The sequence below is a fragment of the Camelus bactrianus genome, chromosome 7, assembly GCF_048773025.1.
Source record: "Camelus bactrianus isolate YW-2024 breed Bactrian camel chromosome 7, ASM4877302v1, whole genome shotgun sequence".
NCBI lineage: Eukaryota > Metazoa > Chordata > Mammalia > Artiodactyla > Camelidae > Camelus > Camelus bactrianus.
In genome coordinates, this window is record NC_133545.1 from 5,537,174 (window position 1) to 5,609,262 (window position 72,089).

At 39.3% G+C, this 72,089-nt stretch overlaps 3 protein-coding genes, 1 non-coding gene and 1 pseudogene across 6 annotated transcripts in view; 2 read left to right on the plus strand and 3 right to left on the minus strand.

Moving 5' to 3' along the window:
- Positions 1 to 2,062: 2,062 nt before the first annotated feature.
- On the minus strand, positions 2,063 to 26,325 carry LOC105068860 (GTPase IMAP family member 7). Its single transcript, XM_010954825.3, has 2 exons — positions 26,215 to 26,325; positions 2,063 to 22,590 (listed from the first exon to the last, which is right to left on the minus strand). The coding sequence occupies exon 2, from the start codon at positions 22,549 to 22,551 to the stop codon at positions 21,673 to 21,675; it is 879 nt and encodes a 292-aa protein (XP_010953127.2). The 5' UTR covers positions 22,552 to 22,590; positions 26,215 to 26,325; the 3' UTR covers positions 2,063 to 21,672.
- A 17,480-nt stretch (positions 26,326 to 43,805) lies between these two features.
- LOC105068861 (GTPase IMAP family member 1) lies at positions 43,806 to 48,957 on the plus strand. The gene is made up of 3 exons (XM_010954826.3): positions 43,806 to 43,913; positions 46,655 to 46,703; positions 47,707 to 48,957. The coding sequence occupies exons 2-3, from the start codon at positions 46,661 to 46,663 to the stop codon at positions 48,573 to 48,575; spliced, it is 912 nt and encodes a 303-aa protein (XP_010953128.3). The 5' UTR covers positions 43,806 to 43,913; positions 46,655 to 46,660; the 3' UTR covers positions 48,576 to 48,957.
- A 6,082-nt stretch (positions 48,958 to 55,039) lies between these two features.
- LOC123616793 (U6 spliceosomal RNA) lies at positions 55,040 to 55,146 on the minus strand. The gene has a single exon (XR_006724825.1). It is a non-coding gene; the product is annotated as a U6 spliceosomal RNA (small nuclear RNA).
- Positions 55,147 to 63,000: 7,854 nt separating this feature from the next.
- Positions 63,001 to 63,569, plus strand: LOC123616792 (eukaryotic translation initiation factor 2A pseudogene; annotated as a pseudogene).
- Positions 63,570 to 64,842: 1,273 nt separating this feature from the next.
- Positions 64,843 to 72,089, minus strand: part of GIMAP8 (GTPase, IMAP family member 8) — a 13,768-nt gene continuing 6,521 nt past the window's right edge. For all 3 annotated transcript variants that reach the window (XM_010954827.3, XM_010954829.3, XM_074366786.1), the window contains exons 3-5: positions 71,854 to 71,899; positions 69,008 to 69,622; positions 64,843 to 66,888 (exon numbers count right to left, since the gene is read on the minus strand). In XM_010954827.3, coding sequence (XP_010953129.2) covers positions 66,203 to 66,888; positions 69,008 to 69,622; positions 71,854 to 71,899 — 1,347 coding nt within the window. In that variant the 3' untranslated portion in view covers positions 64,843 to 66,202. The remainder of the gene's footprint in view (positions 66,889 to 69,007; positions 69,623 to 71,853; positions 71,900 to 72,089) is intronic.

Genomic DNA, 72,089 nt, shown 5'->3' on the forward strand with positions numbered 1-72,089 from the left:
GAAGCAAAAACTACAGAAAATGCAAGGACATATTGATTAAAATACCCTAATAATAGAAGACTTTAATATACTGTTGTCAGAAAAGACATACCAAGTAGACCAAAAATAAGTAAGGAAGGAGAAGACCATTCCTTTGTTATAAGAATTAACAAAGTGAAGAAAGTAGCTCTCATGGGTATATAGAGAATACACTCTCTTTGCATAAGAACAGAATACATCCTTTTGCAGATGCTCATGAAACATTCACAAAATTGATCAACTATTAATAAAAGTTAGCAAACATCAGTGAGTTCCATAAAGTAGAAGTATTACAAAAAACACTTTCTGATCACAATGTGATAAAGCCAGAAGTTATTTTTGGGAAAAAAAGTCCTTCCATCTGGAAATTAAAACACTTCTATTAAACAACTTTTGTTGAAAAGAAAAATATAAGCTGACACTTCAGGATTTCTTAAAAATCATACTAATGAAAACACTAAATATCAGAAGCCATAGGATTCATATAAAGAAGTGATCAGAGGAAAATGCATTGCACAAAAGACTGTCAATAAAAATAAAAGAATGAAAACAAATTAGGTTCTCATTTCAAAAAACTGGCAAAAGTACAATAATTAAAGCAAAAGAAAGCACAAGTATGAAAGACAAAAATTAATGTAGTACAGAAAAAATTAGACCTAATTAATAAAACGAATCATGGTTTATTGAAAAAAATTTAAAATTAACAAACTACTAAGTAAATTGTTCAGGAAACAAGAGAAAAAGGCACAAATAAACTTTCAAAATGACAACACAAATGACCATTGAAAAAGAAGAACACTTTAAAATTTAAAACTTTTTTGTAAATAAATTTGAAAACCTAAATGAAATGGATAATTTCCTAGGGAAATACAGATTACCAAAATTATCTCCATTAGTGAGAAAAAAATTAAATAGCCCAATTTACATGGAAGAATTGGAGAAAGCTATTAAGGAACCACATCACAAAGTAGGCACCAGGGCCAGATTGTTTTGCATGAGAATTCTTACAAACCTCAAAGTCCAGATTGTTTCAGTGCTCTTTAAATTGTTCTACAGCATCGAAAATGAAGGGAAATTTCCTAATGGCTTTCTCAAAACAGATATAATATTGATATCTAAGCCTAATCAAGACAATACAAAAAGATAAAACTACGGACCAATATCTCATGAATATCAAAACAAAAATTCTAAATAAAATATTTAGCAAATAGGTGCCAACACCACATTAAGAATGCGATACATCATGACCAAGTGGGCTATAAAACAGAAATAAAAAATTGGTTCAGTGTTGGGAAACCTATTAATATCATTCACCTTGATTATTCTCATAAATTATTTTTTAAAGACTTTAATAAAACTCAATAGCCATTCATGATAAAAACTCTCAAGAACATAGTGATTGGGGAATACTTGCTTAATACGATTTACACACACACACACACACACACACACACACACACACACACACACACACACACACAAATACATTTAATATACTACTGTAGTCCAGGAGACATCTCACTTACTTAATTGGGAAACACTGAAGGCATGTATACCCAGGAACAAAGCAAGTGTGCCCACCCACTACTATTCAACATTATAATGGAGACTTTAGCCAATGCAATTAGACAAGAGAAATCAATTAGGGACATAAGCATAAGTGAAGGAAAACTGATCAACTGTGGTGTATCTATAAGATGAAATACTACTCAGCAATAAAAGAGAACAAACTATTGGTGCATATAACTTGAGTGATTCTCAAAATCATTATGCTAAATGAATGAAGCCAGTCTCAAAAGGGACTTTGTTTTACTTATTTCTAGATTCTCAGTGTCTAGCATAAAACCTACCACCAAGTACAAACAATTAATGAATGTTAATAAATAGATGAATAAATATGAATTCCCAAAACTCTTAAGAAGGGAACATGTTTCATTTTTCTAATGTATTCATCGCAGTACTTAGTATATATCAAGGACCTTCGGTGTGGGTTCTGTCCAGCAGAAGTCCCACCGAGATGGAATGAATTACTCAAGACTCTGTGGAAAGTCAAGAGAATGAGAGGGAGTTGGAGACCAACTCCTCGAGCCTCTCAAACACTCTCATATTTATTGCGTACAATCAAAGAAAAGGTCACAAACAATTGTGTCATGGAGAGCAGGAGCTTAAGGAAAAACAGGATTGGGTAGGGATCATAAAATCCACAATGAGTACAAAGGCTCAATTTATCTTCAGGGCAGTCGGGAGAGGGGGACTAAGTACATTCTTCAGATATAAGATGTTGGTTACAAAACAGACCACCAGACCAGCCAGTTCCTTGTCTTGGGGGTTACAGACTATCTAAACAGCAGAAAGCATGCCCAGTGTTTATAGCTGAAGGCATGGGTCATCGCTTTGCAATGAACTATGGACCTATGGTTAAAACAAGCCATGTCCTGCATTTATAGTAAGGGACACACAATGGCTTTGCCATTGTGGAAGCAGCCCTAAGCTAGAATCTCAACTATGCAGGCAAGGCCCTGTCTCTGCCTTTTACGGCAAGGAGACGGGAGTGCAGATGCACAGGCACCTGCTAGCAAAGCACATTTGTTCTTCTAAAAGGTCACAAGCGGCTGGGGTCTATTACAATTTATTAACCTGATCATGGGCCCCCACACTTCTGTCTGCCTTCTGCCCTAGGAGACGAATGGGCAATGCTCTCAGGATCTGTCACATAGGCTTCTTATCTCCTCGTTGCTTCTCAAGAGCAGAGCCTTTTTCTTTGCCTCATCTACAGCTTTAACCTGGATGCAAAGGTAAGAATAACTGAATGCGTTTACACAGAAAATAACCCTCGGAGTTAGACTTTTTTTCATATTAAGCTCTTATTTACTTTTTTTCATGTCTCATAGTTTTCTTCATTCTATTATTGAAGTGTAGTTGATTTACAATGTGTATTTCTAGCATACAGCACAGTAATTCACATATATATATAGAAATATATATACATTCATTTTCATGTTCTTTTTCATTATAGGTTTCTACATAATATTGAAATAGTTCCCTGTGCTATGCAGGAGAAACTTGTTGTTTATCTATTTTATACATAATAATTAGTATCTGCAAATCTGTCTGTCAAGATCCACACCCCTAGGTAGGTGACCCACAAACAAGAAGGTAATCACAAGCACAGACATTGTCCCCAAAGAGCAAGGGGAGAACCCACTTCTGAGTCCCCAGCCTGAACCAGAAAGATGAGTCCCCAGAATATCTGGCTTTGAAGGCCAGAGGGGCTTTCTATGGGAGAGCCAGAAGGCTGTGGGAGATAGAGACTTCACTCTTAAAGAGCACAAACAAAATCTCACATGCTCTGAGACCCAGCACGGAGGCAGTAATTTGAAAGGAATCTGGGGAAGCACAATACCCTCTTGATCCATCCATGTTGCTGCAAATCTCATTATTTCATGCTTTTTTGTGGCTGAGTATGTATGTATCTCACATCTTCTTTATCCATTCATCTATTGATAGACTCATGTTGCTTCTGTATCTTGGCAAATGTAAAGAATGCTGCTATGAACATTGGGGTGCATGTATCGTTTTGAACTAGTGTTTTCATTTTTTCAGATATATACCTGGAAGTAGAATGGCTGGGTCACATTATATCTCTATTTTTAGGGTTTTTTGAAAAACATTTTTATTGATTTATAATCATTTTACAATGTTGTGTGAAATTCCAGAGTAGAGCACAATTTTTCAGTTATACATGAATATATATATATATATATATATATATATATTCATTGTCACATTTTTTTCTCTCTGAGCTACCATAAGATCTTGTATATATTACCCTGTGCTATACAGTATATTCTTGTTTATCTATTCTACATTTTGAAATCCCAGTCTATCCCTTCCCACCCCCTGCCCCCTTGGAAAGCACAAGTTTCTATTCTATGTCTATGAGTCTGTTTCTGTTTTGTATGTATGTTTTGTTTGTTTGTTTGTTTTTAGATTCCACATATGAGCGATCTCATATGGTATTTTTCTTTCTCTTTCTGGCTTACTTCACTTAGAATGACATTCTCCAGGAGCATCCATGTTGCTGCAAATGGCATTATGTTGTTGGGTTTTATGGCTGAATACTATCCCACTGTCTAAATATACCACATCTTCTTTATCCAGTTATCTGTTGATGGACATTTGGGCTGTTTCCATGTCTTGGCTATTGTAAATAGGGCTGCTATGAACATTGGGGTGCAGGTGTCATTTTGGAGTAGGGTTCCTTCTGGATATATGCCCAGGAGTGGGATTCATGGCTCATATTGTAAGTCTATTCTTAGCCTTTTGAGGAATCTCCATACTGTTTTCCACAGTGGCTGCACCAAACTGCATTCCCACCAGCAGTTTAGGAGGGTCCCCTTTTCTCCACAGCCTCTCTAGCATTTGTCATTTGTGGATTTTTGAATGATGGCCATTCTGACTGGTGTGAGGTGATACCTCATTGTAGTTTTGATTTGCATTTCTCTGATAATTAGTGATATTGAGCATTTTTTCATGTGCCTATTGATCATTGGTTTTTCTTTATAGCTTCAATTTCATTTTCATACCATTTCCCATAGTGTCTGCACCAATTTACATTCCTACTAACAGTGTATGAGGGTTCCCCTTTTTCCACATCCTCACCAACTTTTGTTATTTGTGTTCTTTTTTGATGATAGCCATTCTGACAGGGGTGAGGTTATATCTCAATATGGTTTTGATATGCACTTCCCTGATGATTAGCAATGTGGAGCATCTTTCCACATAACTCTTGGCCATTTGTATGTAATCTTTAGAAAAACCTCTCTTCAGGTCTTCTGCGTATTTGTTTTATTTGCTGCTGTTGTTGTTGTTGTTGTATGTTCCATTGTGTGAGCTGGTTGTATATGTTGGATATTAACCCCTTATTGGCCATATCACTTGCAAATATTTTCTACTACACAGTAGGTTTTTTTTCTTTTTGTTGGTGGTTCCTTTGCTATGCAAAAGCTTTTAAGTTAAATTAGGTCTCATTTGTTTATTTTTGCTTTTTTTTTCAGGAGCAAAGGAAAGCTTTATTCTTGGTCCAAGGAATGGAGAGGTGTGAGTGAGCTGTACCACTGAGCTCGACCTTCCCACTCCCCGATACCTTCTCCTCTCAGCCACTTCCCTGACAAGAACCCTATAAAGCAGCCCACCCATAGCCTGTCAGGAGGGCTTGTAATCTAAGAGGGAAGTTTATAGAGATATAAGCTTATCTCAGGAAGGAAGAAAAATCTCAAATAAATAATCTAAACTTATATCTAAAGGAAATAGAGAAAGAAGAAAGAAACAAAACCCAAGGTTAGTAGAAGAAAAGAAACCATAAAGATTAGAGCATAAATAAAATAGAGACTAAAGAAATGGCAAAGATCAATAAAACTAAAAGCTGGTTGTATGAAAAGATAAACAAAATTGATAAACCTTTAGCCAGACTTATCAAGAAAAAGGGGAGAAGGCCCAAATCAATAAAATCAGAAATGAAAAAGGAGAAGTTAAAAATGACACCAGAGAAATACAAAGGATCATGAGACTACTATGAATAAACATATGCCAATAAAATGGACAACCTAGAAGAAATGGACAAATCTTAGGAACATAGAATCTCCTAAGACTGAACCAAGAAGAAATTGAAAATACAAACAGACCAATTACCAGTAATGAAATTGAATCTGTAATTTTAAAACCCCCAGCAAAAAAAAGTCCAGGACCAGATGGCTTCACAGGAGAATTCTACCAAATATTTAGAGAAGAGTTAACACCTGTCCTTCTGAAACTATTGCAAAAAATTGCAGAGGAAGGAACACTTCTAAACTCGTTCTATGAGGTCATCATTACCCTTATACTTAAATCAGACAAAGATATTACACAAAAAAGAAAACTACAGTCCAATATCACTAATGAACATAGATGCAAAAATCCTCAACAAGACATTAGCAAACTGTATCCAACAATGCATTAAAAGGATTAACAACACCATCAAGTGGGATTTATCCCAGGGATGCAAAGGTTTCTCAATATCCACCAATCAGTCAATGTGGTAACCACATTAACAAATTGAAGAATAAAAACCATATCTCAATAGATGCAGAAAAGGCTTTTGACAAAATTCAACAACCGTTTATGACAAAAAAGAAAAACTCTCCAGAAAGGGCATAGAAGGAACATACCTCAACACAATAAAGTTCATATATGACAAATCCATAGTTAACATCATATTCAATGGTGAAAAGATAAAAGCATTCCCCCCTAAGATCAGGAACAAGACAAGGAGGCCTACTCTCACCATTTTTGTTCAACATAGTATTGGAAGTCCCAGCCACAGCAATCAGACCAGAAGAAGCTATAAAAATAATCCGAATTGGAAAGAAAGAAGTAAAACTGTCACTGTTTGCAGATGAAATGATACTATACATAGAAAATCCTAAAGACACCACCAGATAACTACTAGTGCTCATCAATGAGTAGCAGGGTATAAAATTAATATACAGAAATCTTTTGCATTTCTATACACTAACAGCAAACTATCAGAAAGATAAATTAAGGAAACAATCTCATTGACCATCACATCAAAAAGAGTAAAATCCCTAGGAATAAACCTACCTAAGGAGATAAAAGACTTGTACGCAGAAAACTATAAGACATTGACGAAAGAGACTGAAGACAACCCAAGCAATGGAAAGATATCCTGTGCTCCCTCAGATTGGAAGAATTAATATTGTTAAAATGACCATACTACACAAGGCAATCTACAGGTTCAATGCAATCCTTATCAAAATACCAATGGCATTTTTCATAGAACTAGAACAAATAATATTAAAATCTGTATAGAAATAGAAAAGACCCTGAATAGCCAAAACAATCTTGAGAAAGAAGGACAGAGCTGGATGAATTATGCTCCCTGACTTCAGACTATACTACAAAGCTACAGTAATCAAAACAATATGGTGCTGGCACAAAAATAGACACATAGAGCAATGGAACAGAATAAAGTGCCCAGAAATACCCATGCATTTATGGTCAATTTATATGTGACAAAGGAGGCAGTAATATACAATGGAGAAAAAATAGTTTCCTCATAAGAGGTGCTGGGAAAAATGATCAGCTATATGTAAAAGAACAAAATCAGAACATTCATAACACTGTATACAAAAATAAACTCAAAATGGATTAAAGACCTAAGTATAAGACCAAGTACCATAAAACTCCTAGAGGAAATCATAGGCAGAACACTCTTTGACATAAATTGTAGCAATGTTTGTTTTTGGATCTATATTCTCAGGCAAGGGAAACAAAAGCAAAAATAAACAAATGGAAGCTAATTAAACTTAAATGCTTTTGCACAGCAAAGTAAACCATCAACAAAACAAAAAGACATCGTACTGAATGGGGGAAAATATTTCCAAATGATACAACCGATAAGAGATTAATATCCAAAGTATATAATCAGCTCATACAACTCAACAACAAAAAACAAACAGCTTGGTTCAAAAATGGTCATAAGACATGAATAGACAATTTTCCAAAGAGGACATACAGATGGCCAACAGGCACATGAAAAAGATGTTCAACATAGCTAATCATCAGGGAAATGCAAATCAAAACCACAATGAGATATCACCTAACACCTGTCAGAATGGCTACCATCAAAAAGAACACACATAACAAATATTGGCAAAGATGTGGCAAAAAGGGAGCCCCCATGCACTGTTGGTGGGATTGTAAATTGGTGCAGCCACTATGGAAAACAGTATGGAGGTTCCTCAAAAACCTGAAAATAGAAGTACCATGTGACCCCACAATTCCACTCCTGGGTATATATCCAAAAGAAACAAAAACACTAATTCAAAAAGATACATGCACCCCAATGTTCATAGCAGCTTAATTACCAAGATATGGAAACAACCTAAGTCTCCATCAACAGATGAATGGATAAAGATGTGTGTGTATATGTATATGTGTACATGTGTGTGTTTGTGTGTGTGTGTGTGTGTATATATATATATATATATGGAGTACTACTCAGCTATAAAAAAAGAATGAAATTTTGCCATTTGCAGCAACATGGATGGACTTGGAAGGCATTATGCTAAGTGAAATAAATCAGAGAAAGACAAATACTGATATCGCTTATATGCAGAATCTAAAAAATACCACAAACTAGTAAATATAGCAAAAAAGAAACAGACTCACAGATATGGAGAACAAACTAGTGGTTACAAGCAGGGAGAGGGAAGAGGGAAGGAGGAATATAGGAGAAGGGGATTAAAAGATACAAACTAGTAGGTATAAAATAAGCTACAAGGATACATTGTACAACACAGGGAATATTTATAATAACTATAAATGGAGTATAACCTTTAATAATTATGAATCACTATTTTGTACACCTGTAACTTATATTGTACATCAACTATACTTCAATTAAAAAAAAAACCACAATGAGATATGAGCTCATGCCTGTTAGGATTGCTATCATCACAAAGCCAATAAATAATAAGCTTTGGTGAGGATGTGGAGAAAAAGGACCTTGTGGATTTTTAATAGGAACATAAAATGGTACAGTTACTGCAGAAAACAGTATTGAGTTGCCTTAATAAATTAAAAATACAACTACCATATCATCCAGCAATCTCACTTGTGGGTATTTATCCAAAGAAAACAAAAGCACTAACTAGTAAAGATCTCTGCACCCTCATGCTCATTGCAGTATTATTTACAGTATCAAGTTATGGGGACAACCTAAGTATCCACTGAGAGATGGATGAATAAATAAATTGTGATGCAGACACACACACACACACACACACACACACACACACACACTCTCACACACACACACACATACACACACACAGGAATAGTATTCAGCCATAAAAAGAAGGAAATTGCCATTTGTGGCAATATCCATAGACTTCAAGGGCATTATGCTAAGTCAAATAAATCAGACAGAGAAAGATAAATATTGTATAAACTCACTTATATGTGAAATCTAAACAAAAGCCAAGCTCATAGATACAGAGAACAGATTGATGGTTGCCAGAGGTGGGGGGGGGGGGGTAGGGGTGATGGGGAGGGCTGAGGATGGGAGGTGGTGGTAAGAGAAATGGATGATAGGAGTCAAAAGGTAAACATAATAAAATAAATTAAAATAAAATGAACACATGTTGTAACATGTATACACATATATAAGCTAATGGGAAATACCAAAACTTGGAAATATTTTAAATGATTATCAAATCTACTAAAAATGCATACATTTTATTTTATGCAAGTTAAAACTAAATAAAGCTGAAAACTTGCAGCCATTTAGGTACAGTTGCATATAACCAGGGTAGTCCATTCTGGTAGACTGATTGTAAAACTGGTTGTCACACTACCTTGTTTCCAAGCCCTTTTACGGTATGAATTTGTATCTCCCTCTATGGAGTGTTGGAATCTATTTTTAAGCCTCTTAAAGCTCAAAGTCACACAGGCTTTGCAGTTTTACTTTCAACAATTTCTGCTCTTTTACGCATTTCCTGGTTTTGCTTCCCAATTTGACACCCTTTTTTCAACCCACGTACTACCTTCTAATGCATGTAAAAATATATGTACCACTTTAGTAGACATTAGATGGTGAAGAGACCAGAGGATGATTCTCACACATCACACCACAGTCCCCAGGAAGTCTGCAGTCCACGATTAATGTCAGCCCATTTCTCAGAATCTTCTCAGTAACAAAAATAGCTGTTATATATCAACCTGCACACAGCAACACTCTTCCCTGTCTCAGCCACTACCATTTCCTGCCTCACGTCCTTCACCGTTATCTTACCTGTAGGTGTGGTCACTTCATGGGATAGAATTGTTAAGATGCAAGGTCCACGTCCGCTACTCTACATGTGGTCATGCTCGCAGTGGACTTGAACTTGGGGAGGCCAATTTAAGGACAGTCACAGCTCTGTCTTGAACTGAGTAAAATACCCCGTGCCATCAGTGGATGCCAGTCATTCTGTCTTCCTATGACTTTAAGAATCCTGACAATGGAGCTTTAAAAGCCTAAACTCCTTACAGAAAACTTAACAAGTCAATTTTTGTTATCATTGTTTATTTTGAAGTAATGGCAACTTGAAATTTGTATTAAAATTTCTCTATTCCCAAGTTGTGAATGGCCACAAATAATTCTGTGTAAATATAAAATATGTGAAAGTAGTTTGTGCATTCTCTTATTATATTTCATTTCTATTTAACAAGAGATCAGGGATCTCAGAGTCAAGATAGTAATGTGGCCATATGCTAACCATTCTGGAAAAATTGACATGAATTATAAACCACAGACATTCTCTCTCTGCAAACCCTAATAAAATCATGATGCCATAGAGAACTTAAACGTATAAGCTTCATATAAACAAAACAAAAAGACAATCTATGGAATGGGAAAAAATATTTGTAAATGATGCAACTGACAAGGGCTTATTTTCCAGAATATACAAATAGTTCATATGACTTCATAACACAAACAAACAACTCAATCCAAAAATGGGCAGAAGACCTAAACAAGCAATTCTCCAGTGAAGACATACTAATGGCCAATAGGCACATGAGAAAATGCTCAATATTGCTAATTATCAGAGAAATGCAAATCAAAACTACAATGAGGTATCACCTCACACTAGTCAGAATGGCCATCATTCAAATGTCCACAAATGATAAATGCTGGAGAGGGTGTGGAGAAAAGGGAACCCTCCTACACTGTTGGTGGCAATGTAGTTTGGTGCAGCCATTATGGAAAACAGTGGGAGATTCCTCAAAAAATGAAAAATAGACTTACCATATGATCCAGCAATCCCATTCCTGAGCATATATCCAGAGGGAACTCCAAGTCAAAAAGATACATACATCCCAATGTTCAAAGCAGCACTATTTACAATAGCCAAGACATGGAAACAACTTAAATGTCCATCAACAGATAACTGAATAAATAAGATGTGGTATATTTATACAATGGAATACTACTCAGCCACAAAAAATAATAAAATAATACCATTTGCAGCAACATGGATGAACCTGGAGATTGTCATTCTAAGTGAAGTAAGCCCGAAAGAGAAAGAAAAATACCATGGGATATTACTTACATGTGGAATCTAAAATAAGACACAAATGAACTTATTTACAAAACAGAAACAGACTCATAGATGTAGAAAACAAACTTATGGTTACTTGCGGGGAAGGGGGTGGGAAGGGATAAACTGGGAGTTCAAGATTTGCAGATACTAACTACTATATATAAAATAATAAACAACAAGTTGATACTGTATAGCACAGGGAACTACATGCAGTATCTTGTAGTAACCCATAATGAAAAGAAAATGAAAATGAATATACGTATGTAAATGTATGACAAACATGCTGTACACCAGAAATTGACACCACATTGTAAACTGACTATACTTCAGTTAAAAAAAAATAGTATAAGCATCAGAGACAAGAGGTTTCAACAGATTGCTGGGAAGTAGAGAAGATGAAAGATGCATGGGGGCAGAACACCCACAATCAACATGGCCCCAGAGAGCCTATAGCTGAGGCGGCCACAGATAGTATGGGGGCACCTTGGGAAGGTAGGTTTCAGAAATTTCAGCTACAGTGGGATGGGGCTGTGGGGCTAAGAGCAGGGGATTCGTTGAAGATGTGACTATGAGACAATTGATCCAATGATCTCCTTACTTCCCCCTAATTCAGAACCTCCCACTTCAAGGTTATCCCAAGTGAGTAATTGGAGAGTTCTTCCCTACAGATAAGACCATCTCCAGAGAAAAACCTCTGCATTCTGGCATTTAGAATTCCCTCTGCATAACAGCCTGTCCTGTGGTCACCTCAGGTGAAGCCTGCAGTCAGAACCCTCAGTCATGACATGGAACCTCCAGCTTTTCTAATAATTTATTTCAGAATACAAAAAGGCAATCAGGGAGAATTGACATTTAGGGAAAAACTGCAATATGAGAAAGACAAACATAAACAGAAAAAATAACCTTAAAGGGAGCTACTATTAATGTAGGGAAAAAAAACAAAAAGAGGAAAAAACCAACCGAACAAATAAAAATAAACATCTCTTTCAGATATCTAGATTATTAATCCTCCCCACTGAAATCAGCTAAAAATACTGACAAACACTGCATGTATTTTCTTAAAAGCACAGGTGAGCAGGCAAGAAGACAAGCCTTCTCAGACACAGAGCTAACTAAGTGAAGGTAGGAACGCAGTTGGTGACAGGAGTATAGCCCCTGGCTGTCACACTGAGGATATATTACCAACCTTGGAGAACTTAAACTTCTCTTCTTGAAGCCACATTGACATGAAAATGAAAGTCAAAGGCATTCAAGGGAGCTGGAGGGGGTAGGGGGTGGGGGTTAACCATAAAGGAAATTTTACCAAAAACTCCAAAGGGCTATTCCCTCAGTGAAGTGTGATACGGAATTCAATGACTTCTAGTTAACGAACTAGATAATAGATTTGAAAAAGAAAAAACCCAGAATGCAATTTAAAGAGGCAAAAGATGCTTACAGAAAAAACAAACAAACAAACAAACAAACAAAAAAAAAAACCAGAGAGAAAGGGAGAATAGGGTAGAGGAAGTCTTTAAAGTGATAAACAGTTGAATTTCTTCTGAAATGATGAAATTTACCAATCCACACATTCAAGAAAACTAATACCAAAGAAGATCATGAAGAAAGAAATCATACCTTAACCCATAAAAGTGAAACTACGGGACAGCAAAGAGAATGTTTTAAAAAGTTATCAGGAAGAACGGACAAATGACCTTTGAGGAAGAGATGGCTGAAACTATGCTGATTTCTTAGTAGTTACAAAGGAAGCCAAAAAACAGTGGAAGCAGATTTTCAGAGTGCTGAAAGAAGATAATGGTCAACTTAACATTCTACACTCAGGGAATATAGCTGTCAGAAATAAGAGATAAATAAACACATTTCAGACAACAAAGACTGACAGTTCTTGCTACCAGTGCAACCTCATTAAAAGAATTTCTAATGAATGTAACTGAGGAAAGAGTAAAGTACTCTCAGGTAATAAATCAGAGGTAAAAAAAAAAAAAAAAAAGAGAGAAAGGGAGGAAGAAAAGACTAAGTCTAAACAAACATAGATGATACAAAATAATGGTAATAATTTCTAGGGCTTCAAAAGGAAAAAAATAGGAAAATTAAAATACACAACAACAATAAGTTATAGATGGAGTGGAAGGTGGGAATGGAGTTTAAATGTTCTAAAGTAATTTGTTATAGATAAACAAGATTGTACTGTGTAGCACAGAGAAATATAAACAGGATCTTGTGGTGGCTCACAGCAAAAGAATGTGACAATGAATGTATGTATGTCATGTATAACTGAAAAATTGTGCTCTACACTGGAATTTGACACAACATTGTAAAATGACTATAACTCAATAAAAAGGTTTAAAATTAATTAATTAATTAAATAAATAAAAAAGTAATTTGTTGTATAAGAGGAAGATTAAAATACAGATTACCTTTAGACTTTGACAAGTTAAGAATGTGTATTGTATGGTGAATATAGACAATATTATGTAATAACTGTAAATGGAATGTAATCTTTAAAAAGTATATAAAAAATTTAAAAATTTTGGAAAAAGAACATGTGTTGTAATCACTGGGTGGCCACTAAGAAAATTAGGAAAAGTGTATACAATTTTCAAACTAGTAGAGAAAAAATTAGAATGTAAAAAAAATCACCAAATAATCCAAATTAAGCCACAAAGAAGAAAGAGAAAACAAATTGGACAAGTTTGGACAAGTAGTTGGACAAGTTTGGACAAGTAGTTGGACAAGTAGGAATCAAAAAATAAAATGTTATTATGCATCCAAATAGATCATAAGTTGTAATTATGATAAATACACCAAAAGTTTCAGTTTAAAAGATAAATATTTTTAGAGTGGATTTCAAAAGAAATCCAAATCTAAAACATGAGAGATAGGTTGAAAGCAGATATATAGACAAATATGGCAATCAGATTCTAAACAACAAAGAAGACATACAGATGGCCAACAAACACATGAAAAGATGCTCAACATCATTAGAGAAATGCAAATCAAAGCTAAGGGATATCACCTCACACCAGTCAGAATGGCCATTATTAAAAAGTCTAAAAACGATAAACACTAGAGAAGGTATGGAGAAAGAGGAACCCTCCTGGACTGTTAGTGAGAATGTAAATTGGTGCAGCCACTGTGGAGGACAGTATGGAGGTTCCCCAAAAAATTAAAAATAGACTTACCATATGATCCAGCAATCCCACCCACTCCTGGGCATGTATCTGGAGAAAAATATAATTCAAAAAGACACATGCACCCCAGTGTTCACAGCAGCACTATTTACAATAGCCAAGACATGGGAACAACCCAAATGTCCATTGACAAAGATAAAGAAGATGTGGGGTGTGTGTGTGTAAATATATATGTATATGTGTATATATGTGTGTGTGTGTGTGTGTGTGTGTGTGTGTGTGTGTGTGTGTGTATAACACAGCCATAAAACAGAATAAAATAATGCCATTTGCAGCAATATGAATGGACCTGGAGATCATCATTCTAAATGAAGTAAGCCAGAAAGAAAAAGAAAAATGCCAAATGATATCACTTATATGTGGAGTCTTAAAAAAAAAAAAAAGGACACAAATGAACTTATCTACAAAGCAGAAACAGACTCACAGACACAGAAAACAAACTTATGGTTACCAGGAGTGAAAGGGGATGGAAAGGGATAAATTGGGAATTCAAAATTTGCACTTCTTGGGGAGTGATGGAAATGCTAGCTATCTTGATTGTAGTGGTGTTTTCATGGGTGTATACATCTATCAAAATTCATCAAACTGTGCATCTGAAATATATGTAGTTTACTGTACAGGGACCATACCACAATACAGGTGTTAAGAAAATATTTACATAACCCTAAAACATTTGCTTGTGCTCTTTTGCAGTAAATGCTATCCCCTCCTCTTCTCATCACCTGAGAACCATGGATTTGTTTTCTGTCCGTATAAATTTGAATGTTCTAGAATATTATATAAACACAGTTTTATAGCATGTATTTTTTTTTTCCACTTAAGCTGATGCTTTGAGAGTAAGCCAGTGTTTTAGGCATCAGTAGCTTCTTCTCTGTGTTACTGAAGATTACCTGTTAGATTGCAGAGATACATGACAGTCTATCTAGTCACCAGATGATGGGCATCTGAGTTGTTTTCGTTTTTTTATTATTATGAATAAAACTTCTATGAACATTTGAGTTCATGTTTTTCTGTGAACATTTGTTTTCATTTCTCTTGGATACATTTCTAGGAGTGGAATTACTGTGTTGTATGGTAAATATATGTTTATGTTAAAAACTATCACAGTGTTTTCCAAAATTGTTGTACCATCTTCACCTGTACTAGCCATTGTGAGAGCCCCATAATCCCACACCCTTGCTGACACTTGGTGTTGTCAGCCTTTTCTTTTTCAAAGCATTTTAGTGCATGTAGAGTGGAATCATCTAATTTATTTTTATTTTTCATCTTTATTGAGGTATAAATGACAAATATAATTGTATACATTCTTAAAGAAATTCTAAACAAACAAGAACAAAATAGTAAATGAGATAGAATTTTCATTTCATGTTTACTGAGAGCCTGTTATGTGCCGAGCACTGCTGTAGGCAATGGGATTTATTAGCAAATAAGAGCAGGTAAAGATCCTTGCCTTTCCAGATCTTTCAATATTCCTTGAAGGGGCAGAAAATAAAGGGAAAAAAGTAATACATTTTGTAAATTATAAAGTAGATGAGAAGATGTTCACTTATGTAAAAAAGAGAATCATAGAGCATGGAAAAGAGGACCAAGAGTGAGAAGGCAGATTAAACGTCAATAGTGAAAAGAGAATATCTACAAAGTCCTATTCTGCAACATGGCAATTTGTTGATTCCAAATCCCAGAGAATACAATCCAACTTAGAAAGAATTTTAGATAATTAAGACGGTTTTTAACAAGAATAAAGAACTTTGAGAACAATTGCCTTATATATTTCATTTTTTATATTTGTTTATAGAGACAGATGAGACTGGTGTTTAAAAATTAGGTTGGTTTACAACCTCCTTGAGGTCTTCCTGGGTGTAACCTGAAACCTGATGATGAGTCAGACCACCCAGGTTGGTGGGTGGCTGGTTAAATAAGCAAGGGAACTTACTTACAAGGCTTGTCTTGGGCGGCCACAAGAAGAACAGTTTTCCCACCTGCCCGCCAGAATCAAACTTTTATATAGAAGCCTTAAGTGCGTTCAGTCACTTATATGGTCCAGATAGTCTTCACCCCACATTTCTATCTCAAGGCTGGATCCTTGCGGCAGCTTCTGAGAGTGGGGAAGGCAAACAGATCACACATTCCAAGGACAGGGGAGTGGTTGGGGAGCCCCTAGTTGCCTGGGTGTGGCTCACCGATCGGACACGTTCTCCTCTTCCACTGTGCACCCTGGCACTCGGCAAGGGCTTTCACTAGCATGGAGGTGGCTCCTCTGGTGGCTATGTGACTGCAATGGAGGCAGACGCCACAGCAACAATACAGGCACGTGCAAGAGAAAACAAAGGTTAAGGCAACGATTCCCAAAAATCAATGACAACTTTTTCTACTAAGAGTCTCATAATCCAAACCACTGGTCTACTAAGTCCCCAGGCAGGGGGTTGGATCACTCAGAGTGTTCCCTTGTGTCCTCATGTGACTTAGTAGAAATGACACATTAACAGTCTCATCGGGTAGGAACATACTACAATTTGTTTGGATAATGGTACAGTGCGTCCTTGCAAGACAGTGATAATGTCCAAGGCCATTCTGTTTTGGAGAACAGCTTTGCTCCGTAGAGACATCTCAGTGTTCAGTAAGGACCGGCTTTGTGGACTGTCATTCAAGGCTTGCTTGGTGAATTTATTAAGGGCTTTTATGTCTGCTATAGCTTCCAGAAATTATGTAATTTTGCACCTATATTCAACAAATTACTATTCCAGGAAACTTTTGGTTGTTCATGGACTATGAACAAATGTTTGCTGTGTCTCAAATGTGCCTCCTTTGACCTTAGGGGCTCATTACTCAGCATCTCTGGAACTCCTCTAGTGGAATCATCTTCGGAGTTAAAAGCCACATTGGAAAACGAGTCTCTGATTTATAGCTTCTTTTTATTTTCAACCATAAATGTGCTTTCAAGTTGGGTCATTCACCACCCTAGTCACCAGATTGAGACTCTGTCAAAAATTAAGTCCATTCTCAATAGTTAAAGCTGCGATCTCTAAGAAGGGTCAGAAGTTGTGCCACAGACATACCAAAAACTTGCCCTTGAAGTCTCCCTCCCATTCACAGCGGTGATCTGTGCCTGTTCTTGCTTCGGCCACAAGGATGTGGAGACCCCACAGCACAGGTGTTTAGCTGGTCAAGGTTTGGCTTTGATTGACTTTGAGTAAATAAGGCTCAGGGCTCTTGGGACACTTCTCCCCCTTCAGATGTTGCAGGCCATACTCCACCTCTGAATCTCTGACTCTCTGGGATTTATACATAAATAAATAACCCTCTGTGGTAGGAATGGGCTGACATCAAATTCGCTCAGTCATCTGCACGAGCCAAATGCCTCCCCTGGACTCCTCAACCACTCCTTGAAACACACAAGGCCACTATTCCAGATTGGCAATATCTTGGGGTTCTTCTCCAGAGAGATCTCCTTCACAGCAAAAAAGGTGCTCTAGATATAAACATGTGATTAAATGAGACAGACTTCACAGGGCCGAGGAGGAAGGCATTTATTCTATTCTCCTACTGGCCCTTCAAACTGGCTCCATCAGGGCCTCATGGAGGAAATCCTAGATAGGTTTTGCCCTCAGCACAAACCCTCTCTCATCACTGTGAGTCACATTTTTGTAATTAAAACATCCAACCCAATAATCAAACTGAATTTCATTGAAGGAAAAAGGCTCTTCTTCCCCTGACATGTAACTGCTCCCCCCGAAGGAGCTGCAGTGTGGACCCTGCCCTTCTCCCCCTCCTCTTCCAGTCACTTGCTTTGGTTCTGACTCCTTGTGGGTTACAGGAGAAAAGGAAGGAACATCAATGACAAGTCGGGTGTAATCTGGCCTTTAGGGGGTGGAGACCCACTTAGTGGCTCTTTGCTTCATGGGGCACCATTAATGACTCAGAAAGTCTCCCCTGGAAATCTCCAATTACAAGTCCAACTAATGGCCATGCTGTCTCCTCCAGCTGGTTACATTAACTCCAGATCCTGGCACCTGGACTTCCAGAGATCTGGTCTGTACGTCACAATTGGGATCCCTGTTGGATTCCTGGGCAAGTCCGCCTCAAGCTGGCTTTGGCTGGCTCCCTCCTGTGTGGGCCACATTTAATTTATGGGGAGCACATACTTTTGCCCCACAGTCAGTGAAACTTATGGTTGTTTCCAATCAGCCTCCTCCATCTTTACCGTGCCCCTCTGGTGCTAAGGGTCATTGTCCTTTTAATCGAAGTGCCCTCTTTCAAAAGCCCTTTCCTCTTGTCCTCTTCAAATATCTATCGAACTAGCTGAAGAACTCAACCTTACAGAACTGGTTTCTAGCTCCTTCCTTTGCAGGTCCCACACAGATCTGCTAGCACATAGCTTTGGGATGTGGGGATATTGGCAATACTGAGGACTCAGCTGAAACTGACAGAGATATTTATGTTAATATCCTGCTACATTCACCCCAGGCTTCTCACATAATCTTCAGTCCAAAATTTCAAGTTAATGTAAGATGTTTACATGGGACCCTCCCTTTGACATCTGATACTTCTGATAGCTTATCACAAGCCTAGTTGGATGCTGCTGCCCTTGAGTCTACATTTCCCCTGTTAATCTTCCCTGCAGGCCCTAACTTTCTTGTTTCTGAAAAGAAGCTTGATTATCATTCCAATCACCCACATGGACACACACTATACATCCTTCATAGTAGACTTCAAGCCCTGAATTCTCCCTCAGGTCCTCTCCTGTAAATCCTACTTTAATGTCCCAATTATGAGTCGCGGCTATCACATGTTTCAACATTAGAAATATGTACACAATAAATGCTGGAATTTCCAGAGACCTCAGAATTCAGTTAGAACCACCTTCAGAGAAAATTTGGATATAAGAATGTGAAGATAATTGGGTGGGCAAGACTTCATTTGTCAAGGGAGAAAATAATGTCAATATGATTTATTTGATTTACTCATTTTTCCTCTGGTTATGTCTTACCTTCCACAGTACAATATAAAATTGGAAGGACAATCACCTCCCTTAAGTTGCATCTCCAGTAGGCCCCAATACATGCCTAGACACACACAAGTTAATTGAATTAATAATGTTTCTGCAAGTCTCTGAGAGACAATATCTTTTAAATGGTTCTCAAATGAAAGTTGTCAGGACAGTGCATGAATAATTTGCTCTCTAGAGATAATATTGCACTGATGAATCCTTCACAGAGAACTACCTCTAAATATGAGAATTGTGTTATGGGGAATAGCAGTTTGGGTTAGCAATGTTATTTCACATATGTTATAAATGTTTTCTCACAATATTTTTTTCTTCTATGTTGTCTTTACTCCATTCATAATATTTGTGATGAACCATAACTTTTTTTTTTACTCTATTACACTGGGGGCATGGGGAGAGTAATTAGGTTTATTTATTTGTTTCTTAATGGCAGTTCTGGGGCTTGAACCCAGGACCTTGTGCATTCTAAGCATGCACTCTACCACTGAGCTATGCCCTCCCCTGTGATGAACCTTCGAATGAGCAGGTGTTTGGCATCTTATTTTCTCCATACTTAATCTCTAATCCCTGTCTTCCTAAAAGTCACTGAGGCAATGAATACTCTCAGTCATTTTCACAGACAAAACAAAGGACAACTGTAAAAATTCCAATAATTTGACTTTAGGTTATCTGCAATCATTACAAACGACATAAAGTCATCCCTCTAACTTTGAGGTTTTGCAGTTAATTTAGCAAGGCAGAAACTTTCACCTGCTCACTGTCCATGTCACAGTTTGTGAGGGTAAACTTGTCCTAAAGATTTTAGCTATCAGGAGAGATTTTTCTGCTGGCACAAAACACTAGAGGGATTTTTTTTTTAATGAAAATAAAAATCAGGAATGCTCTGAAAGAGAAACAGAGGTAGGTATCATAAGATTTCTCCATCAGGATTCAAGCAGAAAAGAGACAGCTTACTACTATAGCAGTACTATAGAAGTACTACTAGGTACTTGGAGGAAAGTCTAGTGAAGGGGCTTCCTACAAGCTGTGGACACAGGGTTTGGAACTGACGAGGGAGAGGGCTAGAAACAGTGAGGAAATTACATCCTTACCCTAAGGGGTGAACAAAAGCTGGAACCCAGGAGGACAGTTGGGTAGAGAGGCCACCAGGGGAGGAGCTGTGACCTTTGGCTTCGGGTTGCAGCAAGTCAGAGATAACCTTGCAGGGAGAGAGGCAGGAGAATAAATACCCTGGCCTTGTTTTTTTATCCTCAAGAGATCTTCTGCTTGGATTTCCCACTGGCAGAACCCAAGCAGAAATCAGAGAGCAAGAGATTCTACTGACGTTGTCCATGTAGATCATCCTCCTGGGCAAAAAGCTAGGGCGAAGATGGATGAAGTGGGCATCTGCAGAAGCAAATGAAAAATATTTGGCACAGAAGAGACTTTTAAGTTACAGTCAGGGACATTTTAAGTTAGGATGATACGTTAAAAGAGAGAGAAAGAGAGAGGGAAAAATAATAAGAGAATTTGTCAACTTCCAGATCTCCATGAACCACAGCATAATGGTGCCAGAGAAGCCTAATGCTTCACTAGCAAAGTACTCATAGAAGTGGATTGAAATAACACACATTACCAGTGGTGTTTACACTTAACGTATGCAGGATTTCTTCTTTGAATTTTCCTGAATTAAGTATTTGAACTCTGTATAATAGATCATTCCTTGATTATATCAATTTTATAAATTTTGAAATTTGTTGGCTTTGTGTGGAAGGATAGAGGGGAGCCCAGAGTTGCAGGAAATGAGCTAAAAATATATTTAATTCTTGTTAGCTATCACTACATAGCAAAACCTCCCAAAACTTTGTGGTTTAAAGCAAGAATCATTTATTTTTCTTATGAATCTGCAATTTGGGCGGGTCCTAGCAAGAAATGGCTCATCTTTGCTCTTTGCTAGCTTCATCAGTTGGTGGTGGGTGAGTCCATTTCTGTGTTGCCTCGCTTGCATGGCTGGCAAGTTGGTTCCAGCTGGCAGATGAAATATCAGCCAGAAGAGTGGGCCAGGGACTTCATGTCTTTTTCATGTGGGCTTCTTGACAGGCAAATTGGACTTCTTTACAACATGGTGGCCAAATTCCAAGGGCAAGCATCTCAAGAGAGCAAGGAAGCATTTTCTCTATCTAACCTTAGAAGTCATATGGTGTTGTTTCACCCATCCACTATTTATCAAAGCAGTCACAAAGTCCATCCAAGAAGATACAATTTTAGCCATCTTTGGAAAATACGATCTACCATATTAACAAGTTATAGTGAATTAAGAAGAAAAATAAAATTTACATTACTTCCAAAACTTTTCCCATATTTTTGAAAGCACATTTTTAACTGCCTTGATAACTTCTTCTAATATACTTCTCTCAGCTTTTTCTCTTTTCTTTTTCATTTGCTCATTATACTTCATTTTTAGCATCTTTAATTTTTCATCCTTTTCTTCCTGTGATATATTGGTGTCCTTTTCTATTACATTAATTCTTGTTTCGAATTGATCAGTGATTTTCTTCAGGTCTTCTTCCTCCTTTCTCAGCCTTTCCTCTGTCTCCCTGTATATGGCGTCAGAAAAGTAGGTCCCGTCGTTGCTCTGCACCATTTTCTCTATCAGCTCCACCAGCTCCTGCACCTGGGCCTCCTTCTCAGCCTGGGCTGTTTTGCAGCTGTTACTGAAGGCACAGTAGCGGTCTCCACACTCCTGAATGAGGCTCTTTAGCTTCCCATCCACATCTGCTATAAAGTCGCTTAGGCTCTGGTCCTCCAGATCATCTTTGCGCGTGAACAAGATTATCATGTGCTTCATGGCTGAGTCTCCAAACACGGCCTTGATCAACTCCACGGTTTTCTGCTCTTCATCCGTGTGGCGGCCCAACTGAAGAACCAGGATGATGGCGTGAGGCCCGGGGCAGGAACAGAGGACACATTGGCTGATTTCCCTGCAGGTGGTGTTCAGGCTGTCCTTGGTGTCAAAGAGCCCTGGGGTGTCAACAACAAGAAGTTCTCTCCCCTTCCATGTCCGGGAAGCTGTCTGACATCTCTTGGTGACAGCGTGGGCAGAAACCTTAGATTTGAATTCTTTTCTCCCGAGGATGGTATTTGCTGTGGCACTTTTCCCACTGCCGGTCTTCCCCACCAGCACAATCCTCAGAGTGTTGTTCTGGAGGGCAGCCATTTCTATAAGGAGGCTCTAGGGCTAAGGTACCCTCAAGACCTTAAGAAAAGGAAGGAGAGGGAAAAATGGCCAATTTAGGTAAATGGGAACCATTCCTAACTCTCTTTTTCCTTTCTTTTCCTCCCTGAAAATTTTCTATATGATCCCCATATAGAAAAATGAAACACTTCCATTACCATGGAAGAAATAGCAAAGTGGCTAAAGACTTTCCCCACAAAAGAGTACCAGGTTCAGATGGTTTCACAGGAAACTCACTGAAACCTTTAAAGATCTGATTATCTCAATGTTACTGAAACTATTCCTGATCACATAAAAAAGAAGGAAAATGTTCAGTTCTTTTATGAAGCAAGCATAATATTGATCCAAAAAGCCAACAAAGATTTCACCAATAAATAAATCTATAGACATGTATCATATGTGATTACTGATACAAAAATCCTAAATAAATTATTAGATACTAAATAGCAATACACCATAATGAAGTATGATTGTTTCAGAAATATTGGGATGGCTCAACATGAGGAAATTGATTGTTAGAACATATCCCATTAATAGATTAAGAAGAAAATTAACTAGGTGCAGAAGATATTTGGCCAAATTCAACACTGAATCATGTTTAAAGCAGCTCATAAAATTTAACAATTTTAAGCAACATGATTTTATATAACACAATTTGATATAAATAACATGATTTTACTGATTTGACATAGAGTAAGGAAAAAGACTCATAAATTTGATTACATAAAAATCAAAAAGATAAGGTGAGGCAAAAAAAAACATAAACAAATTAAAATACAAATGTCAAACTAGGGGAAAAATTTTTTCCAACTTACATCAGAGAGGGGCAATTTTCCTTTTACACAAAGAATATCTATACAGATGGCCAACAAGCACATTAAAAGATGCTCAATGTTGCTAATTATTACAGAAATGCAAATCAAAACTATAGTGATGATCACCTCACACTGGTCAGAATGGCTATTATCAAAAAGTCTGCAAATAATAAATGCTGGAGAGGCTGTGGAGAAAAGGAAATCCTCCTAAGCTGTTGGTGGGAATGTAAATTGATGTAGCCATATGAAAAACAGTATGGAGCTTCCTTAAAAAACTAAAAATAGAGCTACCATATGATCCAACAATCCCACTCCTGGGCATGTATCTGGGAAAGATGAAAACTCTAATTTGAAAAGATACCTGCACCCCAAAGTTCACAACAGCACAGTTTACAACAGCCAAGACATGCAAGCAACCTAAATGTCCATCGACAGATGGCTGGATAAAGAGGTTGTGGCATATATAGATATATACAATGGAATACTACTCAGTCATAAAAAAAGAATGACATAATGCCATTTGCAGCAACATGAATGAACCTAGAGATTATCATACTAAGTGAAGTAAATAAGACAAATACAAATATTATATGATATCACTTATAAATGGAACCTGAAAATATAATACAAATGAACTTATTCACAAAACAGAAACAGACTCACAGACATAGAAAACAAACTTATTATAAATAAACAAACACAGTTACCAAAAGGGAAAGGGTCAAGGAAGGATAAATTAGGAGTATGGAATTAACAAATACACACTACTATAAATCAAATAGATAAACAACACAGGGAACTATATACAATATCTTGTAATAATCTAAAATGGAAAAAATTAGAAAAAATATATGTATAACTGAATCACTTTGCTGTACACCTGAAACTAACACAATTTTGTAAATCAAATATACTAGTAAGAAGAAAAAATTTTAAAACAAAGAATATCTAAGAGTAGAGAAACAAAAGACCAACAACTCAACAGAAAATGGAGCAAGAGATATGAATAAACTCAAAGAAAAAATGTAAATATTCCTTGAATATGTAAAAATATATTAATAATCACTCATAATAGAAGAAAATAGATCAAAACATAGAAAAAAAGAAAAATAATTAATTAATTACAATTACACTCAGATACTATTTCTCACCTACAGATTTGGCAAAAGCTTGCTGGCAGTCTATTGCTAAAAGGTATAGGGGAAACAGGTCCTTGCCCTCATGGTGAGTAGGAATGGAAAAACAGTCAAAAACATACAGAGGAGAAGTGAGCAATATCTTACAAAGGTTCGTATGTATTTACCCTTTGGTTATCAATCTCAATTTTAGGATTTTTATCTTTCAGACATATATACTCAAATATTTATTGATAAAATGACACACTGATATTTGCTTCAAAGTCATCTGGGCTGGCTGGGGAGTGGTGAATATATAAATGAAACAAGACTATCATAAATTGATAATTGCTGAAGCTTGATACAGTTACATGGAAGTTCCTTGTATCATTCCCTTTATCTTTGAATAAGTTAAAAAACATTTCCACATTAAAAATTTTAACCTGTAAGTGGTAACCACTACTGAATGTATACTGTATACAATGCACCCTAATAAATGTATTTTGTATATTACAGTCATCCCTCTGCATCCGTGGGGGGGGACTCCCCACATATTTCAAAATCTGAGGATGATCAAATCCCTTATATAAAATGACTAGTACAGTCGGCTCTCCATATCGGGGGTCGGGAGTTTCACATTGGTGGATTCAACCAAACTCGAATGAAAATTTCCATCCTGGCTGGTTGAATCTGCTAATGCAAAACCAGGGAAATGGAGGGTCAATGTGTATTTATTGGAAAAAAAAAATCCATGTATAAGTGGATCCACACATTTCAAGCCCATGTTGTTCAAGGGTCAATTGTGTCTCACTCCCAAAAATAACCTGCAAGGAAGCTAATTTTATTACCTGAGTTTTTTAAATGAGGAAACTGAGGTGGCTCAAGAATTCTGAGACACTTGCCCAAGGTCACTGTGCTAATAGGTGTTAAGCAGAGAGAGATTCAATTCAAGGCCTATCTGATTCTACCATGCTCACTCTTAATCACTGAACACTACAGCCTCTTCTTGTTCCTTCTCAAGCCCATTATTCTATAGTTTCAGTTTACATCAGGTCAGAGGTAGATTGGGGGAAAATAGTCCATACACTTTCCTGAATGGTGAACTGGTAGCAAGGCTGTAAGGGAAGGCAAGGAGGAGGGTTTCACATACATCATTTCTTTAGAATAACTAGTCCTCTCCCCGTGGCTCCCACCCCTCCACTCATCTGTTAGACTATCAGGAACACAGCTTCTCTCTGTGAAATGTTGGAAAGAATTCAACAAACTGAACCTAGATTTCCTCTGCCAGTAAGTGACCTGGGTCACCCCTGGAGAGTCACCACATTCTCAGGGATTCTGATTCTTTAGACTGGATGGATTCTAAATTGCCTTCCAGCTCTAAAGACCTACCTTGGGACCACTAATTTCCTATTAAGGGAAAAGGACGGGTTACCGAGCTGCACTCAGTGTCTATCACAGTAGCAGCAGGATGTAGGTACACTATTCAGCAAAAGTTTGTCATGTTAAATATGAGATGTATGGACATCACACTAATAAATCTCTCTCTTCCCCTCCCTACCCTCTGCCACTACCACTCTGGCAGCATCCTCCTTGTCATGCTGCTTACACAGCACCTGGTCCCTTCTCAGACCAGAATCCACCCCCTATGCAGACTCCCTGCTCCTACTGCCCATCACAACTCTATCACTCTAGGGCCTCTTCTCAGCCAGGCTCACCTTTTTTTGAATGAGTTGATGAGTTGTCAAATTTCCTCCAAAGAAGCTATTTGAGCTGGTGCTTTTGCTTTAACTGAGAGAAAAGTGTTTGCACCCTTTTAAACCTCTGAGTCAGGAAGCAGATTGGGTGGAGCCAGTGGAGGAACTGCTTGCCTTTAAAGAGACAGAAATATTGCCCCATAATTTGATGGGTGCTTCAGTTTTGCCAAATTGAAACCTTTTTATCCATGTGCCTGCTATCAGACTAAAATTTTCAGAGTTATTCTTGTTTTGGGTTATAGTGGTAGATCCAAAAGGCCTTTATTACATGACCTAAATCTTGTCCAGAAAGCCCAACGTGGTGTCTGGTCATCTTCCCTGGTGCAGTGGGACACTGAGGGCGCTTCAGGGAAAAAGGAAGTCAGACACATGGTTTGATGTATCCTGGGGATACTGCCTAGTGGTTGTATAATATGGGTTTTTAATATGGTCTTTCAGGAAGATCTCAAATTAGTCACTCAAAAATTAACAGCACTCAAGTATAAAGCCAAATGGATCTAAACCATTAGGAACCAAGAGAAAATCAGTAAAATGTGGCCTGGGAAAAATCTTTCAATGACCACACAGCTTCTCTAGTTTTTTTCATTATGGTTCTTGCAAGCTTGAAAATATGCATGTAAATAAAGATGCACCCAGGAAGCAGACTCAACTTTCCCCCCCAACGTTCCTACCTTAGGCCCAGGTAGAGGTAGGTTATCCTAGATTTACCCAGTGGATGATTCCAACCTGCTCTAGAAATTATTTGAGATGAGAGACAGGTTGTCAAAGTTCCCAGGTTGACCAGATGTTCTAGTTGTCTGCTGCATCATCATAAGGATATTGTTTTTGAGTACATATTTTGGTTCACTACACAGAGAAACTGGATCAGTCATTTCTTAAGCTGGGGGATAAGTACCAAGAAGACCAGATATGGCAGGAAGTAGTGGACAATAGAGTGGCTACCCATTGAGGGAAGCAGCTAGATTTGGATACTATTACATTAATGACCATATGATCAGTCCATATCACTGAACCAATTATTGGTATTAATGACTTGGGTCACCCCTAAGGGCCCCATGTAACATTTCCTGACTTCCGGTAAAGGCACAGATGAGGACCAGCTATGTAATTTGCAAGGTCTGGCACAAACTGAAAATGCCCTTTGTTCAAAAATCACTAAGAATTTCAATATGACATCAACAGAGCATTAAACCAAGTGAAGGGCCTTTCTAAGCACAAGGCCCTGTGAGCTGTACTGGTCACATACCCTTGAAGCTGCCTTGACAGGGCTGCATGCATATGAGTCTAGAAGAGAGCCAGAACCACATCCCCTGCTCAAAATATCACCACCATGGCCCACTTTCATTCATTCTTCATATGCCTTGAATGAAACTTGCTCTGTAAGAAGCTGCTTTGAATGTTTTCCTGGTCAGCTATTGCTTCTCTGGGTATTCTGCTCAGGGACACTGGCAAATTCCCTAAAGGGAAGGGGGAAGTGGTTGAAACAGAATCCATGGATTTTATAAGGACTAAGGTGCAGGTCTCGAATGGTAACAGCCTTGAGGCCATTGGCCAAGGGGGAGCATCTGGCACATATCAGTCCAACCCCTAGATCCTAACTTAGGAATGACCTCCCTATAGATTTTTGATAGGAGGGTGGCCTCATATTTCCCCTGTATTATTTACCTGGCCGTACTCCTCATCATTAAGAACTCCTTTCTACTTCTAGCTCTACTGTGAGCCATCTGTCTCTCTGCTGTTCCCCACCCCTACCCCCACAACTCCAGGTTGCTCCCTTCACCCAGAATGCTACTCCATCCACATGGTCCTATATCAGGAGCAAAAAAGATGAATGTGGGAAAGCCACAGCTTCCTTTTCCACATTTTCCTTTTATTCTTTATATCATATACACATGTGGCAATGTGGCTATATATGAATTTTCCAAAAGACTGGAGGTCATCAAAAGACATTTCTTTAAATTCTATAGGAATCCACCTTGTTGAGCTCAGGGCTTTTTCTGCTGCTATGATCTAGATAAATTCAAAGCTGAACTTATCAAGACATTGCAAAAGTAATAATAGGAGATGAAAGGAATGGTTCCTCACATTGTCCAGGCTCTTCCACAGATTAACTATGTAACCTTGGTATATCAACTACCTATTGCTCCCAGAACAAATTACCAAAAATAGTGGCCTAAAACAATACAAATGTATTCTCTTTACAGTTCTGAAAGTCATGAGCCTGAAATTAGTCTTATGGAGACAAAAATAAGGTATCAGCAAGGCTGGTTCTTTCTAGAGGCTCCAAAAGAGAATTTATCCCTTGCCTCTTACATCTTCTAGAAGCTGCCAGCATACCTTGGATTGTTGCCACATCACTCCAATCTCTGCTGCCATCATCACATTGCCTTCCTCTTCCTTTGATCTTCTTGCCTCTCTCTTATAAGGATCTATGTGATTACATCTATGGTCCACCTAGATAATCCAGGATAATCTTCCCATCTCAAAATCATTAACTTAATCACATCTTCCAAGACCCTTTTGCAATAAGGTAACATTCACAGGTTCTGGGGACTAGGACATGGCTATCTAAGGAGCATTATTCAGCCTACCACATTTGGATAAGTTAACATGTCTGCAACTCACTTTCCTAACCTTTAAAATGGAGTTACTTGATAGGGTTGTTGTGAAATTAAATACAGTAGTGTATATAAAATGGTTAGAATGGTACTCAGATTATAGTAAATGATCAATGAGTGTTATCTAGTAGTAGTAACAGAACTCTTGATGCCAGTCTCAGGTCATCAATTACCTTCTTTAAATTCACCTACTGTATGATTTTACATCATAAGTGCCTGTATTAGTCAGCTTGGACTGCCAAAACAAAATATCATAGATTGGGTGGCTTAAACAACAGGAATTTACTTCTCACAGTTCTGGAGGCTAGGAAGTCCAAGATTAACGAACCATCTAATTTGGTTCCTTGGTGAGGGCTCTTCTTCTGGCTTGCAGAACTTCTCACTGAGTTCATACATGGTTAAGAGAAAGCAACCTCTCCAATATTTCTTCTTATAAGGGCATTAATTCCATCATGAGAGCCCCACATTCATAACCTTATCTCAATCTAATCACTTCCAAAATGCCCCATCTCATATCATCACATCTGGGGGTTAGGACTTCAACATATATATTTGGGACCAGGAAACACAATTCAGTCCATAGCATATTCAAATACATAAATAGAACTGAAGACCCTATAGGGAGAAGTAAATTCTTGGAAAACCCTTATTTTATGTTTTCTATCCACTGCAGAAGGACTTGTCCTCCAATCTCGAGAATGGCTGTACATAATTAGCAGACATAAAAGTTCTAGGACTCTATTGATTTCTGGTTCAGCTTCTCTTCCCCTGTCTATGCATCTGAAAACACTTCCTTCCTAAGTCTTCAGAAAAATTAAAATCACAAGCTTTTGCCAAGGAACACCCCTTCCTTCAGCCAGGGATAGATGCAGGGACAGACATTGGGCCCCACCCAGTCTGTCATTTAGCAAAACAATCAAAGAGATCATGAATAATGACAGAAGCCAGGGGTATTGGAGCCCTCCATCTGCTACCAGGTAAAATGATCTTAGTTATTTTCACTTTTCAATAGTCTCCTTCAAGTTAACTACGTGGCTTTTGGATGTTCTTCAGGCTTCTGGGTTTCTCCCCACTCACTCTTCCCCCAAATGGTACCTGCATGAAAAAGAAGATTCAGCACCTTCACAGACTGTCTACCAGGGCAAGAGATCTGGATTATTTATATCCCCACACCCATAAGTCTTTGTTGAGATGGTTTTCTGGCTACCCAAGTACACAAGAGGTACTGCCTTTTGTAGGCTGAGGGTAGCCTTGTAACAAAAGAGACACAGGTGCTGGGTTTAAAAGTGCACTTGGAATTGGATTGCTCAAGGGAAACACTGATCAAACCCTCATAAATTAAATACCATGCCCCAAAAGAGACTTTTACTCTCCTCTCCTTTGATATTTTTGGTGACTCTAATAAATTAACCATAATCATTCAGTCTCATTATCAAACAGGTCTCTGTTTCCTTCTTACACTTGCCTGAAGACTCTGCTATAAGCTACCAGTCAGAATTTGTGTCTCAAACAGAGACTCAACATCTCAGAGCTTCATGGAAAAACCCGTACTAGGTACTCTGAAGCTAGTGTTACTTCAACAAGTAGACTCTTAAGATCAGGTTTCCAAGATGCAAATACTTAGTCAACACTCAGACTGCACCAGTGGAAGGAGCCAGGATTTCCAGGACTCTTTCAAGTCTAGAAGCAGATGTACTTCATGAAATCAGACTCCTGACCTATGATCCAGCAGAACAACAATTAATCACACAACTAATTATGTGGGACTGAATGAACTGATTAAGGAAATGTTATTGAGATCATTTATTTGCAATATTGTTGGTATTATTTTTAATATTCTATTTCTATTGGATCTTTGAGGAAACTCATTCTCCTTAAACTATCTCTAATCCACAACTTACTAGAATATGTATTTGTAAACTAATATCAACTACTTTTAAATGTTATCTGATTTTCACTCACATTCAGAATTCAAAAACAAACACTTCTCCTTAGCCTTTCTTATTTTTCATGACACTATAATCATTTACATTGGTTCCACACAAAAAAATCTATCTTCTTTTTCATGAAGACATAATTAGAAAAACAAATTCTGCATGAAGGCCAAATATAGAGTGATATTTGAGAGTAATTCTTATTTAACCACGTATAACCAGGAATAATGGTTGATGTTCTATACGGAGCTAATGCCTACAAAACCCTCCCAAGAAAACTAACATGATACCTGGCTTCCAGGGTCCTAGTCTCGGGTAGTAAGGAAACCCACTCTGGTGGCCTAGGACCCTCAACAAATTTTGGAGAGCTCAAAAAGAGGGAAAATTCACTTAAATGTATGGGTACAACGTGTAAAATTTATTGGAGAAAGTGCTTGGGTCTTGGTTCTTACACTTGGGACGGAAGAACAAATAGAGACTTTTAAAAGTCTGATTCAAGATTTGTTTTTCAAATTTCCAAACAGAAGTTAATTCTTTGGAATCAGTACCAGTTTCATACTGTTAAGCTCTAGATTTGCTGAGCAATCTCAAGGAGACCTATCTGGTTAATTAAAATTCTTGCTGCATCTATGTAAGGACTCAGGCTGTGCATAGTAGGACCAGTCTTCTAGAGACCAGCTGTAATTGTTGGAGGTTGTTTATGATCACAAGATGGAGAATGCTACTAAAATGATCCAAACTTTAGAAACAGGCAAAAGAGATTACTTTGGATGGAATGCTAGGCTTGACTACTGAGACATTTTACAATCCTATAAGGACCAAGAGGTATTCTGCACATTTTTGTCTTAGACATGCAAATAATTTCTGTCTGGTGGAATATATAACCCAAAAGTTACATCTTATGACTGTCTTGGACACTGACCCTAGATTCGTAAATGCTCTTTAAACTAATTATAATACCTTACTGGGCCCCTCATTAAACAATGAGTTGAGCAAAATCTTTGACCTGTGTTTATTTTACATTTGCACGAGAGTCATGATTTTGCCTTGTGAAAATCACACTCTTAGAAGAAACAGAGGGAGAACTAGCCTGAGCAAAGCCTTGGAGGTAGAAACATATAGGACGTGGGCAGAGAACCATAAGCGTTTGGAGTGGAGGGATCATTACCAGCATTTATTAACAGCCTACTGTGTCCTAGGCACTATCTCTACCATTCTTACAACCATGTGAAGTAGCTACTAACAGGAACTATGGCTGGACATTTAGGTTGAAACACAGTATTAGATTCCTTCTCAAGGAGAGTGGAGGAAAATTGGCCTTGGAAGAAAAGTTGAGCCAGACTGTAATGATTATTGGCCAAGGAATGGGGGCTCTAAGTTTTAGGCAGTAGATGTCTAATAAGCGCCAGTGACGTAAGGAAACTATTTACAAGGGCTTAACCTGCTAACTGCACCTAGGACTGGAAGAGATCAAGGTATTTCACTCTTAAACTACATCCACTGTCCCCTTTTTGCCACATATTATAGGTTGAATTGTGTCCTCCACAAAAGACAGGTTCAAAGCCTAACCCCTAGTACCTGAGAATGTGCCTTATTTGGAATAGAGTCTTTGAGATGTTATAAAGTGAAGATGAGGTCTTTAAGATGGGCCCCAATTCAATGACTAGTATCATTATAAATTGAAGGAAATTTGGAAACACAGGGAGAACACTGTGTGACAAAACCAGGTAGAGACTGGAATGATGCAGCTACAAGCCAAAGAATGCCAAATATTTCCAGCAACCACCAGAAACTAGGAAGAAGTAAAGAATCCTCCCCCAGAGGCTTCAGAATGAGCATGGTCCTGAAAACATCTTGATTCTAGACTTCCAGCCTCCATAGCTGTGAGACAATACATCTTTGTTGCTGTAAGCCACCAGTTTGTTACAGCAGGCCTTTGAAACTAATACTGCTTTTGGTACCAGGAAGTGGATTGCTGCTGTAAAAAATAGCTAAAATGTGGAAGTGGTATTGAAATCGGCAAATGGATAGAAGCTGGAAGAATTTTGAGGCACATAATAGAGAAGTCCTAGACTGCCTTGAAGAGACTGTTCTAGGAAAATGAATATTAAAGGTGCCCCTGGTGAGATCTCAGATGGAAATGAGGAAAAGTTTGTTGGCACTGGAGGAAAGGTGATAACTTGTTATAAACTGGCAGAGAAGCCAGCTGAATTATGTTCTGTTGTTGGGTGGAAGATAGAACTTGGAAGTGATGAATTTTAATATTTAGCTGAAGAGAATTCTAAGCAAAGTGTGGAAGCTGCAGCCTGGTTCCTTCTTGTTGCTTATAGTAAAATGCAAGAGGAAAGAGAGTGGCATAATGCATCTATAAGCCAAGAAATACCAAGGACTGCCAGCAACCACCAGAAGCTATGAAGATGCAAGGAAGGATCCTTCCCTAGACCCTTCTGAATGAGCATGGCTCAGCCAACATTTTGAGTTTGAATTCCTAAAACTATAGGACAATAAATTTCTGTTGTTTTAAGCTATGTAGTTTGTAGTCAACTGTTAGTGCAGCTCTAGGAATCTAATATATCATCTTTCTCTTTCCCTTTACCTTTTTTCTTGCCTGCTTTCTGTTCTTCTTAATGATCCAAAAATTCCCCCTTCTGGGTTACACAGTCTGAGCAGTACGAATTTACTAGAATGTCTTCTTCCTCATAACCTACCCACGCATCTGGCCCAGGTGGACCGTGGAAGTCTCCGTGATGAGAAAAGTTGTGACTGTCTCAGGGAAGTTTAGCTTTTGAATTCTCTGGAGAATCTAGCTATGGTCAACAATTTATACAACACTGTCAACGGAAAAAAATTGCACAATCTAAAAGTTGAGAAGTATGTTTTATTCAGCAGACTTTCTGAGGACTTCAAGCCCAGGAGGCAGTCTCTCAGATTGCTCTGAGGGACTGCTCTGAAGAGGTAAGGGAGGAGCCAAGACGTATAAGAGTTTTGCAACAAAAACCAAGTAGAACATCAAAAGATTACTGTTAGTTAAAGAAAACCAGACATCTCAAGTTAGTGAATTTAGCACTTTTCTTTATAGGGAAGATGTAAGAGTCTGGGTCCATTGAAATAATTCCTTTGATATGAACCTCAGCTCTCTCGGGTCAGCGTCCTGTTCTTTCACACACTGAGGGTGCAGCATTGAGGGTGGCAGCAGTGACTGAGAGCTTGGCAGAGGGCAACCTGTTTGCTTCCATCCTGAGTTCCCTCAGGCTCACCTTTCAGATGGCAGCAGAGGCTGATGACTTGATGGCCACAGCATCCATTGACTGGATGAACATTTTTCATCTAAAACACCAAAACAGAAACCAAAAAAGTGTCCCTTTCAAAGAGAGACAGAAGGAATTAAGGCCCAGGAGTGCAATGAAGGCCTCCTGAACTCTTAAGGGGAACAGGCTGACTGCCAGGATAGTATGGGCTGAATGGGTTATAAGAGCACCTGCCTAAAAGCATGTCTCAGTCCCACCAGCAAGAGCCCATCCCACACTCTTATGGAATACCAATTCACACAAAAGAATTGTTTTATCTACCAGAAAAAAAGAGGGGGGATTATCCCTCTAAAATAAGACAAGATTTAATGCATCTAAATATACGGGAGACTTCTCCTAGGCTACACAGGCAGCATAGGATTACCAACTCTGAGTAGATTAGCAGCAATTAGCATCCTTCTGTTGGCCCAATGACACTTGTCTTATTCCAGGAGCTTCGGTCTTGGATTCCCATATTAGAGACTCTGCACTGGATCTCGCCATGTATATACGAAATCCAGCCAGTGGAAAAGTGTGTAGGTCTGATTCTGCCACTTTCAAGGTCTATGATTTGGGAGGAAAACATACCCCTTCTGAGCCCCATTATCTTTACAGATAAGATGATAAGGAGGTATTACATTATTTAAGTTTGATGCCTACTGTGTAACTGTATCATACTCTAATATTTGGGCCTCACCCAATGAGAACAAATCCCCAGACTCTCCTACTGGCACGAATCATGAACCCTGGCCTGATTACACACACTACTTCTCAAATGTTGGTTGGTTATAGTTACAAACCTCCAGCAGTGATGCAGTGAACAGTGGTCCCAAAAGGGAGACCACGATGTGGGGGGACCATTCCTAGAGCTCTAGGCTTGAGGGGTCTGATGTGGGGACTGACATTGGTACAAGCCCTCTTCACCCAGTATTCTTGGGTCCTGGGGGTCATCAGAGCAACGGATGGTTACAGACAGTTACAGGTATCAGCTTTGCTTATCACTTGGCACCAGTAGCCAAGAAAGCAAGAAGCAAGGAAACAAATTTTTCTCCCAGTTTTCTACTACTCTCAGGAAACCTCCACTTCCCTTCCTTATTTGCCTACCTAGATTTCTTAGCCCACACCTTCAAAACCACAGTGTTTGCTTATATACTCCCTGGATCCTTAGCCATTCCATGATACTAATGGTGGAAGAGGCTGCTTAGGAGAACAGGAGTTGAGAAGAGACTTTAGAGCTGCCATAACCATCTGATGGAATTCAAAAATATGTCCTCTTTCTGGGATTTGCAATTTAGTTTGCACAATTTCTGTTATTATCTTCATTTCTTCTTTTTGGTTTCGATTTGACAACTCTTGTTGTTTCATTTCAATCGTCCCATAAAGAGAATGTTCTGAAGTACTTTCTTACTAATGGTAAATATGATAAATAAAACTTTAACAAGGGATAAAGGAAAATCTGTAATGTATATCTCAGCATATCACAGCAAAAACTTCTTTTTGTTTCCCATAAACCCCTATATTTTCAAGAAATGGGCAACAGGATGACATTATAAATTCACCAGTGCAGAAAAACACGCAACCAGCCTCGGTCGCAGACATTTCCTGCCACGACTCCTCCTTAGTCTCTTATTCATCACTTGAAGTTGTGGTCACAGCACAAGCTAGAAAGGCCAGATTACAGGACCCATGTTCAACACCCGAATTTTTTAAAAAAGGTACAATCATCACATTGATCTTGATCATATCCACTGAAGTGTTCAGAGAGGATCAGAAGAGAAAGGCTGGGCCAAGAAGAAATCTCACCATAGAAATCACACTGACCTGTCTTTAGGCTCCTCTTCAGACCCCCACTCAGGCTGGCCTGGCCTGAGGATGAAATGGAAGGGTTTCCCTCTGAGTCTCCAAACCCACATCAGGGCCTCATTCAGAGCAGGCATGGCAACATTTTGACTTCGACATGAACGAAACAAAATAAACTCTGCTCTAAACTGGAATAGGTGCGTCTGGATGTCACTATCTTTCAAAATTCTAACAATGAAGTTTTCAAAGCCTAAGTAGCTAATAAACAGCCAAGCAGCCTCATTGTTTCTGACTACTGTTGACCATGAACAAATATTACTTGAAAATAGTACTTCAATGACTCATTTCTAAGCTTTGAAAGACCACACATGACTATCTGAAAATATAAGGAGATACTAGCATTTCTCTTACCCTCTGCAAGTATAACATATTTGCATTATCGGAAAACCAAAGAGTCCAGGTAAAATAGCAATCTGGAAGACAATGGCACCTGCCACTTAGGTCCCCATTTAGCTACTACATTTCCTTCCAATACAATAAAGAACAACAAGAAGGGAAAACTAAACTATGCAAAATCCATGCACTCAACAGGAAGGAAGAAGAGGGGAGGTAGCAGCGTGGTCAAAGTTTAATCTAAAACTACTGACATGATTTCCAACTCCAGAAAGCATCGTGAGGAACCCTGCAGACCTATTGCTGGTGAGACAACCATAACTGGTGGAAATTACTTTTTTAAAACAATTGCAGTCTCTAAAAGTTGTCCTAAGATCTATAGCAAATGAAGAAATATTTATTCATAAAAAAGTCAACTGAATCTTAGTAAGAACAGTGAAAGTCTGCATCATACTTGACCCATGACCTTCTTCCTTCTTCCTCAACCCACCCTTGGTTCTGCTTGAAGGGAGCTCCATTCTGGGCAGGGGTGGCCAAGGAGATGAGACTTCCTCTCCCACCAGCTAGCTATCTGAGTATAGTATCTTACCAATGGGGGAAGGCTGGTAACATTTCCCATCTCCTCCAGCTCTGAGCTGCAGAGACTAAACTCCTAGTGAGTGCAGCCAACCATACCCCAATCCTCCTCTATTCATAGGGGAAAGGCTCTACCCCAGGAATGACCTGTCCCAATTGCCTATGCTCTAGCTCCCTCATATGATAGAGGTTCCATGCTGAAAGAGGCAAATTGAGAAGACCAGAGGCTACCATCCCCTGCTTTGGACCTGGTGCTGAGGCTCAAAGATTTTGTCCAGGAAGAAAGGTATTTCAAAGTTTCTGTTATGAAAACTCCAAAGCCCTCCCCAAAGGAAATAATTATTTGAAATAGAGTATGGGAAGTTCAAGTCAAAGTGTACTCTGAAAATAATGAAGATTTTAGTGGTAAGCAACTTATAGGAGACTGGCAACCCTATGAGAGCCATAAGAGAAACCACAGGCCAACAAGTTTACCAGCAAGACCCAGAAAAATAGACAGGTAAGAAGAGTCCTTCTAGGTCAGAGAAAATCTGAAAGACTGGCCACAAAAACTACCCCTGCAAAGGAAACTAAATTTAATTAGATCAGACTGGAGCAATTTATGTCCATAGGCATTGTCAAAACTGGAGTGCAATCAACAGGCAATTAGTAAGACTAACAGCTGGGTGTAATACCAACAGAGACACACAGACTAACAGAGAGATTAGGGAAAAAGATATTCAAAGAGAACACTGCTAAAACTATTGTCATCTCAGGTGACTATACCCTGGCTGTGCCCTCTGAGGAGCAATGTCAGAAATTTCACACTGCATGGGAAATTTCACCAGAATAGTCTAGCCAAGGCACTAAACAAATATGGAACAACAGCAATTCAAGCCCCAGAAAAGCAGTAGGTGAATCAATATCCAGAGTTTCTACACTGTGTTACCCAAAATGCCCAGTTTTAACAAAAACTACAAGACATACAAAGAAACAAGAAAGTAGGACAAATATACTTGAAAAATCAGGCAACAGAAAACGCCTATCAGAGGGCCCAGATATACGACTTCAGATGGGGCTTCAGAGCAGCAATTATAAATATATTTAAAAGAGCTGAATGAATTACACTTAAAGAAATAAAGGAAGCTATGATGACATTATCTCATCAAATGGAGAATGTCAATAAAGAGGTAGAAATTTTTTTTTAATGGAAATTCTGGAGTTGAAAAGTATAACTGAAATTTAAAATTTTACCGCAGGGAGCTTAATGGCAGATTTGAACCAGCAGAAGAAAGAATCAATGGATTTGAAAAAAAAAAAAAAAGAATCAATAGATTTTAAAATATAACAATTATAAATTTATGAACTTAACAACTGAGCCCCAAAATACATGAAGCAGAAAATAACAAATCACAGGGAAATACGCTATTCAACAATAATAGTTGTAGACTCCAACACCCCACTAAGAAAGTCAACAAAGAAGTAGAAGATGTGACCAACACTATAAATCAACTAGGTCTAACACAAGAATATTGCACCCAGCATCAGCAAAATATACATTCTTTTCAAGTACACAAGGGATATGCTTCTAAATAGACTACTGATAAGACCATAAAACAAGCCTCAATAAATTTAAGAGGCTTGAAATCATACATAGTATATTCTTCAGCCAAAATGGAGTAAAAATAGAAACCAAAAACAGAAAAAAGGGAAATTCAGTAATATGTGAATATTAAACAACACAATCTTACATAACCAATGAGCCAAAGAAGAAATCAAAAGAGAAATTATAAATACTTTGAAATGAATGAAAATAAAGAAACAACATAGCAAAACTTCTGGAATGCAGCTAAAGCAATTTTAGTGGGGTATTGGAGTCTACAACTATTATTGTTGAATAGCGTATTTCCCTGTGATTTGTTATTTTCTGCTTCATGTATTTTGGGGCTCAGTTGTTAAGTTCATACATTTATAATTGTTAATATAAATGCTTCAAGGAAATTTTATAACTGGAAATACTTATATCAAACAAAGAAGAAAGATCTCAAACCAGTAAGTTAATACTTCATATTAAGGCAGTAAGAAATTAAGAGCAACCAGAAGTAGAATATAATAAATATAAGAGTGAAAATTAATTAACTAGAATATAGAAAAACAATATGGAAAATCAATAAAACCAAAACATGGTTCTTTGAGAAGATCAACAAACTGACAAATCTCTAGCTAGTTTGGGAAAAACACACACACACACACACACATACATACATACACATATACATATATGGATGGAGAATTAAATTACTAAAATCATGAATGAAAGAGGAAACATTATTACTGAGCTTACAGAAATAAAGCAATTATAAAAGGAAATAGTATGAACAATGTCATGTCCCACAAATTAAATAACTTAGATAAAATAGACACATTTATAAACTACCAAAGCTGAATCAAGAAGAAATAGAAAGTCTGAATAGATCTATAACACGTAAGATATTCAATTACTAATAAAAAAAAATTACTAAAAAAAACCCCCACAAAAACCTTGGCCCATATGGCTTCGCTGATGAATTCTACGAAACATCTAAGAAGAATTAATGTCAATTCTTCACATACCCTTCCAAAAAATAGAAGAGGAAGAACACTTCCCAACTCATTCCATGATGCCAGTATTATCCTGATACCAAACAAGAAAAAGACATCACAATAAAACTACATACCAATATATTTTATTAATATAGATGCAAAACTCCTTAACAAAATACAAGCAAAGGGAATCCAGCAATATATAAAAAGGAGTATACATCATGAAAAAGTGGAATTTATCCCAGAAATGCAATATTGGTTTAACATCTATTAATGTAGTAAGCTATATCAATCATATAAAGGAAAAAAGTTATCATTTCAATAGATTTAGAAAAAGCATTTGAGAAACTTGAACAGCATTTCATAGTAAAAAACACTCAACAAACTAGGAAGAGAAAGAAACTTCCACACATGGTAAAAGGCATTTGTGATAATTCTATAACTAGCACCATACTTAATGACTGAAAGCTTTTCTGCTAAGATTAGATATAAGACAAGGATATCTGCTCTTGTCGCTTCATTTCAACTTTTATACCAAAGGTTCTAGCTAAGGTAATTAGGTAAGAAAAGACACTGTTCAAAAACAGGGTGAAAAGGAATGCAAAGACGGTTCAGCATTCACAAATCAATTAATGTAATATACCAAATTAACAAAATGAAGAATAAAAATCAGCTGATCATCTTAATAGATACAGAAAAAGCATTTGAGAAGATTTAACATCCTTTCATGATAAAAACTATCAACAAACTAGGTATAAGGGAAACATATCTCTCATAATAAAGGCCATATTCAATAAGCCCACTGTTATACTCAACAGGGAAAAGCTGAAAGCTTTTCCTCTAAGATCAGGAAAAATACAAGTATGCGCACTCTTGCCACTTTTATTCAATATAGTAGTGGAAGTCCTAGGCAAAGCAATTAAGCAAGAAAAAGAAATAACAGTCGTCTAAATCAAGAAAGAAGAAGTAAAATTGTCTTTATTTTCAGATGACATGATCTCATAGAAAAATTTAAAGAATCCACACACACACACACACAAAACCCTGATAAGTAAAAGCAAATTCAGTAAAGTTGTGGGATACAAAAATCATATACAAAAATCAGCTGCATTTCTATACACTAATAATGATTTATCAGAAAGAGAAATTAAGAAAACAATCCCATTTACAATAGCATCAGAAAGAATAAAACACCTAGGAGTGAATTTAACCAAGGAGGTAAAAGATCTGTACACTGAAAACTATAAGACATTGATGAAAGAAATTTAAAGACACAAATAAATGAAAAGGTATTCCATGCTCATAGATTGAAAGAATTAATATTGTTAAAATGTCCATCCTACCCAAAGAGATCTACAGATTTAATGCAATTCCTATAAATGGTGTTTTTCACAGAAATAGAAAAAGTAATCCTAAAATTTGTATGGAAACACAAAAGATCTTGAATAGCCAAAGCAATTTTAAGAAAGAAGAATAAAACTAGAGGCATCACACTTTCTGATTTCAAACCATATTGCAAAGCTATACTAATCAAAACAGTATAGTATTGACACAAAAACAAACACATAAAACAGAACACAGATCCCAGAAATAAATTCATGTATATATGATTAATTCGTTTATTACAAATGAGCCAAGAATATACGGGAGAAAGAAGAATGTCTTCAATAAATGGTATTGGGAAAACTGGATAGCACACGCAACAGAATGAAATTGAACTCTTATCATACACCACACACAGACATGAATTCAGAACAGCTTAAAGACATGAACATATGACCTAAAACCATAAAACTCCTAGAAAACATAGGGCGTAAGGTCCTTGACATAAGTTTTGGCAATGATTTTTTTTATTTGACCCCAAAAGCACAAACAACAAAAGCAAAAATCAGTAAGTGAGACTACATCAACCTAAAAAATCTCTACACAGCAAACAAACAAACAAAAAAACCAACAAAATGAAAAGACAACTTATGGGATGGTAGAAAATATTTGTAAATCATATATCTGACAAGAGGTAAAAATTCAAAATGTACAGGTAACTCATACAACTCAGTAGAAAAAAAACCAAACAATCCAATTTTAAAATGGGTAGACAAACTAAATAGACATTTTGCCAAAGAAGACATACAAATAGCCAAAAGGTACATGAAAGTGTTCTTAACATCACTAATCATTAGGGAAATGCAAATCTCAAATCACAAGATATCACCTCATGCCTGTTAGAATGGCCATAATCAAAAAGACAAGAGATAACAAGTGTTGGTGAAGATGTGGAAAAAGGAAACCTTTGGGTGCTAGTCATGGTGCAGCCACTATGAAAAACAGTGTGAGGTTTCTCAAAAAATTTAAACTAGAACTACTATATGATCCAGCAATCAGACTTCTGGATATCTATCTAAAGAAAATTAAAACAGGATCTTGAAGAGATATCTGTACTCCCATGTTCATTGCAGCATTATTCACAACAGCCAAGATATGAAAACAATCTAAGGGTCTGTGTATGGATAAATAGACACACGCGCATACACACACACATGCACACACACACACTAGAATATTTTTCAGGCATGAGAAAGAAGGACATTTTGCCATTTGCAACAGCATAGATAGACCTTGAGGGCATTTACTAAGTGAAATAAGTCAGAGAGAGAATGACAAATACTGTATGATATAACTTTTTGATGTGGAATTTTTAAAAGCTGAACTTCTAGTAATGGAGAGAATAGTGTTTACCAGGATCTGGGGAATGGGAGAAATAGAAAAATATTGGCCAAAGGGTACAAACCTCCAGTTAGAAGATGAGTAGGTCTGGGGATCTAATGCACAGCACAGTGATTATAGTGTAATTCTGTATTATATACTTGAAAGTTGCTAAGAGAGTAGACCTTAAGTGTTCTCATCACCAAAAAGAAATGGTAATTATGTGACATGATGCAAGTGTTAGCTAATGTTATGGTGGTGATAATTTTGCAATATATAAGTGTATCAAATCAATACATCATGCACTTTAAACCTACACAATGTTATATATCAGTTATATCCCGATAAAGCTGAAGGAGATGCAGGGGTGGGGGAAATCAGGTGCAGGTCATTGGGATTTGGGGTCTTTACTAGAGATAATGAGCTGGCAAGAATGGGTGAAAATCAGACCCTAGCCATTAGCTTCAGATTAAATTAATCCCCTCACTGCATACATGGAAAGTCAACTCCAGACAGTTGAAGTGAGTTAGGCAAGATCACATAGATTGTTAATGACTTAACAACGTCCAGGGCCCATATTGAGACAGGCTGGGACCTGAGACCTGGGACCCTTTGCTGCAGTGCTTACACCTGGACAAACATCTCCTCGAGCAACAGAATACAAAGAAACTAGAAGGGGCTAAAAATAACTGTGTACATGTACAGTTGGGGCAAATTATTAACAACAAGATACAAAAAGACCAAAAACCCAACTGCCACTTCTGAGGTGTTCAGAGCAAAAGCAGGGTACTAAGCATGATTTCTGCACACAGCATCACCAAAGGGGCGGGCAGACCACCTCAGCTACCCCTCTGGCCCAACCAGTAGATCCGCCCCTACCCTCCCCATTTAAAAGACCAGCTCACCCCAACTCAGGGAGCGAGCAAGGGAACATGTTACCTGTTTTCACTCCCTCGGGCTGCAGCACAAGTCCCAGTAAGTTACCTGAATTTCTCATCTGGCCTCTTATCAATTTCTGATTAAGGGGTCCATGAACCCTGGTTGGGAACAGTATCACCAAAATCCTTCTCTCCACACAATGAGTAGCTATTTTACTCATCCTTCCCATGACCCTGCTGAGAGGAGAAACAGTAACTTGAGTTGGAGGTACCAACAGAGATAGATGGACTGAACCCTATATAAAAATTTTCCATCTTCTCTCTGTTGTCCTATTTTTAATAGCTGGGAAAGCCTCCTTTTCTTTCAGAATGATAAGATTTTGTATATGATGTTCTTGGCAGTTGGGACCACTTTGGTGGCATTGTCCACACTGATGTCAGTCAGGGATTCCTATCTTGCAGAAGGAGACCCTCAAGAGGCCATTTTAGAGAAAAATGACTAAAAACCAAAAGGCAATTGGACATTAGATTATTGGTCAAAGACCAGAAATGAAAAGAGGCCTCAGAAACCTAAAATGCTCTTCTCCTCTAAGGTTATAGCTCCTGTTGGGGACAAGATGCTGGTGTCACAGGAAACTTTGGAAAACATTACCATATCCCAAAGCAGCGGGTGGGTTTGCAGTGACAACACGATATACCCACTACCTCACTGGTCAGTGCTTCTGTCTCTTTAAGTCATCACCACTGGGCCCTCCCTCCCTGAGCTTCCTGAGCTCTGAGAGGCAAAGTGACTTCCTCCGTGTGTTGGGAGGAAGCAGCCCGCTGCGGCACCCACTGTCAAAGGACAGGCAGCAGGTTGGGAGCTCCCCGGAGTCTGCGTTAGAGCCCATCACCAATTCTGCAGGAAAGGTGAGCCCAAGGGAGGAGCCAGCCAGGGAGTAGGAACTGGGAGGAATAGGAAGAGCTCTGCCTGGATGAAGCTTGCTGAGTAAGCAGCTACATTTTAGTGAGTATGAGAAAGGGGTGCAGGACCTAGAAAGAGTAACTTCACACGTCCAGGTCTGTAAAGATGCTCTGAGTTTCAAGTGGAGAAAGTTTAGAAGAAGTGGTGAGCATTGTCTGCAGCTCTGGAGTGCACACACTCTTGTATGGGACTAAATTCTCTCTCCTTCCCTACCCACCCACCCCAGATAAATAAGAAAAGTGTTTGCTAGAACTCCTGCAGAGAACAATACACACTTTAGAAGGCAATAAACACTTCCCAAATGCATATTCAGCAAAGACAAAAGATATTGCTGGGGACACATAAACCAATCTAACTTCAGAACAAGTTACAAAGTGAAAGTTCTGTGTAGATCTGAGCTGAACCCCCCCCCCCCAAACACTCCACAGTCCTTAGCGCTATCTATCCACTGTAAGGCCTTGCAGGAGACAACTAAGGTTTTGAACATGGTCCTCATCCCTTGCCCTACACATGTCCTTGAACATCTGCTCCCCAGTCCAAGCTGATCTGGACTCTGGGGGCTGCTGTGCCATCTTACTTTCCTCATCTCTCCCGTATAATGAAGGGGTGGGATTAGGATAACTGACTGAAAAACTCAGGTTATGGGCTGAATGACTTAGAATCAATTGGTGCAAGGAGTACTTTTTTTTTTAAGTACAAATATATGAATAAAATTTTCTAAGAAATATACATTTTAAATAATCCTCTAAGTAATTCCAAAAGATGCCAGGTTCAAGAAGTGCTGGACTAGCTAAATAAACTTTGATCCCTTGGAGTTTTAAGACAAAGGAGTCTACAAGCTTTACATTTTCCAATAACTAGACACCTTTGTAACCCAAGATTTCAGCTGTTAAGAACATCAGAAGAACTTGTCAAATTCCATTCCAAACTTTGTGGGAAGTTCCAAGGGGCCGACCTGAGAGTTCTATGGATTTTCAGTAACACACTTTATCATTTCCATCTTTTACAACAATTTGCTTGCTTTAGCTAAATTCTTGCTCTTTGCTCTGAATTTTGTGGCTGTTTCTCCATTTCTGCTCTGGTGTTAATTAAGGGAGTTGGTTGATTTTCACACACAAAATAACCAATCACATTATGTGATTTGCCCGTGGGGTGCACTTTACTGAAGGCTTTGGTGAGGTGACACGAGAGTTACTGCAAATATATGAACAGCTTTGGATTGAGTTCTAGGCAAATCTGTCATCTGAGTCCTTTGGTCAAAGGCAGTTTATTCAGCCAACCTCTGCCTTTGATTTCCTTTGTGTGTGGTGCCAATGGGGGAGAACACAGGTTGCTGTGGGAACCAGGTGGACGACATGAGGAGGTAGAATTTAAAATGTTCGGTGAGGCCCAGACAGGACTCAGGCAGAAATGAGAGAGGGGACAAATGGTCGTAGGAGGGAAAGTACAAGGTGGGTTGGAAAAGGCCCTGAAATCTGTTGTTTGTAAAGTAGCTGATTGGGTGGGGGACTAGGTGGAAATGAGGCTGGAGAAGGAGACCAAGTAGAGACTGTACGCTTGTGTTCAGGTGCTCTTGTGATCAGGCAAACTTGACCACAGAATGTTTAATTATATTAAGTGATGTTTGACTGGTGTAATCGCTTTACTTTGAGAAGCTTCAGGTTTGGAGATAAGAACAATAGGAGTTGGAGGGGAGTATCCCAGTTTCTCTAGCACACAGATCATATTTAGACTTATTTGTTCATTACTTATTTTTAATTGAAGTGTAGTTGACTTACAATATTATATTAGTTTCAGGTATACAACGTAGTGAGTCTATATATTTAGATTATGCTCCATATAAATTTAATATAAAATATTAGCTATATTCCCTGTGCATTGCATCTTTGTATCTTGTTTACTTTATACCTAGTAATTTGTACCTCTTAACCCTCTTCCTCTATCTTGTCCTTCCCCCCACCCCTCTCCCCAATGGTAACCACTAATTTTTTCTCTGTATTGGTGAGTCTGTTTCTGTTTTGTTATATTTATTTGTTTGTTTTGTTTTTTAGATTCCACATATAAGTGAAAACATATAGTACTTGCCTTTCTGTCTCTGACTTATTTCACTAAGCATAAGACGCTCCAGGTCCATCCACGTTGTTGCAAATGTAGAGATTTCATTCCTTTTTATAACTGAGTAATATTCCATTTTATATGTATACCACATCTTTATCCATTCATCTATTGAAGAACACTTGGTTTGCTTCCATATCTTGGCTATTTTAAATAATGCTGTTATGAACATTGGGTTGCATGTATCTTTTTGAATTGGTGTTTTGGTTTTTCTCCAGTTACATACCTAGAATTGGAATTACTGGGAAAAAATTAATATATAAAGTTTCCACATTGACATAAAATAAGTCATATTTCCCCTTTGTTCTTTGCATTTGGAGGCCCTGAAAGACAGAACCCAAAAACTCCCAAATGTCCCCACAGTTTCATTCTGACCCCAGACCAGGCTCTCCCAATGTCTTCCCTAAATTCTGATACTCAGGGGATGGCGGGAACTATGAGCTCTTCACTGTGGCGTCACCAGCTCCTTAGACTTTGCCTGACACATTGTACATAATTACATCAATTTGATGAATAAACGAGTGAACAAATGAATGAATGAACCAACAAAGTGTGTTTGGGACTCTTTCAGGTAATCATGAGAAGACAGAAGACCACACGAGGTGAAGAAAGTGCCTATGGTAAGAGCATATCTCACAAAGTGAATCTGCCCCCAAGTGTGAGCTCTGGGTAATAAGGGAAATGAGCTAACTTAAGACTGAACAGAGAGAAATCCAAAAGTTTCTCGATGCTGGGATGAAACAAGAAGAGCACTGGCTTTGGTGTTGGACCTAGATCTCTGCCCCTGCTTTGCTGTGAGACATTAAATTCTTTGACTAATCTTCACCTCTGTTCCCAAAGTAAAATGAATAAACCTACTCTGGTCTCCACAGAAGGGGATGTAGAGGGCATCAAATCATGTGCTGGAGGGAACATGATTCACCAGGTAGAATGTGTTAGAGAACAAGGGTGGAGAGTTAAACAGGTATCTTACTAGGGAGCAGGTTTAAGAGAGAGGAGAGGAGGAGGAGGAGGGAAAGAGAGGGAGAGGGAAGAAGAGATGGTTTCATCTTATCCTCCCAACAACCCCATGAGGACAGCTCTGTAGTACTGATCCCATTTGTGCAGAAGACGTTTAACACTCAGATTAAGCAGCTTCCCAAAGTTACATCACTGGCAGAGGGTGAGGCTGTGATTCAAACCCAGGATGTCGGACTCCAGACAGCCCTCACTGCCAAGCCCAGGGTACCTCCTGCCTTTCTTCAGTGGGAGGGCATCTGGGAAAGTATAGCAGAGGCCACTGAAGTGGTCCAATAGGGACCAGGTCTGCACAGTGTGGATGACAGATAATGTCAGATGGAGGAATGACCTGTATTATAGAGGGGTGTCCTCTAGAGAAACGTTCACCAGGTGCTCAAGCACCTACAGGTGCATGTGTGAGGCCAAAGAGGGAAGAAATAGATGGAAAAAGATCCCCCAGAGTTGACAAATCTCGGACCAGGTCACTCAGTAAAGGTCTGATCCACAAAGCACAAGTTGAAGGCATTCTGCTCTCCTCTGTTCAAAAGGGGCCCAGGAGACCAGGTACCAGGCAGGACATGTTGCTTTAAGGTTCGGAAGCTCACAGGTAATTGGTGCTCACAGGTTTAGAAGATGACAAGGCGGCGGGGCAGGAGCCCAGGCTGCTGCTCCTCCTGGCTGGGAAGACGGGGGCAGGGAAGAGCGCCACGGGAAACTGCATCCTGGGCCAGAAGCACTTCGTCTCCAGGCTCGGGCCCACGGCGGTGACCAGAACCTGCATGGTGGGGAGCTGCAGGTGGGCCACGTGGGACATAGAGATCATTGACACCCCAGACTTTTTCAGCTCCGAAGTCTCCCAGACAGACCCCGGGTGCAGGGAGAGAGGCCGCTGCTACCTGCTCTCGGCCCCCGGGCCTCATGTCCTGCTGCTGGTGACCCAGCTGGGCCGCTTCACCGCCCAGGACCAGCAGGCCTGGAGTGGGGTGAAGGCGCTGTTCGGAGACGGCATCGTGGCACGCACCATCGTGGTCTTCACCCGCAAGGAGGACCTGGCGGGGGACTCGCTGCAAGATTATGTGCGTGACACGGAGAACCGCGCGCTCAGGAAGCTGGTGGCCGAGTGTGGGGGCCGATTCTGTGCCTTCGACAACCGAGCCACCGGCGCGGAGCGGGAGGCGCAGGTGATGGAGCTGATGCGGCTGGTGGAGGGCCTGGTGAGGGACCACGGCGGCGCCCCCTACACCAATGATGTGTACAGCCTGGCGCAGGCCCTGGGGGGCACTTGCTCTGAGGAGAGGCTCCGCAAGGTGGCAGAGAGAGTGGCTGCCCGCGCGCAGAAGCAGCAGAAACTCTGGCTGTTGGCCTGGCTGTGGGAGTGGCCCTGGATAAGGTGGAGCCTCGGCTTGGCCATCCTGCTGGGCACAGTGGCCTTGTACCAGCAGATCTCCAGGTACCGTCCTGATGACTTGATAAGGTCAGTCCTGAGACTGTAGATAAGACTTTGACCCATTAACTGATCATCACATTCATCTCTGGTGCTCTGCGCCTTCAGGGCCCATGTCCTCTCCTTTCCTCTCTCACCTCGCCTAATCTACCAGCTTCAGAGTCCTTCCAGGTCCCATCTCCCACCTGAAACCTTCCATTGTGACCTGGCAGTCCCTTCCTGAAGCCAAACAGCCACTGACCTCAGACTGCCTTTGATTCTCTCCTGGCATTGAATTGTCTTTGCTCCTGACAGCAGATGAGGAACATCGGTCCTCTCATTCCCAGACTCCCCACAGGACCAAGGACAGAAGCATCACAGAGCAGAGCCTGTGTACAGACTTGTTGGTTTGAATTGAACTGAATCGAATAAATAAATATCCTGGACAATCACACTGTGTTAAAAGAAATTAATATCTGTAGATGTCTGTTCAGCTGCCTTATCTGCCCACTTAACAAAATGCTACTGTCATTACTAACCCCACCTATAAAAACTATGCACCTACACACTCAAGTGTGTGACGGTAAGGAGAGAAGACATTGGAGCAGACCTGCCCATCTTTACCAGCAGGGGAATGTCTCCTTGTGCATCCCCATTCACACCCCTCGGCAGCTTGAATGTGGATGCTTCTGCAAGTTCCAGGAGACCATCACTAGACACTTGACTTCCTAGGGGCCATTGAGAAAAGTCTGCAGAATGTCTCCTTCCCAGGAGAAGTTTTCTCAGTGGCTTACACAGTCACAGGGTAAGTTAGGACATGCTTTTCAATTCAGGGATAAATCAAAACAATTTAAGAGGTTTAGAGATTTTTCTTTTATTTCAATCTCAAAATAAAGGATAAATAGGTCTTTGTGGGCTGAGAACCAGTGATATAATGATAGGGTATAGAGTCATCTCCTTCTGTCCTATGCCTATCTGGGAGAACCAGCTCTCCAGCCCAGGAAAAATGAGCCGGTTAGCCTGTGTTGTCAGTCCTAACTGTGCCTCCCTATCTCTCCACCTACACTTGATTTGTCCCCACCGTCTTCACACGCAAACACAAGCTCATCTCTGATACAGCTGTGTAATTCCAGATCTCTTCCCTACAGCATCCTCTGCCCACTGCCTTCACAGCCAGAGATTCTCGGGTCACTGATGACCTCAGATCACTAAAGAGACCTGTGAAAAGAGAAAATGGTCTGCAACAGCTGAGCACATATTGGAAAGCGAGGCTCACGAACCCTGCATAGACGCCACTGCAAACACTTACAGGAACACCAATGCCAAATGCTGAGACCTGAAGTTTCCTCAGCTACAAAGGTCATTTTGATTTAAGGGGTTGTGTGCAGATGCCAGCAGAGGCCCTGAGATGAGATACTGATTTGGGTCTTCTTCACTTTTCAATATACTCTTGGAGTAAACAAACAAAACCCCTGCCATTGTCACTCTGCTGAGAAAAGGGAGGGTCACTGGTGAAAATAAATGTGAAAATAGAATGACAAAGTGTTAGGGGTGAGCAATGAAAGGTTTTAACCCGTGACCCAAATAATGAGAAACATTCAATTCTTGCTCTTCCTTTGGGGAGGAATGAAGCCTAGGAAGTTCCTAAGTGACTGTGATTGAGCTGATAGGAATGTGGGGTGGGACATGCCAGGGATCCCAGAGGGAAGACAATTGCCTAGTTCAATATACATCCCACTAAGGCTGGAACCCAGTGTACACTGGGGAGGAGAGGGCATTATAGGCAGTGTGTTGGGGGCTGCATATATACAAGATAGACACAAAAGGATAATGATGCCATGAAGAGTATCTGAAACAGATAACTAGATAAAAACAACAGAAAGAGCTGGGACAACTGGATTTCCACAAGCAAAATAATGAGTTTGGATCCTAATCGAGCATTATATAAGAATAATAACCCAAAATGGATCACAGACCTAAGTATAGGCGTTAAAACCACAAAACCCTTGAAAGAAAACACAAGTGTCAATCTTCATGGACATGGATTGGGCAATAGTTTCTAATATATGACACCAAAGACACAAACAACCAAAGAAAAATAGATAAATTGTATTTCATCAAAATTAAAAAATTTTGCCCATCAAAGAACACTATCAAAAAAGTGAAAAGACAACCTACAGAGTGGGAGAAGATACTTGCAAACCATATATCTGATAAAGATCTAATATCCAGAATATATGAAGAACTCTTACAACTCTCTAGTAAAAAGACAAATAACCTAATTTTAAATGACCAAAATATTTGAATAGGAATTTCTTCAAGTAAGGTACTCAAATGGCCAATAAACACATAAAAAGATGCTGAACATCATTAGTTATTAGGGAAATTCAAATCAAAACCAAAATAAGATACCACTTCATACTCACTGGGATGGTTATAATTTAAAAAACAAAAAGAAAAGATGAATACTGATAAGGATGTGGAGAAATTGAACCCTTAAACATTGCTGGTGAGAATGTAAATGGCACACCTTCTGCGGGAAACAGTTTGGCATTTCCTTCAAAAAGTTAAAGTTAGAGTTACCATATGACTCAGTATTTCCACTTCCTAGGTATATATCCAAAAGAATTGAAAACTTATGCTCATACAAAAACTTCTACATGAATGGTAAAGCAGCATTATTCATAATAGCCAAAAGAATGGAAACAACCCAAATCAACTGACATACGGATTAACAAAATATGGTGTATTCATACAATGGAATATTACTTAGCCATGAAAAGGAATGGACCACTGATACATGCCACAGTGTGAATGAAAGCATTAGGCTGAGTGAAAGAAGGCAGATACAAAGGCCACATAAATATGATTCCATTTACATGAAATGTCCAGAAACTGGAGTGGGCTAAGGAGAGTGTCCTTAAGAGGGTTTTAGCTTCAGTTCTTGTTCTCTGTTAACATTTATATTCAGTTTCACTTTTTAAGCCTTTCTCCCCTCGTAGGCCTTGAATTGTGTTCCCTAAAAAAAGATATTGAAGTTCTAACCCCCAGTACCTATGAATGTGACCTTATTTGGAAACAAGGTTTTTATAGATTTGGTTGTTAAGATAAGACCATTAGGATGAGCTTTAATTCATTACAACTGGTATCCTTATTAGAAGAGGGAAACTGGACACAGACACTTGCAGAGGGAAGACAGTCATGAGAAGACAGAGGCAGAGATTGGAGTGATGCTGCTACAAGCCAAGGAACACCTGCGGCCACTAGAAGCTGGAAGAGACAGGGAAAGTTCCTCCCCTACAGTCTTCAGAGGGAGCATGGCCCTGTTAACACCTTTATTTTGGACTTCTAGCCTCCAGAACTGTGAGAGGGTAAATGTCTGTTATTATAAGCCACCCAGTTTGTGGTACTTTGTTACAGCAGCCCTGGGAAACTACTATATCTTTCCTGTTGTGATTCTCTCTTCTTAACCCTGGTCAACACAAAATAATTACATATTGCTTCCATCCAGGGAGATGCAGTGGCAAGTCTTACATAAGTGTGGGTAAGCAGGGCAGTAAGAGGCAAGCTGCCCCCACATCACTCTCCTCTGAGGATGGCATGGTGGTGGCAGCAATGACCTAGGGAGGACATTAGTCCTGGAGGCCAGCTGCTGACCAAAACCAAAGCAAACTGAGGCTCACTGTAGAGCTGAGTGACATTCAAATGAAGGGTAATCATGGAGTGGCTGATATGGAAAGACAAACTCAGAAACACCAGAAGACTTTTACTCCCTAACCCTAAATACATAGTGGAATGGGGAGTGAGATGCCTGGATCCTACTACTCTTTAGACAGGGAAGATAGAATTGGCAGACTCTTAAGAGGTACATCATGCTCGACCTCCGTGGTGTTACAGGATCATCTCCAGATTTTTTTTATCAGAAATCATGGAAATCAGAAGGAAGTGACACAATATTTTTCAAGTGTTGAAAGAAAGAGCTGTCACCCCAGAAATCTGTAGCCAGAGAAAATTTCCTTCAAGAATGGAAGGGCAAAGGGAGTGGGAATAGCTCAGTGGCAGAGCACATGCTTAGCATGCACAAGGTTTTGGGTTCAATCCCCAGCACCTCCATTAAAAACAAAAACAAAAACAAAAAGAATAAAAGAATTAGAGGGCAATCAAGGTATTCTCAGATAAAGGAAAGTTAATCAAGGGTATTTATCACTAGGAGATCTACTCTAAAAGAATGACTAAGGGAAGCTCTGGAACACAAAGGAAAGAATTAAAAGAAGGAAACTTGGAGTACCTGAAAGGAAGAAAGTAGCAAAAATATGGGTAAATAGATTTTCCTTCACATCTTGAGTTTTCTAAATTATGTTTGATGGTTGAGGAAAATATTATGACACTAACTGATTTGGTTCTAAATTTATGTAGAGGAAATAAATTTAAGACAATTATATTGTAAACAGGGGAGGTTAAGGGGATGTACAGGGAAGTAAAATTTGTCTACTTTATTCAAACTGGTAACATAATAACATAGGTGGACTGTGATAAGTTATGTACACCTATTACAATACCGAGAATAACCATTTAAAAACTATATATAAAGGTAAATTTTAAAAAACACTATATATAAATCAAAATAGAATTCTAAAAATTGTTCAAGTAACACACAGGTAGCAGGGATAATAGAAAAATGAAAACAGAAATAACAAAGAAAAAAACACAAAATGGCTGACTTATGCTGTAACATATCAATAATTATATTAAATGTAAGGGATCTAAATAAACTAATTAAAAGACAGAGATTGGTGTGTATATTAAAACACATGATCCAACTATATACTGCCTGCAAGAAAATCATTTCAAATAATATGGTAGAAACAAGTTGAAAATAAAAGGATGGGATAAGATTAACCATGCAAAGGAAAGAAGAAATGGCTACATTAATATCAAATAAAATAGACTTAGAACTAAGAAAATTACCAGATACAGAGGGACATTGGACATTACATAGTGCTTAAAGTTCAATCCACCAAGAAGATAAAGCAATCCTAAATGTGTTTTCCCTAAAAACAGAGATGCAAAATTTGTGAAGCAAAAACTAAAAGAACTGAAAGGATAAATAGATAAATCCACAATTACACTCAGTGACTTCACACCCCTCTCTCCCAACAGTTGATAAAACAACCACATAGTAAATGAGCAAGGATATAGAGGAGTCTAATAACACCATCAATCAAAGGATGGAATTGATATTTATAGAACATTCTACCATGCAACTGCAGAAGTCACACTCTTTTCAAGTGCACATGGAATGTACATCAAAATAGATTGTATCCTGGGTTATGAAACAAACCTTGACAAGCTTAAAACCATTATGGTTCTCTAACCACAATGGAATCAAACTAGAAATTGATAACAGAACGGTAACAGAATTATGTTCTTCACTGCCTTATCAGCAGCGTCATGACTCCTTAAAGGATCATCAAAACCTGAGAAAAGACCTTCCTGATGGCCCTCTAGTGTTGAATTCTAAGTCTGAAAAGGGACTTTGGAAAACACTCATAACATTGTCAGTGAAGGATGGAAAAGGAAGAGGTAAATGATCATTTCCCCCTTTTTTTCTACTCATTTCCAAAGCCTTTGTTGTTGAAGAGAATGGAAGATATGATTTTCCCTATTCCATGTCTGTCTCCTGGTCTCACCACTCACCCACTTCTTTTCCATTTTGAATGTGGATGATTTTGCTCAAGAATGGGCAAGATCGATCTCTACTCATCTTTGGCCAGCCTCTGCCCACCACTTATGGCATAGCTAACCCTACAGGCATGATCAGTTGCATCTAATGTTGGTGAAAATTCTGAAAGCAGCTGCCTGGTCAGAGTAGATATCTTCCAGGCTATGCCAAGAACCAGCCTTGTGGGACACTGGGAACACCACTGCAGAAGAGACTACTATTATCTTTTTTGACAAAAGAGAAAACTGAGGCCCAGAAATCTTAGATGGCAAATACCAAGCTACCTCCTGTGCAGGGTCTGGAACATGACCTAAGTCTTAGAATTCATCTCCTCCTGACCCTTCATGCACCTCTTCAGCCACACCCCACCTTCTAAAGGATGAGATTGTTGGAAATGGGGAAATGAAACCACAAGTCAGAGTTTGATGGGAAGAAATCTGAATTGTGAAACACAATTCCTCTTCCCTTTTCTGTGCTTAATCTTAAGGGGGAAAAAAAAGGAAATAGCATACATTATTGACAAAGGAGTGTTGAAATCCCCAGCTATAATTTGGGTTTGTGTATTTCTCTATTTCTATCAGCTTTTACTTCTTGAATTTTGAAGTTCTCTGAGTTTTTTTAATTCTTATTTTTTATTGAAGTATACTCAACATACAATGTTAGTTTCAGGTGCACAGCAAAAGGATTCAGTTATACATATACATACACATTTTTTTTTTCAGATTCTTTTCCATTACAGCTCATTACAAGAAATTGAATATAGTTCCCTATGCTATACAGTAGGTCTTTGTTGGGTTTTTTTTTTTTTGTCAAAAAATATGGAATGCTTCACGAATTTGCATGTCATCTTTGCACAGGGGCTGTGCTAATCTTCTCTGTATCATTCCAATTTTAGTACATGTGCTGCCAAAGAGAGCACTCTGGGGTTTTTTGAAGCTCAGTTACTTCTGAAGAGCATCACACTTAGCATTATTGTGTCTTGCTGATGAATTAACCTATATACCATGATGAAGGGTCCTCCTGTATCCCTGGTGTAGAGATGGTACTGTTCTGAATCCACTCTGTCTGATATTATTATAGCTGCTGCAGGTTTCATATGCTTAATCTATGCGTGGTACATCTTCTTCAGTTCTTCTACTTTAACCTATCTGTGTCCTTATAGTTAAAGTGGGATTTCCTTTAGACAGCATGCGGGTAGGTCTTGCTCTTTAATTCAATCTGTCTTACACTTGAAGAATTTAGACCATGTATACATCTAATATGTTTATTGATATGGTTTTGTTTAAATTCATCATCTTGCTATTTATTTCTATTTGTCCCATCTGTTCTTTTTTTTTTTTCCTTTTTCTCTGCTTTTTTTTTCCCAGTGAATTTTTAAATTCTCATTTTATTTCCACTTTATTTGGTAGACCTCATTTTATTTTCTTAGTGGTTGCTCTACAACTTACAATATTCACCATTAACTTATCACCTCCTACCTTCAGAGAATATTATATCACTTCACATATGCTGAATGCTCTACAGAGCATTCTCTTTTACTTCCTCCCTCCCATTTTCTGCATCATTGTTATCGTACATTTTACATTTACATAAAATGTTAACTTAACAATATATTGTTCTAGTTTTGCCTTCAAGAGCCAACTATCTTTTGGGGGAAAAAGTTAATGATAAAAAGAATCTGTTATATTTCTCAAATTATCTACTATTTTTGGTCTCTCATTCTTTTGTGGAGATCCCACTTGTCATCTACTTCTATTTTCCATCTGCTTGACCCATCTTAGAGATCTGTCCAGAGCAGCTTGTTGTTCTATGTTTGGAAACAGTTTTTATTGCACAAGCACACCTCAGAGACATTGCAGGTTTGGTTCCAGACCATCCTAATAAAGTGAGTATCAAAAGTCAGTCACATGAATTTTTTGGTTTCCAAGTGCATGTAAAGTTATGTTTAGTCTGTTAAGTATGCAATAGTATTCTGGTTAAAAAAACAACATGCAAACCTTAATTTAAAATTGCATCACTGCTAATCATCTTCTGAGCCTTCAGCATGTCATAATCTTTTTGCTGGTGGAGGGTCTTGCTTTGGTGTCAATAACTGCTGAGAATTCAAGGTGATGGTTGCTAAGGTTTGGGGTGGCTGTGGCAATTCCTTAAGGTAAGACAAAAATGAAGTTTGCCCCATCAGTTGACCTCTTCCTTTCACGAACAATTTCTCTGTAGCATGCAATGCTGTTTGATAGCATTTTACCCATCATAGAACTTCTTTCAAAATTGGAGTCAGTCTCCTCAAACCCTGCTGTTACTTTATCAATTAAGTTTATGTAATATTCTAAATCCTTTATTGTTGTTTCAACAATCTTCACAGCATCTCCACCAGAAGCAGATTCTATCTCAAGAAATCACTTTCTTCGCTCATCTTTAAGAAGCAACTTCTCACCTCTTAAAGTTTTATCATGAGGTTGCAGCAATTCAGTCACATCTCTGAAGTAGAGTCACGGGCTCTACTTCTAATTCTAGTTCTCTTGCTGTTTCCGCCACATCTGCAATTACTTTCTCTGCTAAAGTCTTAAACCCCTCAAAGTCACCCATGAAGGTTGGAATCAACTTCGTTCAAACTCCTGTTAATGTTGATATTTTGACTTCTTCCTATGGATCACGAATATTCTTAATGGCATCTGTAATGGTTTTCTAGGTTTTTTCAATTGGCTTTGCCCAGATCCATCAAAGGAATCACTATCTACGGCAGCTATAGCCTTATGAAATGTATTTCCTAAATAACGAGACTTGAAAGTCAACATTACTCTTTAACCCTTGGGCTGCAGAACAAATGTGTGTTAGCAGGCATGAGAACGATATTAATCTCGTTGTATTATCTCCATCAGAGCTCTTGACCAGGTGAATTGTTAATGAGCAGTAATATTCTGAAAGGGATTTTTTTTTTTTCTGAGCAAGAGGTCTCAACAGTGGGTTTAAAACATTCAGTAAACCATGTTGAAAGCAGATGTGGTGCCATCCAGGTTTTGCTGTTCCATTTCTAGAGCACAGGAAGAGTAGATTTAGCATAGTTGTTAAGAACCCTAGGGATTTTCAGAATGGTAAATGAGCATTGGCTTCAACTTAAAGTCGCCAGCTGCATTAGCCCCTAACAAGAGAATCAGCCTATCCTTTGGAGTTTTGAAGCCAGACATTGGCTTCTCTCTAGCTATGAAAGTCCTAGATGGCATCTTCTTCCAAGATAAGGCTGTTTTGCCTCCGTAGGAAACCTGTTGTTTAGCGTAGCCACTTTCATTCATTATCTTAGTGAGATCTTCTGGATAACTTGCTGCAGCTTCTACATCAGCACTTCTATGTTATGGAGATGCCTTCCTTCCTCAAACCTCATGAGCAAACCTATGCTAGCTTTAAAATTTCTTCTATAGCTTCCTCACCTCTCTCAGCTTTTATAGAATTAAAGAGACTTAGGACCTTGCTCTGGATTAACACTTTGGCTTAAAGGGGTGTTGTGGCCACTAAAACTTTCTCTATGTCAGCAATAAGGCTGTTTTGCTTTCTTGTCATTCTGTGTTCACTAGAGTAGCATTTTTAATTTCTTTCCAGAACGTTTCCTTTGCATTCACAACTTGGCTAAATGTTTGGCACAAGAGGCCTAGGTTTCAGCCTGTCTTGTTTGACATGCCTTCCTTACTAAACTTAATCAATTCTAGCTTTTGATTTAAAGTGAGAGGCATGTGACTATTCTTTTCATTTGGACACTTAGAGGCCACTATAGGGTGATTATTGGCCTAATTTCAATACTATTGTGTCTGGAGGCATAGGGAGCCCCCAAGAGAGAACATACACATTTATCAATTAAGTTCACTGTCCTATATGGTACAGTTTGTGGCACCTCAAAACAGTTACAATGATAACCTCAAAGATCACTGATCACAGATCATCATGATGGAAGATTTAATAGGTATTTTAAAATGGTGATATTGTATTCTAACATTTCTTTTCCATTAAGTAGCTAGAATATTTCTATTAGGATTTTCTTTCCCTCTTCATGTATTTAGTAACCTGAAGTTCAGTTGAAGCAGGAAAGACAGGATAAATGCTTGATAAACACCAGGATAAATTACAAATGAATAAATTATTTAAATGTTAGCAAAAAATAAATTTTAAAAGTCCTAGAAGAAAACAGAAAAATATTCCACTATGTGTAATCCATGCATGTGGAAGGTCTTTCTAACCATCATTCAAAAGCCAGAAAACGCAGATAACTTTATTGATTAATTTGCCTATATAGCAGTGATACACATCAACATTAAAAAAAAAGTAAAATTTGAATGACAAACTAGAAAATATTTGTAACTCATATAATAGACAAATGACTAGTCTGTAACATGTAGATTTCCTAGGAAATAGAAAGGTAAAAGACCAACAATCCATTGTAAAAAGTGGACAAAAGATATAAAGAGAATCAAGAGAAAAACAAACGTATTAAACATATGAGAATATGTTTAATGATACTCATATGGAAAGAAATTCATATTAAACTATTCTTATATATGATTTATCTCCTATTAGGCTTTTAAAACCCAAAAGTATGAAACAAACAGGTGCCTTCATACTTCATCAGTGAAAATACAGAATGGTATAACATATGTGTGAATAACACTGAATTAGAAGATAACCCACAGAGGGCAGGGGGTGGGAAGGGACAGAATGGGATTTCAAAATTTGTAGATACTGACAGGCATATGTAGAATAGATAAACAAGATTATACTGTATAGCACAGGGAAAAACATACAAGATCTTGTGATAGCTCACAGCGAAAAAAAAAATGTGACAGCGAATATATATATGTTCATGTATAACCAAAAAATTGTGCTCTACACTGGAATTTGACACAACATAGTAAAATGACTATAACTCAATAAACAAAAGGTAAAAAAAAAAAAAAAAACCACAGATGAGAGAGCCTTTGTGGAAGTCCAGGAGTCCAGAAAAGAAGTTTCCAGCATAGCGCTGGAGACAAAAGTAGGGGGTTGGGGGAGAGGGAAACCAAGCATACGGCTACAGAAAACTATCAGTTCACAACCTACAGAAATGGAGAAAATATTTGAAAACCATCTATCTGATTAGGGGGTAATATCCAAAATATGTAAGGAACTCATATAAATCAATAGCAATAAACAAAAAACAATCCAATTAACATCATTCAAAAATCCACAAATGACAAATGCTGGAGAGGCTGTGGAGAAAGGGGAACCCTCCTACACTGCTGGTGGGAATGCAGTTTGGTGCAGCCACTATGGAAAACAGTGTGGAGATTCCTCAAAAGACTAGGAATAAACTTACCATATGACCCAGGAATCCCGCTCTTAGGCGTATATCCAGAAGGAACCCTACTTCAGGATGACACCTGCACCCCAATGTTCATAGAAGCACTATTTACAATATTCAAGACATGAAAACAGCCTAAATGTCCATCAACAGATGACTGGATAAAGAAGAGGAGGTATATTTATTTATACAATGGAATACTGCTCAGCCATAAAAACCGACAACATAACGCCATTTGCAGCAACATGGATGCTCCTGGAGAACATCATTTTAAGTGAAGTAAGCTAGAAAGAGAATGAAAAATACCATATGAGATCACTCATATGTGGAATCTAAAACAAAAACAAAAACAAACAAACAAAGCATAAATACAAAACAGAAACAGACTCATAGACATAGAAAACAAACTTGTGGTTGCCAAGGTGGTGGAGGGTGGGAAGGGATAGGTGGGATTTCAAAATTGTGGAATAGATAAACAAGATTATACTGTATAACACAGGGAAATATATACAAGATCTTATGGTAGCTCACAGAGAAAAAAATGTGACAATGAATATATATATGTTCATGTAGAACTGAAAAATTGTGCTCTACACTGGAATTTGACACAACATTGTAAAATGATTATAAATCAATAAAAAATGTTTTTAAAAAATGATCAGTAGGCTAGAATAGATATTTTTCTAAAAAAGAGATACAAATGGCAAACAGGTACCTGAAAAGGTGCTCAACATCACAGCCTTTAAGAAGTACCCACAAGAAACCAACTCAAAGTAGGTCTCCAGTTAAGATCCTTGACCCAGCTGTCTTTTTATTTTTTCCTTAGATGGTCTGTCCTTTCCTTGATTTCTGTATAGGACTGTATCTTAAACTGTGCTTTTGAGATAAGCAAGGACCTGGGACTCTTTACCAGAGTGCTTGCATTTACAATTAAACAAACATCTCCTTGAGCAACAGAATACAAAGAAACTATAAGGGGCTAAAAGATAACTGCATGCAAGTGCAGCCAAGAAAATTATGAACAGTAAGATACTAAAAGTTCACAAACCAGCTGCCACTCCTGAGGTGCTAGGAGGGAGGAAGAGCAGGGTACCACGCATGATCCCTGCACACAGCACCAAGTGGGTGGGCAGTAAGCCACCCCTCCAGCCTGACCCACCCCATTTAAGGAAACAGCCCTCCCTCCTCAGAGAGCGAGCAAGGGGCACCTGTTTCTTGTTTTCCCTCCCCCATGCTGCAGCAAGAGTCCCAATAAAGCCTTGCTTGAATGTCTCATCTGGTCTCTTATCAATTTCTATTGATTAAAGTGTCCAAGGACCCGGGTCAGTAACAGTGTCATTTTTGTTTTTGTTTCCGTTTTTTAATTTAAGTCTCTGGTTGAACCCTTGTGATGAATATATTAAATAAATAAATTTTGTGTTTTAAAAAGTGGTCAATTAGGCAAACGATCACATTTTCATCCAAGGCACACAGCCCCCTAGTCAGATGGGGTGAAGAAATGCAGCAGGAATCAAAGGTCAAAATGGTGCTTCCCAAATCTTCTCCCTGAACAGAAGATGGCTGGGCCCAGAGTGGTACCCAGCTAAAACCCATACCACGTGAGACCAAGAAAAGTAAGCCTGAAGAGGAAAGACTTGCCTGAGTCTGCCAGAAACAGATCTTCTCTGGTCAACTTAGAGCATGGAAACAGGGAGCCCCAGGCAGGTTACACATGGGCACAGGGAGATGAGGGACTCAAGAGAGGGTACATGGAACCTGTTTCCTGGTTTGGGGCAAAGAAACTCTAGTCTAACTGTAATAGAGAAGAACAAAACTGACTCCATATTAGATCTGTTCCTTTAGCTCTAACTCTGTGCTCTGTTTCCTGTGCCGAGTCATGCTTCTTCTGAAATTTTTGTAAAAGAACATTGCCTATAGCCTGAAATATACACAATAGTTCATTCTCAAGACTCTGACTCTAGTGTATAACACTTTTCTATTCATATAGAGATAAAAAAGTCGCAGAACAGAGAGTAGCATTTGTCTTGTTGGAGGTTTACAGGAACATCATAACTTGACCTATGTGGACAGCTTCAAGAACAAAGGATTCCAACACCAAGAACTTTGCAACAACCAACCACACCATCTCCCCATTTTAGTATAAAAGGAGCCTGAATTATGAGGTGGGTAAGAGGTTCTCAAGGACTTCATTTTCCCATCTTCTCAAGCTGATGGCTTTCCAAATAAAGACGTTATTCTTTGCCCCAACACCTTATCTCCCAATTTATTGCTCACCTGTCATGCAGTGAGCAGAATGAGTTTGGATTCAGTAACACAATGTCTGGAAACAGTGGATATCAGGCTTTCCCCAGTTTTTTTCTCCCGAATTATTCCTCCTTCTATAGGAAGGACTGAATACTAGTCTCTTCCCAGTGAGTAGAATTTAAGTATGTATTCTCTCCTTTGGAAATTGAGGAGCAAGAGATTCTCCCTGAAAAAATGAGGGGGTTCTTGGAAAGCTGTTCTTTGAACAGTCCTCTCAGAACCCAGCCACCATGCTAGCAGCTCAAACTGTGTGAGAAGACCACACACATGTGGGCACTGGAGTGACAGTCCCAGCTGAGCTCTCAGCTCACAGCCAGCACCATTACCAGCCACGTGAGTGATGCATCTCATACACTGCAGCTCCATTAAGATCCCAGATGACTGCAATTCCAGGCAGCATCGATGGAACAGAACCATCAAGCAAGCCCAGTCAACCAACAGATTCTTGAGAGATAATAAAATGTCAGAAATGTTATAAATCATGACTATTTGGTTATATATTACATAGAAATTTAATTGGCAAAAAAAAAAAAAAGATCAATGCTTTGTATTATCCTCAGGACCTCAACCATACACGTGTGCATTCCTGAAAACAAGGGTGCACCTTATTTTATTAGAGTAAATCTGTACCTTGCTTTGATGGACATCATGAAACTTCAGCAACAAAAGTGTCTAAGGCCAATAAAAATTCAGAGCTATAAAATCTAAAAGACAGCGCTGTGCTGATAACAGCTAGGAGGATGTTGGCCAAACAGAAGTTTCCAGCTGTGGCTAACAAACATTCTTCTACGTTGCAACAAGTGAAGAAAGTGCTATAGAGTAACTACCAAAAAATGCCCCCACTTACGATGTTTGGGCTTCTAGCCAAACTCTTGTCAAAGCAACAATTTGCTTATTGCTACATGCTCTGTGATTGTAAATTTTACTTTGAAACTGGTTCTTGTAATGCAGTCTGTTGAAGCTTTCATACAGCCATATTAGTACTGTATGGGTTTGGAAATCAAGGAGACAAAGGGCAGGGTAGGATGTTAAAAACAGAGTTAATTCCAAACCAGTGGCCTCTACTTTCATACTTTGTTGGGTGCCCAGGTGAGGAGAAACACAATGTAACTGCTACATGGGTAACTGCTGCCAGGTTGGGTGTTAATGTATACACAATTGCATTATACTAGCTTTTTTCTGTACAAGTATAACCTGCCATCAAATGCAGAAATACGACTATTTTCTTAGCAGAAATTTTTGGATGTAGTATTTCCAGTGAAATCAGTAACTTACAAAGGAGTTTTAAATGAAGAACGCAGTGAGGAGCCAGTATTGGAATGACTTTTAGAAATCCAGCCATAAGAAACAAACAAGTCACTGTTCTCAAGCTGCATGAGAAACCACCCCAGAACATGAAACCACAAGGGCAAAATAGCAAGCCATTATCATAAACAGCCCCTAAAAAATAAAGGGAGAATGAGGCCAAAAGCTGCAAAACAGGAAGAACGTCAGGAAATACCTTCTCTCACTCAACATCATGAGACCCTGAAATAGAGGGGGAAAAAATCAAGAACCTAGAGAAGAAACTGAAAGCAATCAAACAACTTGAAATAACAGGTAGCAAAAAACTGTTGGAGAAAATTCAAAAAGAGACAGACCTTCTCCTGGAGCTAGAAGATTTAGACTTGAGTCTTTCAAATATTCATATAAAACAAGGTGGATACCAGAACTAAGCACAAACATATCTTCTTGTGAAACCTGATGGAGTACCCTGAGCATTCTTTTGCCCACACTTAATTCCATCTATATTGGAAATCTGTAGCCATTATTTCTCCCAGTGTTCTTCCTGCCTTCTCTCTCTCTTCTCTCCTCTGGCAAGTATGTCACATTGCTTAGTCCACACATTCCCCACCCCATGCAGTTCCAGTGTCACCTGCTCAGTCATGGGTAGCACTCTGGGATTTGTTCCTGCCTTCAAGCTGAAGGAAAGCTCTGGAAAGAGCTGTTGCTGAAACACGGCCTCTATATCCCACTTACTGAATTAAGATTCAAGGACAGAGTTTTGGATAAAGCAGGAAAGGCAGCTTTATTTCTTTGCCAGGCAAAGGTGGTCGCAGTGGGCAAATATCTCTAAGACTGTGAGCCTGCTGGGGAGAGAAAGCAAGGGGTTTTATAGTAAAATTCAAGAGTTCAAGGGGCAGAGCTAGTTTCCATAGAGATTGGATACAGGGTAACAAGTTGTTACAAAGTTTTTCATTTTTGCAGATGCAGTGGTCTCCTTCCCTCTGCTGTGGTACGAAGTTCACCTCTGGCTTTGGGAATCTCTCAGTACTCTTATACCTAGAACAAAGGAGGCATAGGAAGGGGCTCCACGGAAAAGAGCTGTAGAAACTTGTGCAGCCTAAATTCAGGCTGATAAATGCTTTTAGCCTTTCAAGCAGGCTGGGGCCTGAGACCTCCTGCTGTGGGCTGAGGCCCACAGCTCGAACAACAGGAAACAAGGAAACTACGAGGGGTCAAGAGGAGGGTGCTGGGGGCAAAAGCTAATCTACCTGCACTGAGCATGATCCCTGCACACAGCACCAGCACCACAAGGGAGTTGGGTGGATCACCCAAGCCTCCCTTCTTTCCAGCCCAAATCTGGTCAGCAAGAGCATGAGAAAAACCCTTTAAACCATTATACAGTTAAGCAGTTGCAAACACCATTACAGATATCAGATGGTCACCAACGATGACAATAGGGTCCTGCTTGGTTACAGAGGCACAGTTCTTATTCCTTCCATGTACCTGGCTCTAATGCTGGTTACATTTATTTGTAACTTGCTGTAGTGAAATTCCCACAGTGGAAGATTCCTCAGCAGCCTAGTGAAGTGACTGTCACCCATTTTAAAGGTCTTCAGGCACCAAAGATGCAAAAACTTCGCCAGAGTCAAAGTATCTAAACATCTTCATTGCCTCTCCATGCTCTTTCCCCAAGTCAGCAAAATAGGAATCTGAAGGAGGACATGAATTCATAAAATAATTCATCTTTATTATTTCACTGCACTGAAAATATTTACACACACTTTCCAGAATTTATCATATTAAGGGTTATGTGGAGTACAAAAGTAATAGCAGTGACAGTCCATGCTCTTACAAATGATTAATCTTGCAGTAACCAGATACTTTGAAATTTTAAAAAAGCAGATAACATAGATCCTGTCCTAAAAGCAGTTAATATTGAACACATCTGACCCTACGTGGGAGAAGATTCCACGGTTCTCATCTCAGGTATCACCTTCATCATGCAGCTCTCAATATAACCAGCTCAGCCTTGAGTAGGACACCACCATCTTGGAACCAAGAGGCACCCTTAAGTATGGATGGAGGCTGCATCAGATGAGCAGGGGAAGAAAGAAGCTGGACCATTGATGTGACACTGGTCCAGACTGCCTACTCCTGGACTTTTTGACATGAGACACAATAAACCCTTAATGTGTTTAAGCCATTATTATTTGAGTTCTTTGAGCTTTAACATAATTCCTAAGCCTCAGGGATGAGAGAGAGAAAGAGAGGGAGAGAGAAATGTAAAGGGGTTTTAAATAACCTTTCCTAGAGGAAATCTAGAATTTTAAACTTTGCAAGATTCTCTAATCTTGGCAATTTTACCATGCTTCTAATTTTTGTTTTAGTCTATTTCACTGTGATGATTAGCAATAAAATCTTTTGAAACCTCACAGATTCATGTTCATTTCCTCAGGGACAGCAAAGGAGGGTAGACTGGGTTCACTTTCCATTCAACCTTAGAACAAGGAAAGAAGTAAGGATTAGCCACCATATGAGGAAAGGAAGGCCCTGAGTGCTGCTGCAGGGAATACAGGGAGCTCAGGACGTCTGTAAAGCAGTGCTGGGCAACAGAGCCCCACAGGAATCCCGCTTCTCTGTCCTGCCATGCCCAGGAGTTGGCTGGACATGGTCTTCCACTCGTATCTGGACCCTGTGGTTCTTAGATGACTATCTGTGTTCTAACCCCAGGCTGGTCCTGGCCTTAGTCCCAGTGTCTGTCCTGATGCCAATCTACCTACACAGGTGCAGTGATCCTCGTGACTTGATTCTGACCCTTAATATCAGCCTCAGCTCTGAAAGCATTTTTCCAGATTTCTCCACCCTATTTCTTCTTTCTCCTTTATTAATTATCCCCTGCTACTTGCCCTAGCCTGAAAATTTATTTACCCACAAAGAGCTGAAGCATCACAAGGTGAGATGCATTTACCTCCCAAGCCTTCAGAGTCATGAGCCACCCTCCCATCCCGCCAGTCCTTCCATGCCCCCATGCTGCCGCCTGAGGGTATCGCTAACTTAAAAAGACCCCAGGCATTTCAGCTTCCTACTGAAACTTATCTTTTAAACTATTTAGTAACTTGGGGAGTGGGGTATTCCTGAATGTTTTCATTATTTTTTGTGTACTCCACGAGGCATAGGTGTCCACATCTTCTCCACAGCACCTTATCAGGTCCCTGGCCTTTAACAAAAGATGTCTTGCCTGGTCTTCCCTGGCTTGGCCAGTTTCTTTATTATTAAAAGCACAATACACCTTGTTACATTTTTTAATTAAGCTCCTAAGATATTTGTTATCTGTGTTATTGACATAATCTTCAAGCTTCTCAGCTCCTAGGTCTTCCTTCCGTGTGAACAGCACAATTGTGTATTTCATAACTTCTGCTCCAAAGATGGCCTGCAGATCCACCAATGCCTTTTTGTCCTCTTGAGTGATGCGTCCCAGCTGTACTACCAGGACCAGGACCGTACTGCCTTCTTCATAGTAGGACAAACAGTGTTTGGTCTCCTCCTCTAGCTCGGGTGGATCCCCTTCAGCTCCAGACATCAGGCAGAGTGAGGGAGTGTCCACAACCACAACATCCTGCCCGTCCCATGTCATACTGACACCCTGGCACTTCCTGGTGACTGGCTGTGCTTTCAGCTGAGAGAGGAACACAGGCCTCCCGAGGATGGTATTTCCACTCGCACTCTTCCCAGTCCCGCTCTTCCCCACGAGGATAATCTTCAGTTGCTCTGTTGAAAGGAAAGCAGGAAAGATTCATGACCATGGGCTGATCTGGGTACAACTTTCATCTCAAGACTACTGCCATTTATTACACAGAGGACACTCAGAGAGCATCAAGTCCCCAGTGGCCCCCTCTCCGCACCGCCCCCCTCACCTGGCAGCTCCATCCCCAAGCACTTGAACAGTTTGTCGAAACCACACAGTCTGTGAACTCAGAAGCATGGTGCAGACCACAGTCTCTGCTCAGCGCTCACCCACCAACACAGCACTGCTCCTCTCTCTGAGTTTGCTCTGCTCTCTTTTCCTGGTACCTTCTCTGGATCCCTGACACCCCAAGAGTGCCAGGGGCTTTGTTACTCTTCACCTGCTTAGTCCACACACCTCATCTCTGTCTTCTGTTCCTGCTATATTTTCCTGTTGCCAACTAATGCTCACTGTAGCAAAATCTCCTTGATGTATTTGAAAAATTATTCCATAGAATTGACTTTTCATGAAAAAGCAACTAAATATATCATTAATGGGTTACCAGTGCCTTCGATTGGACCATGCTAAAATTCACTTCTCATTAAAACCACTTTAATCTTTTTTATTGAAGTATGGTTGATTTACAGTGTTTCGGGTGTAGAGCAAAGTGATTCAGATATAGACAGACATGCCACATTAATCTTAATTGTTTTTTTCATCAATGAGTCAAAAGGCACTCCTTGGTTATAATAATGAACATCCACTAACACTGTGCTGTGTGGGGTCAATAATGGATAATAAAAGTCCCTTTAAATGAAATGACAGATGCCCAGGCTCTTACAATCTGTATTACTGGGGGTTTTCTTCTGACTTTGCACTTGTGCTGTGAGCTCACTCTTCCATTCAGGTCTCAGAGTTCTCGATTGTGAATTCTTTACCAAGTTACAATACCCACCTCAAAAAGAGAGGCAAGCCCATCCCACCCCATGCTCTTCCTTCCAGGAGAAATTGTTGAATTGCTTATCCTGAACCCACAATTTCATAGTTATACGTATAGGATAAAAAATAGATTAATCTTATGACACCTTCATCTTTGTCATGTACTTCAGTCCCTGCTTCCATGCCCTCAGAGGGTGTGGTTCTCAGGTACCTCTATAATCTGGTCTAACCTCCCTATCCCACATCTCAGGGTGTGAACCCTTCACCTCCATCAAGACCATGCACCTCTGTCCCTTAACAAGTGGCATCCTCCGTTCTGCCTCCTTGCTTCCAGTTGCTAGTGTACCCCCTGGAGATTTCTGCTCAGTCACCCAAACTCCACCCATTCTCCAAAGCCTATTTCAATTTGGGCTTCCTCCACACAGCCCCTCCTGACATCTCCACATGTCCATGCTTCTTTAAGAGGCTCCCCAGCACCTGGCACCCCTCTTAAGAATGTGAAAGGGTGCAACAAGCAGATATGCTACTTTTGGTCTGATGTTATTTCCGGGTGAAGGTGTTTGAAGGAGAAGAGAACTGGGTTAGTGCTGGGCTGGAAGAATTTCAGCTCAGGTCAATAGAACATGTAGCACTGAGTGGATAGGGACTCAGGCTTATGCAGTAGACAGGGTAATGTGGCTGATCTAATAACTGCCATGCGAGGCATGACCATCATGAGCATTCAGGCTCCCTGTCCTTGTCCAGTCAAAATGGTGCCCTGCTCTCCAACAGAGACAAGAGTGAAGAACCAAGAGAGTGAACAAAGAGGTCAAGAAAGGGCGAGAGGGGAAGGAAGAAGCACAGGGAGTGGAAGGAGAGGAGAGGGAAGGAGGGAGAGAAGAGAAAACCAATGATCCAGGACTATCTCATCAACAACACTGAGTGCTGAGCCCTGGGCAACGGATACACTGCAGGGAAGACAAGAGGCTGGAAAAGGCCAACTCCTTCCCTCAAGATGCTCAGCATTCAGTTGAAGAGATGGGAGAAGAGTCATGAGATAATTAATGACAGTGCATGAAAAGGCATATAAATTTAGTAAAATTTGAGAAAGAAGGGAGAAAGAGAAAAGAGTTGGTCAATAGAAGGGACCCATCATTTTGATCTTGGTGCCCTTCAGAAAATAAAGTTCTTGTATACTTATATTTATTTTAAGTATGCATAAAAGGTTTTCTCTACATTGTTTACCTCTCCCTCTGAAGGTGCAAAACATGCCTCTGTTCTGCTGCACCATGTTCACAATTCCTTGCAGGAGCTCATCCACCTCTTCTCCGGTTGCTCTGTAGCTGAAGATGTGGTATCGGTTTTCACATTTCTGGATGAGATCCCAGAGGGTTTTACTTTGGGTTTTTAAGAATGTTTCTACATCCTGACTATCTAGATCTTCTTTCCTGGTGAGGAGAATGGTCATGTATGCAGGGAATTTTTCTCCAAAAACTCTTTCGATGGTGTTCAGCACCTCGTGATCTTTCTCAGTGAAAGAGCCCAGTGGGGTCACCAGGAGGAAGGCATGGGGACCTGGAAAGATGTTTCTCAAAAGCACTAAGTCAACATTCTTTGTAGATGAGAAGTCTGGAGTATCAATGATCAAAACTTTCCTCCCTCTCCAGTCTCTGTTCTTAGTCTCAAATGTCTGGGTTACTGGCTGTTCACTGTATTTGGTCTTAAAGACCTGCTCCCCGAGAAGGCTGTTTCCGGCTGTACTTTTTCCCACACCGTGCTTCCCCACCAGCAGGACCTTCAGGGCTGAAGGCTCAGGGTTTGGATCACATCCTGTGGTCCCCTGCTGCTCTCCCTTTGACCCTGGAACAAAAGGATAGATTCAGTTTCTTCTTGTAGTTCCATACAGAGATGGGGACATGTTTAAAGCAGACAGGTGTTATGATTTCTCATAATCTCTTTTGAGATTTAAAAAATCTCTTGTCAGTTTTTACAGAGATGGGCAGCAGAACTCTAATCCTATTCAGAAGTTACCCATCAAAGTGAAAGCCATGAAAAGTGCCATGAACAACCTAAGAGATATGTAAAGGGCTTGAGATTTTCCAGGAACATGAAAATGTTAAACTGAGCCTTCACTGGGCTTAAGCCTCAGGATTCCTCTCATTTTCTCCCAAAGGTAACTACTGGGGCATGAAGTCTATGGGCTAAGGCACAACTGGGGAGAATGAGTTTAAGATGCATCTTAGTGGTATATTCATAAAGTAGAATACAACTCAGCAAATTAAGAAAAAGTGAAGTGCTGATGTGTAGCCTGGATGGTTCTCCAAAACCTGCAAAGTGAAAGAAGCCAGACACAAAACCACATGCTGCATAATGTCATCATCTAAAGTTCAAGAACATGCAGAATTAATCCATGTTGATAGAAGTCTGGAGAGTGGTTCCCTTTGGGGAGGGACAGTAAACATCTAAGGTGATGGAAATGTTTCACATCTCTATCAGATGATGGTCACATATGTGTAGTTATGTGAAAAGCCACCGAGCTGCATACTTCAGATATGTGCATTTCACTCCATGTAAATTATACCGCAGTAAATTACTGTAAAAACCTGCACCACAAAACTGTCTCTCCACATATACCCTGTCCCCACCACTTCTCCCATGATCCCAGGTCAATACCAGACCCACATGCTGAGCAAATGACAGAGTCAGCGACTACAGGGATAGCCACTGAGCCTGATTCATCCAGGGTGCTCCCGGGGTGGGCGACATTTAGTGTCCAAGCTGCAAGTCTGGGAGGAGGAACCAACACAGCATTTAAAGAAAGAAGCTGAAATGCTAGTGGCGCAGCGGCCTTGTTATACTGCCATTGCAAAATTACTACTTTCCCCCAAATCACCCCACACAGACCCACATCCTACAAAAGTCCTTTCCAACACCCTCATTCTGAGGCACTCCCTGGCCCCCACGATGCACTATATTCCCTCACTGCCACCAGTCAGTGAACCCAATTTTGCTCAGTAACAGGCATGTTCCTTGGGGTCTTGGCTGAAGGGCATGGACAGAATTTTAACTCCCTGCTGCTGTCTGAATTCACCTATTTCTGGTTAAGTTTACTCATCTGCAAAATGAGAATAATGAAAATAACACCTCCTTTACAAGGTTGTTACAAGGAATATATTGTGGGGTTGTTTTGATTACGTATTATATCCTATGAGGATTGAATACTTTATATTATATTATATACAATATACATTTTATAGCATATAATGTCAGGTGAAGTTATTCTCATTATTTAAATTATAATTATAAATTTAGTTATTATTTTGGGAAGTTCCACAAGGACAGAGATCTCATCTATCTTATTCACTGCTAAAATTCAGTTCTTGCACAGAACTGGTCCAGAAATCACCTGAAAGTCCATCAACAAAGTGATGGTTGACTTAGTCATGTATGTCCAAACCTGGGACCAAATTATGCCTACTGAGCAGAATGCGGTAGATCTGTTCATATTGAGTTGTGCAGGATGCATCACTAATGGCAATCAGCATGTGGATACTGAGCTCCAGCACTGAACTCTGCAAGTGTTATTCTGTTTAGTCTTATCCATGAAGGGGATGATTTCTGCTTTCCCAGTAGGAGTCCAAAATTGGGTAGTGCTGGATCCAAGGCTGGGAAGAAGAGGCTGAATCAAGAAAGAAGCCAAGAGAAATTGACACAACATTGTAAATTGACTATACCTTAATAGGAAAGAAAGAAAGAAAGAAAGAAAGAAAGAAAGAAAGAGAGAAAGAGAGAAAGAGGAAGAGAGGAAGGAAGGAAGGAAGGAAGGAAAGAAGGAAGAAGGAAGGAAGCCCTGAGAGGCAAGCCCAGATCCGTAACATTTCAAAGAAGACCAGAGACACCCGCATCATGTCCAGAATCACTGCTGGTGCTGCACCTACTCACAAGTGTTAGGAGTTCCCCAGGGGACAGACTGTGGGTACCAACCTGACTCCAGGATGCATTATCTAGATCACTTTTCCACTTCATTTTGATGCACAATGCATTAAAAAATTATACAGATACGAGTGTAACATTTTTAAGGATCATCCTACCGTGTGGACTGCCCTCCCTCTGAGATGAGGCTTCATTCACACAATCCTAAAAAATAAAGGGGGAAAGTGATGCACAAAGATCTCAAATCTCATCTTTTCACAAAGTAAAGGAGACACGAGTATATGATTCAGAGTAATTTGATGATTAGGATGTGGTCAGATCAGGGTCAGGGTCATGGTCCCTGCTGTCCTGTGCAGGCCTGTCCATCATGAAGCTGATCTTGAGACCCCACTGC

Coding starts and splice junctions, on each gene's coding strand:
- LOC105068860 (XM_010954825.3), bottom strand. CDS start 22,551: ATGGCTGCCCTCCAGAACAACACTCTGAGGATTGTGCTGGTGGGGAAG.
- LOC105068861 (XM_010954826.3), top strand. CDS start 46,661: ATGAGAAGACAGAAGACCACACGAGGTGAAGAAAGTGCCTATG. Junction 46,704..47,706: donor AGGTGAAGAAAGTGCCTATG/GTAAGAGCATAT, acceptor TGGTGCTCACAG/GTTTAGAAGATGACAAGGCG.